The 71,436-nt window shown below is 46.3% G+C and overlaps 1 protein-coding gene across 1 annotated transcript; it reads left to right on the plus strand.

The window, feature by feature from the left end:
• The first annotated feature begins 33,723 nt into the window (after positions 1 to 33,723).
• PEG3 (paternally expressed 3) lies at positions 33,724 to 55,686 on the plus strand. Its single transcript, XM_047094334.1, has 10 exons — positions 33,724 to 33,991; positions 35,659 to 35,728; positions 38,152 to 38,228; positions 40,496 to 40,975; positions 41,580 to 41,669; positions 42,370 to 42,519; positions 42,604 to 42,713; positions 46,634 to 46,736; positions 47,801 to 47,893; positions 48,063 to 55,686. Exons 4-10 carry the CDS (start codon positions 40,582 to 40,584, stop codon positions 52,085 to 52,087), a joined length of 4,965 nt encoding a protein of 1,654 aa, XP_046950290.1. The 5' UTR covers positions 33,724 to 33,991; positions 35,659 to 35,728; positions 38,152 to 38,228; positions 40,496 to 40,581; the 3' UTR covers positions 52,088 to 55,686.
• The last annotated feature ends 15,750 nt before the right edge of the window (positions 55,687 to 71,436 follow it).

Below are 71,436 nucleotides of genomic sequence, written 5' to 3' on the forward strand. Positions count from 1 at the left end.
TTATTTTGAAGGGCGGGGGAAGGGGCAGAAAGCGAGGGAGATAGAATCCCAAGCAGGCTCCATGCTGTCACAGCCGAGCCCAGCGTGGGGCTCAAACTCACAAACTGAGATCGTGACCTGAGCTGAAACCAAGAGTTGGATGCTTAACCAACAGTCACCCAGGTGCCCCTCTCTGCCTCAGTGTTATAAGGACACTGGTCATTGGTAGGGTCCACTCGAGTGATCCATAATGATCTCACGTCAAAACTCTTAATTTTTTTTTTTTAAATTTTTTTTTTTTTTTTTTCAACGTTTATTTATTTTTGGGACAGAGAGAGACAGAGCATGAACGGGGGAGGGGCAGAGAGAGAGGGAGACACAGAATCGGAAACAGGCTCCAGGCTCTGAGCCATCAGCCCAGAGCCCGACGCGGGGCTCGAACTCACGGACCGCGAGATCGTGACCTGGCTGAAGTCGGCCGCTTAACCGACTGCGCCACCCAGGCGCCCCATGCCTCGCTCTTTTTAAATGTTTATTTATTTTGAAGGGCGGGGGAAGGGGCAGAAAGCGAGGGAGATAGAATCCCAAGCAGGCTCCATGCTGTCACAGCCGAGCCCAGCGTGGGGCTCAAACTCACAAACTGAGATCGTGACCTGAGCTGAAACCAAGAGTTGGATGCTTAACCAACAGTCACCCAGGTGCCCCTCTCTGCCTCAGTGTTATAAGGACACTGGTCATTGGTAGGGTCCACTCGAGTGATCCATAATGATCTCACGTCAAAACTCTTAATTTAATCACACCAGCAAAAACAGCCTTTTTCCAAATAAGGTAACATTCACAGGTTCTCTGGATCTGGATGAAGATATATCTTTCTGGGGGCAGGCCACCATTATACCCCCTACACCGGCCCTGACTGAGAGAGAAAAAGGCCAACTGAGGCAGATGGTGTTGGGAATACATTTCCTCCCCTCTACCTTGTGCTCCCCTCTCCAAGAAGAACTGGGTCCTTGAGAAATAAGGGGAGGAAAACTGCTAGGAGAGGAGAAAGGAGACAAGCGCTAACTGAAGCATTCTGACTCAAGGCTCCATCCTTCTCAAGGCTTCCACATTCACCATCCAAAAAGAGGGCAGAGAGTGACTAAGGTGGCTCTGCCTTATTTCCTGAAATACAGGAAGAAAAAAGAAAAAAACAGGCCCAGATGAGCCTCCAAACTCACAGCAGGCCTCTGGTCCTATCTACATTTTAGAAAGTTCACACTGGCCTAGGCTGGGAAGTGAATGGAAGAAGGAAGGAAAAATGGAAGCAGGGGAACCAGCAAAGAGGGCGGTACACTTGCTGTTGCGGGTCAAACTGTACCCTTCGTTGGCTTTCATCACACACCAAATATGCCATCACCATGATCGTGGACTTCTTAGCCACCATAACTGTGGGAAATAAATACTTGTTGTTTACAAGCCATCCAGTTTATGACACTTCCATTACAGCAGTCTGGACGTACCAAGGCCGTGTCAGTGAAAGCTTGATGGGTTGGTCCAAGCATTCTGAATCCAGGGAATTGGGCTATGCAGTGAATCCGGGATAGCTCACAAAACCTCACCACAGCCTGGACAACACATTCCTCTACACTGTGTACCTCCATTCATTTTCATTCCATGCCCTCCCAGAGACCTGGTTTGCATTTACTTTGAAGTGGTCAACAAACCCACAGTCTTCCAGTCCCTACAAAGAATTTCCTCTCGCTGCTCCCTTTTGTAACTCACTAACAACACTGGCTAACGTGCATTGAGAGCTTACGTTGTGCTAAGCACAGTACATACATTTTCTAACCTAAGCAGCAGAAGAGAGCAGTGGACTCTAACTCTCTTGCTTTATTCCCTGAGAGGCAGACAAGATGGCCATAGCCCAGGTGCACACCCTAGCAAGGAGAATGTCATTCCTCATAGCTCCCAGGGAACACTTCCAGGTAAGTCTCTGAGTGGCTCATCTAGAGTCACGTACTCATCCCTGAACCAATCACTACAGGCACAGCAATGGAGCAGAGTGACTGACCAGACCTGGGTCAGATACCCATCAGTTCCCCATACAAAGGAGGGCTGTGGCAAGAAGCAGGGAGAAAGAGTACTGGGCAGGAAAACTATAAATGTCTGCAATAATATAAATCATGTTTATAAATATTGATGAGGCCATCTATATCTCTGGCATTTCCAATTAATTGGGCCAATAAATCATTTTTATTGAAGTCAATTTAAGTTGAGAATCCTATTTGTTGTAAGAAAGAACACTGATTCATTTACATATTTTCTGTCTTTTTCTACCATAATGTAGGCTCCATAAGAATAGATACCAAGTCTATTGTGTTCACTGCTATAGCCCCTTTACCGAAAACAGTGCCTGACACCATAGGAGGTGCCCAGTAAATATTTGCTGTGTTTGTGAAGATCTGTTTAACATCTGACGTCGATCCCATCAGTCATTTCCATGCAGTACAGTGTTTTATTTAAAAAAAATTTTTTTAACATTTATTCATTTTTGAGAGAGAGAGAGAGAGAGAGAGAGAGAGAGACCATGAGCGGGGGAGGGGTAGAGAGAGAGGGAGACACAAAATCCACAGCAGACTCCAGGCTCTGAGCTGTCAGCACAAAGCCTGACGCGGGGCTCAAACTCACGGACCGCAAGATCATGACCTGAGCCGAAGCTGGACGCTTAACCAACTGAGCCACCCAGGTGCCCCTGTTTTGTTTTTAAAACTCACCTCTGTGTCCTCCAGATTCTAATCTATGCCTCACACATAATGGCCTCTCAGAATATACTGAAGAATGAGCAAATAAATACATGTTTCTCCTGCTAGACTGTAAGCAACAGGAAGGTAGAGACCACGAACGGCTTTTTGGGTTTTGTGTGTGTGTTTATGTATATTTATTTTTGAGGGAGGGATGGAGGGAGGGACAGAGAGAGAGAGAGAGCACGCGCGAGCAAGTGGGGGAGGGGCAGAGCGTGGGAGACAGAGGATCCAAAGTGGGCAGAGCCGGATGTGGCCCAAACCACCATCTATGAGATCACGACCTGAGCCAAAGTCAGACGCTTAACTGACTGAGCCACCCAGGCACCCCAACCATGAATGTGGTGACAGCAATCATATCTTCAGGATCTAGCAACAGAATGCCTGACACATAGAATGCCACCACCCCACCAATTACTACTGGTTGAATGACAGACTAAATGAATTAATAAATGGTATACACGCATGTTAACGTCACTGCTGCTTGCAGCAGCTTCTGAACTGAAAACCCACAACCGTGTGGACTCCGCAGAGGCTCACATAGCCAAAATTTTGTTCTTCTGCAGAGACCCACCCCCCCCATCCAAGGACAGATTTTTCACACATATAAGAGTCTTGCATAAATCACTGATGGAGGAGGCTTTAAGGCTTCAGGCAGTCCTCCCCATCCCCCAGCCAGGCTAGGTTGACGTCAATGGTTCTGGCTTGTTCCCCCTCAAGAGCTCTCAGCTCTTGTTAGCTATGGAGGCAGATTCTGCCTGTTACCATGGAAACTGCAGCTGGAGTGGGGAAAGGGAGGGAGGCTGAGGAGTGGGCAGGGAATGGAATTTTCCAGCTCAGGAGGCTGACTGTGTGTGGAATCAAAACACCAGATCAGCACTCAGTTCTCAGTAAATATTTTGGGGGTGACTGAATAAAAATGTGGGAACGTACAAGTGACTTTCTATCTCGGAGCTTCTTTTCTCATTGGTAAAGTAAGAAGAATTACCCCACTGCGAACGAAATTTCAATTAAAATAACATAGGGGGCGCCTGGGTGGCTCAGTTGGTTGAGCATCTGACTTTGGCTCAGGTCATGATCTCACGGTTCTCGAGTTCCAGCCCTATCAGGCCCTCTGTTGTCAGCACAGAACCTGCTTCGGATCCTCAGTCCCCCTCTCTTGCTGCACCTCCCCCACTCACTCACCCTCTCTCTCTCTCTCAAAAATAAACAAACATTTAAGATAACATAAATACAACCCTTAGCAGAGAGCCAGGCACTTTATAAATCAAAGCTTCTCAAGGATGGTCTTCAGACCTGCTCAGTAATTATTTATAAATTACAGATACCCATTTTCGTTTCCTTCTTCAGTTGTCTAAGAGGAATGCAGTCGTCTTCCCTCCCCACCTGACCACGTTGCCTTCTCACTAGGGTTCCAGATAAAAGTATAGGAAACCCAGTGTGCCCAAGTGGGACCTACCTAATCCTACAAAGATTGTCATCTACCCGAAATTCAGATTTAACTGGGTTATTCCGTTTGCATTCGCTGAATCCCGCAACCCTACCTCTCACCCCAGGCTACTCTGCGACAAACGAAAAGTTGGTTTTATCGGCCCATCTAACAGGTGGTTCGCTTACCAGCAACTGGGTCCAGACACAGCATGCCCGTTTGGGGGGACTTCATCCAGCCGTTCGGGGAGCAGTCAGGCAGCATCGGTTCTGCGCCAGGCACCGTGGACACTCGCCCTGACGGGGCTGTGATTTTAGTTAACTGCTGGAATCAGTTATCTTTTCCGCCGGAATAGAATGGATACGGTAAAAATTCTTAAACCGGAACTTACTTTGTATCGATTAGCGCAGTGCTTAGATCATGACGTAAAGGTAAGGCGACTGAAAACACACCACCTGAGGCCCCCGGGCACAACGACGGACGTCCCACTGTCCCAGCTGAGAGTCCCTCCGCCGCAGGGCTGTTCTCCCGCCACCGAGGGCTTCCCAGGTGCCCTTGCGCCGGGGTGGCAGGGCGCGCGTGCGCACTCAGTACCCATGGCCTGACCGGGAAATGCCTGTTCGCTGGGCCCCACCTGGTCCTCCTCTACGAGCCGGGGAAGCGCCTGGAGGCCGGCAACTGTAAGACCACAACAAGACGGGTACGTGGTTCTACTGCCTGTTCTCCGTAGCCACGGGCGAATGCGGGGGACTCCCACGGCCTGGCTTGGGCCTACCCCAGGACGCATGCGCAGAGAGTCAGGCCCTGGGTTGGGGGTGGCGCCTTCTAGGGCCTTCGCTCTGGGCGTCTACTTCGAGCCCGCGAGGCCGCTTGGACCCAGGGTTTCCTCTTCCAGCGGCGACTCCTGAGGCGTCCCCTGAGCAGTCCCCTGAACAGTCCCCTGAGCGGCTTCCGGAGCAGCTGCCGAAGGCCGGCCGGTCTTGCGCCCTGCCCAGGCCCGCGTGCTCTCTGCACTGGGGATTTCCCGTGAGCGTGGCAGACCCGAAGGAGAGCAAGCCTGGGTGCGGGGTCCTGGATGAGCATGAGCGGCCGCGAGGATGCTTTCGCAGAGATGGGTGTGTCCGTGCGTGAAAACCCACCCCCTGTAAGTGCGCAGCCCCGCTTGAGAGCACGTGTCCAAAGTTGTGCAGCCCTCCCCCAGATCCCGTTTTAGGCCGACTCCGACACCCCTCGCAGGACCCCCTCGCACCCCGTGCACCTCCTTCGGCAGCGGCCCTCAGCCCCTCGCAGCCGCTGCAGTCCTTGCTGTCTCTTTACGTGTCCCTCCTCCGGGCCTTCCGTGCAAACAGGGTCGTGCAACGCGTGGTCTTTGATGTAGTGCTGTTAGGGTTCTAGCGTTTACCGGGCGTGGGATCCCACCTCTTTTCAAGGAAGATCTTTTGGGTCCCGAACTGCTCTGTTGGGAGTTTAAAGGAATTGTCCAGACTTGTTCAGGCGTGGTGGGAATGCCACCGATAGGATTTTCTTCAGATTCATTACCATAGGATCATAGGAAGTGTATTAAAGATGCTGACTTTGGGGGTGCCTGGGTGGCTCAGTTGGTTAAGCCTCCGAATTCGGCTCAGGTCATGATCTCACAGTTACTGGGTTCGAGCCCCGTTGGGCTCTGTGCTGACAGCTCAGAGCCTGGAGCTTGCTTCATTCATATCCTGTGTCTCCCTCTCTCTCTCTGTCCCTCCCCTTCTCTCTCTCTCTCTCTCTCTCTCTCTCTCTCTCTTTCTCCCCCTCCCTCTTAAAAATGAATAAACATTTTTTAAAAAAATTAAAAAAAGATGCTGACTTTGTTTACTGCCTGCTTTGGCCTTGGATCCAAGTCCTCTCACCTGCAAGTTGTGAGTCTGTGCACAACCGCTCAGCCTTTCTGTGTCTCTTTGTAGATCATTGTTCCTAGGTTGGAGTTACTGCATAGAAAGTCTTGGTGCCTTGGCGCAAAGTCCAGATAAAAACGTTAGCTATTATTAACTTGTAGGGATTCTTTTTGGGGACAGAGAAGATGATAGGTCAAGAAATGGATGCTATTGCAACCCACAGACTAGGGCATAAAATTCATTGGGAAACCTGTTTTTTATGACTCAGACCATTTTGTGGCTCATAATTCTTTGCTCCCTGGGAGTTGGTAGGAAGTTTATAACCCCCCCAATATTATTTTTTTAGTTTGGGTGCTTTATATTTTTTCAGGAAATTGTACATTTCCTAATATTTGCAGATTTATTAGCTTAAAATTAAATGGTGTGGTGTTAAGAGTGTAGTCTCTAAAGGTGGAAACAAGATTAGAGGCCTGAGCTGTGACCAACTTGGGTGCCTTGAGCAATGCACTTGACCTCCTGAGGCTCTAACTTCATGCACAGAAGTGAGCAACGATAGCACTCTACCTTCCCTTGTTGTCAAGAGGATTAAATGGCCATCTTTGACTTAACACAGCACCTGGCAGCATAGAGAAAGTTCCATAACTATCAGCTGTTGTTATTTTCATTCTGTAGCATTCCTTCCAATTAAAACAGCTTGGGGATTGTAAATCTCTGTGAACTAGTTAATTAAAAGGAGCTGGGAAGCCCTCCACTGTTCTCTAGGCCCTGGAACACATTATGGAACAGAGAAATTACTTGCTCCTTGAAAGTTGGAAGGAAGTTTCTGTTCCTACTCTGGTCACCCTTCGGGGTCATGCTTTTTCTTTCCTTTGGGAGGCACTGTTTATACTCTCCCCTTCCATTTTGCTAAGTTATGTTTTTATTTAAAGTTTATTTATTTGAGAGGGGCAGAGAGAGAGAGGGAGAATCCCAAGCAGGCTCCGCACAGTCAGTGTGCAGAGCCCAACGTGGGGCTTGAACTCTCAAAACCATGAGATCGTGACCTGAGCTGAAATCAAGAGTCAGACACTCAACCGCCTGAGCCACCCACGTGCCCCTTGCTAAGAGTTTTTAAATGTAATACTAAAGAACGAGGTCAGCAAACCGTCTTTGTAAAGAGCCAAATAGTAAATATTTCACGCTTTGTGGGGTATGTGGTGTCTGTTGAAATTACTCAGCCACTATAATATGAAAGCAGCCGTAGATAGTATGTAAATATGGGTGTGGCTGTGTCCAAGAGGATGTTATTTATGGACATTGAAATTTGGATTGCGGGGCGCCTGGGTGGCGCAGTCGGTTAAGCGTCCGACTTCAGCCAGGTCACGATCTCGCGGTCCGTGAGTTCGAGCCCTGCGTCGGGCTCTGGGCTGATGGCTCAGAGCCTGGAGCCTGTTTCCGATTCTGTGTCTCCCTCTCTCTCTGCCCCTCCCCCGTTCATGCTCTGTCTCTCTCTGTTCCAAAAAAAATAAATAAACGTTGAAAAAAAAAATTAAAAAAAAAAAGAAATTTGGATTGCATGTAATTTTCATGTGTCAAGAAACACTATTCGTTAGATTTTTTTAAAAACCGTTTAACCACTTTCAAATTCAACCGTGCTGTTTGTGGACTGTACAAAAACAGACGGAGGGCCGGATTTGGCCTGCAGGCTGTAGTTTGCTGACTCCACCACAGAATTTCATGGCATAGTGACCGTGGTGTGATCTGGAGTCGGAAAGACTTGGTTCTGACACGCATTCACTGTATGTATTTGGGCAGGTTACCCTCCAAGCCTCATGTTCCTCATCTTGCAGGTAGGCGTTGTTACTGACATACCTACTTCCTTGGGCTGTTAGGTTGACATAATACATGTGGAAGGTCTTGCTCAGTGTCGGGAGTCTAGTGAATCACGTATTAGGTATCTCACGCTCTTTTCTGCGAGTTAGTTGAATACAATTAAGGGTTAGAGGGTGGCACTAGGTGACTTGGGTTTAAATTCTGGCCACTTATTATGACTTTGGGCTGGTCACTCAACCACCCTCCCTCCCTTTCCTCGTCCCTAAAATAGAGATTATAATTGTACCCACTTTAGACAGTTGTCTAAAAAATTGAATACGCTAACACTTTATAAAGTGCTTAGAAAAATTGCTGGCACACATTCTCAATTAATATTTGCTATTATTATCTCACAATAAGATATATTTGGGTTGAAAACCCCTGTGCTGTGTTGTTAAAATGTGAGATTTTGACTTCACTGAAGTGGTACAATTTTCAAAGCAGAGAAATTTATTTCCTCCTTGGAAGTGTGAAGAAAGTTGCCTGAAAATGGCAAGGGTTCAGAGAACTGTTTCAAGAAAGCAGTTCCTTGACATTTGCCAAGTTTTTATCATCTGCCTTCCTTTCAAGAATAACATTTCATCATGGCTTTCAAATTTAATAGCCTGGCGATGTAGCCCATGGTGGCTGGGAGCTCAGGCATCTCACAGATTTGGGGTTGATTCCTGACTCTTATCGCCTACTAGCATGTACCTGGGATGAGATAACTAACCTCTCAACTCTCAAGGCTTGCCTCTGAACTATAAGACTTGGATAATAATAGTATCTGCCTCATGGAGTTGTGCGGATTTAACATCATAATGCACAGAAAGGCTTGGTGCCAGGCCCTGCCCATTGTAAGGGTTGAATAAATGATAGCTATTTCTTTTAGTATTCTCCAGGGCACTCTTAAAGGAAGACCCATTTGAGAATGAAAAACATTTGCTAGGTTCTTAAATGGGCAGCCTTCCCTCCTACTCTAGGTTTGGAATGCTTAGTACTGTAGGAATTATTTGTTCTGAGGAGATTGCCTTTGTGAATCCGTTAGTCATCAGTTTATTTGTTCTCAATAAAGGGGGCCATTTCTTGGAGATCTTCACTGTATTTGAAGAGGATTGTATTGGGAAGTAGTAAGGGGTGTAGACCGAAAGACCTAGGTTTGAATTGGGCTTTCTCAGCCAATTAGATCGTGACTTAGAGGAGATGACATCTTTTGATGAGCTGCAAATTTCTCATCTATAAAATATATTAGTTCTGATTTCATTAAGATTAGTGGGAGAATTCATCCAGATACATATTTTTTCTAATAACTTTATCTAGATATAATTCACAAAACGTACAATTCACCCATTTATAGTGTACAATTCAGTGGTGTTTAATATATTCACAGAATTGTGGAACAATCACCACAAGCAATTTTAGAACATTATAAAACATATTTTTATTTTTTAGAGAGAGAAAGCAGGTGTGAGCGGAGGGGGGGGGGGCGGGGGGCAGAGAGAGGGAGACTGAGATTCCCAAGCAGGCACACACAAAGCCCAACGCAGGGCTCGAACTCGTAAACCATACGATCATGATCTGAGCCAAAATCAAGAGTCATACGCTTAACCGACTAAGCCACCCACGTGCCCCCTAGAACATTTTTCATTACCCTGAAAAGAAACCCTCACTCCACTCCTCTCTTCCCCAGCCCTAGGCAACCATTAATCTTTCTATCTCTACGGATGCGCCTGTTCTGGGCAGTTGATATGAATGGAAGCATACAATGTGCAAGCTATTATGACTGGCTCCTTTATTTAGCATAATGTTTTCAAAGTTGACCCATGTTGTGGCATGTATCAGCACTTCATTCTCTTTTACTGCCAAATAGTCTGTTGTATGGGTAGACCACATTTTATTTATCTATTCATCCGCTGAGGGACTTTTGGGTTGTTTCCACATTTTGGCTATTATAATAATGCTGCTGTGAACACTCATGTGTAAGTTTTTCTGTGGGCGTATGGCTTCATTTCATCTAGAAATGGAATTGCCGGGTCCTCTGGTAACTGTTTAACCTTTTAAGGAACTGCCAGACTGTTTTCCAAGTGGCTCCCAGATCATTTTTTAAAGTGCTTAACCTGGTGGCCGACACAGAGCAAGTACCACAACAAGACAGCTGCTCTGGTAACACATTGTCATTGTAAGAAAAATGTTCCTGAAAGCCACTCTCCCAACTTAGTTAAAGGAATTGGCAAGCCATCTGCCTTTTTTAATGCCCTGTAACAATTTGTGCAGACCAAGGGTAATTAGTCCTCGGGCATTTGTAGGACACTTCCAGTCAACCGAGATTTCACGTTATTTTCTGCTTCCCTAGAAAATGATGCATTTCTTTCAGGTTTTCCAATTTGTTAGCATAGAATCACGTAGCATAGTGGTTGAAGAGTCTGACCTCTGGAGTCATTTACAAGGCTTGCAAGTTTGAGTGAGACTCCGTGAGCCTTAGTTTCCTTGTATGTAAAGCACATGAGGACACCTGTCTCGCCTGTTTGAAGGATGAGCTACAAAAAACTCGTAACGCTTAATGCAGTCCGTAGCACAAGAAAGGTGCTCAATAAGTATTAGTTTTTAATCTCCTAGAGATCGTGTGGTTTAAAATCCCAGTGCTAGGTTATTAAAATGTATTGGGAGATCTTAACACATAGAAATTCTTTGTGAAAAGATTTTTCCTAACTTCTTTTTTCCTATCCCTTTGATAGTCGGTTTTGGTCACTTTTATTTTCCTTGAAAATGTTCCTTCTCATTAAATTTTCATATGTGTTAGTCAAATCTGATTTAATATTAATGTGTTTGCTGTAGCTTTTAATAGGTAATATATTTATGTGACTCAAAATTCAAAAAGGAGAAAGGGGTATGGAGTGAAAATTTCCTTCCCATATGCAGTCTCCAGCCACCAGTTCCCTTCCCTCCCTATTGACAGCCAGTGTCACTAGTTTTGTGAATAATCTTTCCAAAGTTATTCCATGCATACAGAAGCAAACGTAGGGGGCACCTGGGTGGCTCAGTCGGTTAAAGGTCCGACTCTTAGTTTCGGCTCAACTCATGATCTCAGGTCGTGGGATTGAGCTCCGCTCACAGTGTGGAGCCTGCTTAAGATTTCTCTTCCTCTTTCTCTGCCCCTTCCCCACTCGCACACATGCATGCGCTTGCTCACTCACTCTGTCTCTCTCAAAAAAAAAAAGCAAATATAGGTATATGTTTGTTTGCCTTTTAATTTAACCAATGAAGTGTTTAACTCCTTGGCTTTTCACTTAACAGTGTATCTTGGAGATCATTCCATGAGCTATTTCTCATTCTTTGGGAATTTTGTATTATATGTAATACATAGAATTTGTAAAATCTGTATCTCTTATCTCCAGCCTTTTTCTGCTTTATGAGTCATTTTTTTACTTTTATCTGAATGATTGCCTTTTTCTTGTTCTCTTCAGATAATATCTCGTGATGGGCCTTTGGCAAAACCAGCCAGGTAAGAATGCATTTTCCTCTCCTGGCCTATCTGCACTGTGAAAGCTGGATCACCTCTCCATATCATCTTGGTCACGTCCTGAGGTGTCAGCATGTGAGTATGTGTGGCACTTGTGCCATTTTCCAGGAGACTTGGGTGAGATTTGAGTGGTGGTCGCCCTAGGAGGAATTCCTGCTGTGTCCTGGAGATCATGATTGCCAGGGATCTCCGGTCCTTAAATGGCCTTCGGGACCCTGCAGGGTCTGACTTCTCTCTGCAGCATCTGGCTTATGCCACTTTGTATTCCCGTTCTGTGGCTCCCATATTCCTCTCTGCCTCCTAACCTTTGTACACACTTTTAATTAGGCATCGGCCGTCTTTCCTCAGCACCAGCTCTGGGTCACACTCGCAGCGTACGTGTGCGTCTTTAGCACACTTACTGCTTGTCCCTCACATTGTGTGGGTATTTGATTGTTGGGTTTCATCTGTGGATGTATGTCCCACTCAGGCAGAGACTATTTCTTTTTTTGCTGTATCGCTAGCGTCTGGACGTAGTTGAAATTCCACACCTATTTCGCAAACGGTTGAATAGATGAGCATCTGCCATTTTCCCAGGTCAGGATTAGAGCTTTCTGGCTGATAAACCAATTCACAAGAAAAGTGTGTGAATAACCCTGCGTTTTCCAAATAAGTATTTTGATTAGCATGTGATAATTGACTTCTGAATGCTTTTGCCTCTGATGAGAGAAGGTGCCCAGTGCCCTCTTGGCTGGGGACATGTGAGAACACTGGATGGCGGGTGAGCCTTCTTGGCATACAGGAACTCTCATAGTTCTGGACCATAACACTGTCTGCCAGACTTGACATGGTTTCCTCTTACAACCTCTGATTTATGACAGGGTTGTCCTTTGCCTAGCCCTCATCTTATATGTAATTTAACTGCTTGGGGGTGCTATTATTTTAATGTTTGAATTTAGGAGCAGTTTATGTGAAAGAGTTGGTTGCCTTTAATATAAATGTTTGGTTTTCTGTTGTCCCAAAATTCCTTGAGAGAGTTAAAAAATAAAAGTAAGTTTACTCTTAAGGAAAATTGGTTAGATCTGCATCACTGAGGAACTTTATACAAATTTGTATACTAAAATATTTACCTATTCAGCAGTGAATATATACATAAAAGTTGTAAACACTGAAAAACTGATTTTCTTTCTTTATTTCGCAAAGTGTTGATTTTAACCCATTTCTGCAACAACCCAGCTCTGTGCAGAGGACTTCCAGAGTTAAAGCTGCAGCAGAGACCTTTCCAGAATCCCTACTCAGCCTCTCCTTATCCTTGATCTGAGTATAAGCATTTCAAATGTAACACATCCAAAAGAGAGCTCTTGATTTTAGGCTCTTCCCCCACCAAACATGTGATTCAAAGACTCACTAAATAATACTTCCATCTACCCAGTTGCCCAAACGAGAAACACAGGAATCATTTCTGATACTTTTTTCCCTTGCCACACACACAGATTCTATCAGCAAGATGTCTCTGTTCCGTCTCCAAAATACATCCTCTGTTTGTTCATCTCTGCCTGTGTCTACTGCCACCATGTTAGTTCAGAGCACCGTCCTCCTCTGCCTGGACAGCTGACTCCTCTGTTCCCCGAATCTCCACTGCTTCACACAGCAACATGAATCATCTTACAGTGGATTAAGTCAGACCTTGTGTATAAGTCTTTAACAAATCCCCGTCACATTTGGGATTCAATTCAAGATCATCTTGGCCTACGGTCCTAAAGAGCTGGCTCTTATATACCTGGACAACCTTGTTTTGTGCCCCTCAATCCCAGTTTTGCTGTCCTCCACCCATTCTGATGTCCTCTTATCTTTTTCCTGGTGTCCTCCTCTTTTTCCTTTATGGTCTTTGTGCATTGCTTTGTACATTGTCTGTCTAAATTATTATTCCCCTTGCTTTTTCCAGGGCTTGCTCTTTCTTACCATTTGGTCTTTGCTTTTCTTTCAGAGACACCTTCCCTGACTACTCTGTAACTACCACAAACATACCCCTCGTCGTTTCCACATCCTGGTTTTTTCTTCAAAGCACTCACCACAATTTTTAAAGGTTCATTTTGTCAACAAACTTACTGTATGTATCTTCCTAGCTAGAGTGAAGCTTGAAGAAATATTTATCAAATAAATGAATTAGGGCAGGGGCCATTTCAGTGTCATTCACAGTGAACCATGAACCTGGCCTCAGCATTGGCCCTTATATGTAGTAGGCACTCAAATATGTGTTGAAAGAATGAATGAATAAGTATTTACTGAGAGACTTCCATGTATTAAGCTCTGGGATAAACCATGGGATCATAACACCCAACAGCCCAATCTATTACAGATTTATTGTAGACCAAATGTTCTCAAACTTCTTGATCTTAAGACCCATTTATACTCTTGAAAATGACTGAGGACTGCAAAAATTCTGTTTATGTGAATTGTATCTATCACTCTATCTATGTAGTTTTAGAAATTAAAATGAAAATTATAAACATATATTAGTTCATTGAAATTAACAGTAGTAAGGGGCGCTTGGGTGGCTCAGTTGGTTGAGTGTCCGACTTCGGCTCAGGTCATGATCTCATGGTTCGTGGGGTTGAGCTCTGCGTTGGGCTCTGTGCTGACAGCTCAGAGCCTGAAGCCTGCTTCGGATTCTGTGTCTCCTCTCTCTTTCCCCCTCCCTTTCTTGCACTCTGTCTCTCTCTCTCTCTCTCTCTCTCTCTCAAAAATAAATAAACATTAAAAAAATTTTTTTAATGAAAATAACAGTAGTAAATCCATTACATTTTAATGTAAGTAACATTTTTTTTTCCTGAAAATGTCTTAATTCCCAAAACAAAAGATGACTGAGGAGAGCAGCATTGTTTTATATTTTTGCAAATCTCTTCAACATCTGGCTTAAATGAAAATAACTAAATCCTCCTCTGCCTCAGTATTCTGTCAGCCTCAGGAGAATGCCACTGCACACTTGGGAAAGAAATGAGATTACTGCTGTAGATAATTTAGAAAATACTGTTTTTGAGATGGTGCTGTGAACTTTCGCATGCACACTTCAATCTCTTTTTAATATAAACTTGCAGTGATGTTTATGACATCTCTGTAGATCAAAAAACTGAACAGAAAAATGCAAGGATATGTGTGGCTCAAAGACATAAACCTTCAGGACTTTTGATCTTGAAATAGAGGAAGTTCACAATTGGACTGTTGAAGAGTAACAAGGTCCAGAAGTCCCCGATGCATCTTGAGGCCCCAGGATCCTGGTGTCAAATGGGCTGGGCTGGGATTCTCCTGACATGAAATAAGGCTGGAAGAAACTAGTGATAGTTACTCAGGGCTCCAGCTGATATTGTGAGTAGTGGCAGTAGGTAAAAAGACAGCCATGTAGAGAGGACCCAGCCTAAGTAAGCTTAAATCTTGCTCAGTGGATAATATATTCTCTTATCACATGGCACAGAAGCCCCAGTTGACAATATAAAACTTGTCTTAGGAGTAAGTTTCTCATGGGCAAGTAGAGATAACCAAAAAATAAGAAAAAAAAAAAAAAAAAGCTAGGCGTGGAAGAAAGTGAAGTTCTGAGAGAAGGGGAAAAGGGGATAAAGATATACCATAGGAGAAACACTTAGAAACCAAAATTGCAAAGCACTGCATTAAACTTAGGAAAACCTATAATAAGCAAGACAACAAAATCAACAGGTAGGACATGAATTCACTGACAAAATGCAATTCAAATCAGATAGTTTTAGTGTGACTTCAAGATTCTTGAAAGATAAGGAACAGTATTCATAAAATGTTCATCCATTTGAGAAAAGGTGGGTATAAAAAAGTACCAATTGAAAATCTTAGACATGAAAAAAATATAGCCATTGTAAAACACAACAAGGGAAACACTCTATTGGATGCAGTTAAAAAGAGGAATTACAGAAGTGCCTGGCTGACTGAGTTGGTAGAGCATACGACTCTTGATCCCGGGGTCATGAGTTCAAGTCCCACATTGGGCATAGAGTTGACTTAATAAAATGTGTGTGTTATGTGTGTATGTGTATATATGTAAATGTATATATACATATATATCTCATACATATATCATATATGGTATATATATATTTTTTTTTAAAGAAGAGGAATTACTCAGCAACTCAGAAAAGAATACAAGAAATAGAGACGATAAATGGAAGATAGATGAAGAAGGGCCAATATACTCCAGTAAGCTGAGAATAAGAGAATATAATTGGATGGAAAAAAAAAGCTATTTTGGCCAAGACATACTGGGTGTGAATTCTTCAGAAGGGAAAGAAAACCTTCATCAGGCACACAAGTCCTGAGCAGGATAAAAATGAATCCACAATACTACCTATTCTAAAAGCTCCAGTGGGACATTTCAATTGACAGCAGACCTCAGAAGTGTCTGAAGACATTAGAAAAAATAATCTTCAAGATAAGGGGAGAATATGAGGGTCACCTTAGAATTCCATACCTAGATAAACTGTCATTTAGAAATGTCTTTTAAAGCCATTTTTAGAAATACAAATAGACTACCTTATACCATAACTAAAAGACTTATTAAAGGATTTTTTTCAGTGATAAAACAGATGAATCTAGAGAGAAGGAGTGAAATTTAAGAAATCAGAATGAATAAATTATCAAAATAGGGACAAATATAATCAATTATTGAGTCTCAAATTTTCTTTTTCTTTAAAGTATAGCTAAGGGGCACCTGGATGGCTCAGTTGGTTGAATGTCTGGCCCTTGATTTCAGCTCAGATCATGATCCCAGGGGGTTGTGGGATCAAGCCCCATGTCAGGCTCTGTGCTAACAGTGCGGAGCCTGCTTGGGATTCTTTGTCTCCCTCTCTCTCTGCCCTTCTCCTGCGTGTTCTCTCTCTCCCTCTCTTTCTCTCTCTCTCTCTCTCTCTCTCTCAAAATAAAAAAATAAACCTAAAAAAAATTTTTAAAATAAAAAGTATAGCTAAAATTCTAGATAATAACTAGGAAGAGGGAATAGGAAATTCAATAAATTGCTAAGTTATTCCAGAATATCCTTTATTATTTTATGCTTTGTTAAAAATATATATATACTTGCAAAAAAAAGTATATATACACACTTGTGTATAAATTAGGACTTTAAAGATAGACAATAAAGTAACTGAAATATAACTGAGAGTTTCCACATTAGCAGAGGGGAAAAAGGAGTAAAGAAAAATTGATCTACTCAGTAGAAGGCAAGAAAGGAGAAAATAAGCAAAGGAAAAGGCACATTCAACAAGCAAATACATCAGAAATTTAAAATGGGGAAAGATTAACTCTTCTGTTAAAAGTAAACCGCCAGGTTAATTTCTTAGATGTTCACCTTAAAAGAGGAAATCATGGACTTGTTTCTACCGAAAAATATGGCCTTGAAACATAAAGCAAAAGCTAAAAGAAATATCAGGAGCAGTGGATAAAACCAAAGGCATAATAGGTGATATTATTATAACTATTTAGATCTGATACGTTAAGCAGAGAGAAAATTAGTAAGAATTCTGAAAATGTAAACACATAGTTAATAAGCCAGATCTCATGAACACAAATAAAATTGGTAGCTAACAATCACAGAATACTCATTCTTTTCTAACGCATTGAACAATTAAGAATTGATTACATCCTAAGATCGCAAAAGAAGTTTTAACAACTATGAAATAATAACCTATAGACGATATCATTTGGCTGTGATGCAGTTAAATTAGAAATCTATAATCAAAAGACTTTTGAAGAACTTGGGAACCTGAATGCATGCAGTCTTTAATGTCATGAAGAGGAAATCTAATGGAAACAGTATAACTCAGTACCGAACAACAGAAATACATGGATAGCGGTTCAAGTGATACTCGGAGAGAAAGTTATGGCCTTAAGTGTATCTGTTAAAAATCACAAAAGATTAAAAATAAATTAGGTAAATATGCAACTCAAGATGCTTGGAAGAGAAACCCAAATAAGTAGGAGGAAGGAAATAATAAAATGAACAGAAATTAATTAAATGGAAAAGAAGAATATGGTCAAAAAGCCAAAAGCCATTTAAAAAACATAAAATTGTCAAATCTTTAATAAAACTGATGAACACAAGAATAAGTGATATTGGTACTAGAAAAGGTGACATATTACAAATGCAGAAGAGATTAAAAATCAAAGAGAATGCTGTGAACAATTCTATGCTAATAAATTTAAGTGAAATCGACAGTTTTCTTGTAAAATATAAATGACCAAAATGACTCAAGACAAATATAAGTCCCAAACTTACGAGGAAATGAAGTCCAAAATATTCCATGTAAAAAGACATCAGATCTGGATTTTACAGTGAGTTATACTAAACTTTCAAAAAGCAGAGAACCCTATTTTTTATAAACAATTGTGGAGAATATAACAGCAAAATAATCCAAGTCATTTTATAAGGCCGGTATAACCTTGATACTAAAACCAGGCACGGATAGTATAATAAAGAATTTAGATGTAAAAAACAAACATGGAATATAAACCAGTAGTATACAGCAGTATGTGTATATAAATCAGACCCTCGTAATCATGGTCAAGTATGGTTTAGGAATGCAAACATGTTTCAACAACAGAAAATTTGCCTTAATTCTCTATATTAACAGATTGCATAAAATAACAAAGTTGAATCTTCCCAATAGACATAGAAAAGTCATTGTATAAAATTAATCTTATTCATGCTAAAGTTTTCAGAAAACTAGAACTTAAGGGAATTTCCTTAGCCCCCAATAAAGAGGTTCTGCAAAAAAGCTTGTGAACATTTTTACTTGTTGGTGAAAGATAAGAAGTATCCCCACCTCAGAGGTCCTAGTCAATGCATTAATGCTCATGATAGGAGTTCTGACTGTTAGAGTAAAAAATTATCATTAATAAAGATGTTAACATTACAAAAAATCCAGGAAAATCTATAGACAAACTAACAAGTATTAGAACTAATAAAACGGGTAAGCAAATTCACTGGATACAAAATCAGCATATAAAAAGGAAGAGCAGATAATTCTTCTCAAAAACTCCCAATCCAAGACAAATCATGAGAAAATATTAGATCAACTCATTGAGAGACATTCTATAAAATAACCTGACTAGTACCTCAAAACTGCTAACGTCATGAAAAACAAGGAAATACTGAGGGGCTATCATGGCCCAGAGTTGCCTAAGAAGAAATAATAATGTATCCTGGCTAGGATCCTAGAACAGAAGGAAGAGATTTATAGAAACAGGTAAAATTCAAATACAGTCTGTAATTTAATTAATAGTTCTGTACTAAGGTAATTCCTTCATTTTCACAGTGTACCAAGGTTGTGTAAGATGTTAACATCAGGAGAAACTGGGTAAGGAATATTTATCCTATCTTTGCAAATTTCCTGTATACCTGAAGTTATTTAAAAAAAAAAAAAAACAACTATACCTTTAAAAAAAAAAAAAAAACAACTATACCATGTTGTAACCCCAAATAACAGATTGGATAAGTAATAGGAAAAAAGACTTTCTAAAATCAAATTGAAATACCAATGGGATATCTTTTTTCAGTTGTTTTTCTTTTTTAGTTATCTCTTCACTCAATGCGAACTCACTACCCCGAGGGATCTGAGGGATCGCATGCTCCACTGACTGAGCCAGTCAGGTTCCCCCTTGATAGCATATTTCATCAAACTTGACAAGCTAATTCTAAAAGTCATTTGGAGATGGAGGGCTAAGAATAGCCAAAGACACTTTTGAAAGCAAAGTAGGGCAGATGCCCTTTCAGATATCAAGATACCAAAAGCTGTAATAATTACTACGATGTGTTAACACACAGAGATAGACAAATGGGCCAGTGGGACAGAGTAGTGGGACGGGCCTACTCATGTGCAGAAACATACATCAGGAGAGAAATTAGATCCTTACCACAAAACATACAGAAAAGTTAACATTAAAAAACAACAACAACCAAGGCTATTAGAGTATCTTTCTGACTTCTGTGTGGGTAGGGATTTCTTAAGGAATAAAAAGCAGAAATATGGAGGAAAAGACTGTTAAATTTTACAGCACCAGTATTTAACACTTCCATAACAAAGGATATTGATGGCTTTTCTTTTGACTTGTTTATGGTACATGTTTTAGACTTATATTTAAGTGCGACGGGTAGGGGACAGGGGGTAATTCAAGCTGGTCCATGACATCTTATGCACCTTCAAAGATCACCCTGGTGCTGTGTAGAGAATCTTGGGAGGGAAGGGTTTGGAGCGGAAGCAGGTGATCCAGTGAGTAGGCTAATAACCAGGGGAAGTCACGGTGATTAGGACTGTCACGAAGAGGGAAAACACTGGACAAATTTGGGATGTCTTGGATGTAGGGTCAGCAGGACTTGCTGATGATTTAGATGGTGACAGTAAGGAAAAGAAGAATCAAGAGCAGTTGTGAGATTTTTGGCTATAGCAACGGGTACTGCTCATAGAAATATATAGAATTATAGAATGAGGAAAAGGGAAATTAAGTATTTATTTAAAATGCTTTCAGTTCCTGTTGAATATGCAGGTGGAGCAGTCAGATACAGGAGCTTCTGTGGAAAGTTCTGTGGCAGAGGATTTAAATTTGGGAGCTGTCGGCGTCTAGGTGGTATTTAAACCATGCCTAGGGAGCGCATGTTGATGGAGAAGTCTGGTGACCGAGTTGTGAGCGTTTAGAGGTTGAACAGAGCAAAAGTCAGCCAAGAGGATGGAGAAGAGGCCACTGAAAACCAGGGTGGTGTCGTGTCGTGTCGTGTCACGGAAAAATAGGATAGCCTGCGTTTTTGTTTGTTATTGTTTCTTTTAATGAGGATGTTGACTGTTACTGAAGGATCAAGCGAGATTAAGGTCAAGTTTCCTAGCTGCATAGGGAATTGCTCAGCAGTTTCATCGGGTGGCATGGTAGGGGGAGAGGATATGCAGTGAGGCCGGTGAGTTAGTGACAGACCACTCTATCAAGAGCGGTTTGGAGGGAGAAGGGGAGGGAGCACTGAGGAAAGGGGCAGTCACTGCGGGAGTCCCGAGGGCATGTGGTATCTGAAGGGGGTGAGTGATCCAGGATCCAGAGAGACACTTGTACTGCAGGCAGAGGCCTCTGAGGAGAGAGAACGGGGTCGTAGAATGTGTTAAAGTCATCACCTCCTGCACCATGTGCAGACATTAGCATCAGCCGGGGAGCTCCAAAACCACCGCGTCTGCGGGGCCCTGGGCAGCTCCAGGGTTGAACAGCTCCCCGCTGATCCTGAGGTGTAGCCAGATGGGAAAACCTCTGACCCAAGGGTCGCAGCGCTCACTTGCAGTCATGCCTCTCGAATTTCCCGAGAGGCTGCTGGGCAATAGGTTTCGGAGGTGCACAGCACGCACAGTGTTTTCATTCAGATTTTAAGTTCACTGCGGCGCTGCTGGCTGAGAGGAGACCGCGGAAGACTTGGGGAGCTTAAAACACCCCCCACCCCAAGCCGGTAGCTTCCTAAGGTAGCAAGCAACCACTGATTTCTATTTGTTCTTACTACGTATGAACAGAACACTTAATTTTCGGCACCACGTTCTGTGCGCTAGTAAGTAACCTGCTTATTGTAATTAACCATCTAATGAATTTGTTCCTTGAAAATTAAAATCCTACATTTTTTATTGGCCACGGTAAAGTTTCAGTGTACGGATCGACCAGAATACAGCTTAATTCTTCTGCAGGGTACACTTTTCGAATAAAAAATGATGCTCCATGAACATGCTTGCATATAATCTTTCGTTCGCTGCTTATCTCTGCTTTCACGGAACAGTTGGATCAATGGTATGTTAATGAACTTTGTATAATTCATTGCTTTTACTGCTAGAAAAGAAATTCGTATTCATAACAAACAGTATGGGTTGGAGCAGGGGAAAAATTCCTCCCTTCATCCTCCTCCCCTCACCCGCAATTCCTTTTCCTTCAAGGTAACCAGCTTGCGATTTCCTGTATTCTTTTGCGCAAGTTTTACCTGCAAATGTGTGCATCCTTAACAAACAAATGAAAACACTTACCAGCTCATTCCTACAAACGTGAGCAACTTGTGCCTAGTCCCGGACAGCCGCCCCTCGCTGCTGTCCCGGGCTACGGTTCCCCGGTGTCCTCTGTGGTCCGCCGTGTGCCCACCGGCACTGGGGGGGGGGGGGGGTCCGCGGGGTCTGGGCCGGGCCACGTGCGCGGCACTGCGAGGGGTCTGTGCAGGGCCACGTGTGGGGCGGCTCGCGGAAGTCCTCGGGGCACTGCGGGGTCCGTGCCCCGGGCGTGGTGGGGGGCTGCGTGCGGGCGCTGGTGGGATCTGTATGAGGGCGCCGCAGGGTCTGTGCGGGGTGCTACCGGACAGATTGCGGGGTCTGCGTGGGGCGGCTGTGGGGATCCGTGTCGAGAGCTGTGCGGGTGCTAACAGGGTGGCTGCGGGGATCTGTGCGGGTGCTGACGGGGTGGCTGTGGGATCTGTGTGGGATGCTGCGGGGATCCGCGTTGGGATCTGTGCGGGTTCCGTGCGGGCCGCGGCGGGGTCTGTGTGGGGATCCGTGTCGGGATCTGTGCGGGCTGCGGCGGGGTCCGCCTGGCCCGGCGTGCAGTCCGCGCGTGACTCTCCACAGCGGGTCCGCCAGCGCCAGTGCGCTCCCGTGAGGTGCCAGCCTCCTCCCTCGCTGCCCGGGTTTCTGGCGCGGTTCGGCCTGTACCGCCCGGGGCCCGAGAGAGCCTGGCTTACGGAGGGACTAGCCCCGCGTCTCTCGCGTGTCCCGGACGCAAAAGTGTCGTCTCCCACTTTCTCGTTCTTCACACTTCAACGTACATGGTTTTGCCCGCAGGATTTCCACTTTTGGGACAAATGTATTTTTTTTTTCTTCATTGGTTTTTTTTTTTTTTTTTTTTTTTTTTTAAATTTTTTTTTTTTTTTTAACGTTTATTTATTTTTGGGACAGAGAGAGACAGAGCATGAACGGGGGAGGGGCAGAGAGAGAGGGAGACACAGAATCGGAAACAGGCTCCAGGCTCTGAGCCATCAGCCCAGAGCCTGACGCGGGGCTCGAACTCACGGACCGCAAGATCGTGACCTGGCTGAAGTCGGACGCTTAACCGACTGCGCCACCCAGGCGCCCCTTTTCTTCATTGGTTTTGTGTTTGGGAGCTGTTGGTCAGCCCTTCTGCGTGTCACCCCCGTTTCTTTGTGGGGGTCTCACACACCCCCACACCCCCTTATCGAGACCCCTGTCAGGGGCCCCTGGTGTTGGCTGGGTTGACGTCAACCTCCTGCCTTCGCGCCAAGCCATCGCCACGGCAACCGCAGCCTGATTGGCAGCGCTCAGAGGCGTGGCGAGGGGGCCCGGGGTGGGCAGCTCGGCCTCTCATTGGCCTGCGCTGCAGCCCCGCCTCTGCGGAGAGCCTGACAAGGAGTCGCGCGCAGAGGCTCGGTGCAGACGCTGGGAGCCGCGGGGAGGACGAGGTCGGAGCTGAGGAGCGGACATGTCCACCCTGGGCTGGTGGCGCCGCCGGGCGCCAGGGGCCCTGTGGGCGTGCTAGACTGTGCACACGGGCTGCTCCTGGGCCGAGCCGTGGGGCCCGAGGCAGTGTGGTGAGGGGAGGTGAGTCCGACCGGACCCCCGCGCTACACGTCTGTGTCAGGACGGTGTCCGGATGCCGCGTGAGGCAGCACGGCCGTCACACGCTGCACTCTGGGACCCTGGTCAGATGGGGAAGGGGGAAGGCAGCCGGCGGACACCGCCTGGTGGGGTTCTCAACGGGTCCGGTGCTCGGGTTGCCGCGCTTGCCGCGGACGCCATCTTGCGTGTCTGGCCGGGGTTTCAGGGACCGGCTGCCCCTTTGAGGTGGCCGCGGAGCCGGGGGGGCTGCCGCGCCATCTTGCCTAGTGGAGGTGGGGGACGGGGACGGGATGACCGCGGACTTCTGTCAGGCGAGCCCGCCAGGGTGGGTGCTGGGGAAGTGGTGGGCTGGCCGGGTCTGGGGGCTACAGATCACTACGTCTGTCCCACGGCGTCCCTGACAGCCAGGTCCCTCAGGCTGTCTCAGCATCCTTGCCAGACATTGGGGGCGGGGCTTGTTTTGCCGCAGTGGCGGCGGGAGGAGCTACAAGTCGTGAGGGGCGGGGCCGAGGGCTTCACGCCTGTGGGTATTTTCTCAGGGCTGTGAGTGATTGGGGAGCCCCGCCCACCTGGCGCCATATTTGGTGTGGGCGGTGAAGTTTGCTGCAAAGGCGCTATCCTGATTGGTTGGCCGCGGATTGGGGCGGGGCCAAGGGCGGTTGAGACTGCGGCTAGCCTGGGCTGTGACGATATCATTGAATCCCGCCTACCTTGGCGCCATCTTTGATGGGGGTGGCTAAGGTCTGCCGGGCAGGCTGGTGCGATGGTGGCTGGCTGGCCACAGCGGGGCGGGGCCAAGGGCTGGCGGGGGGGGGGGGGGGACCGTGGTGACCCCGTGTTCTATGCTCTGAAGGCTTCAGGGTCCTGACTACCTCGCACTTTCTTTGCCAGTCGAAGGTTTGGCTGCAGAGGTTTGCCGTGACGGTGCCACCTCAACTGGCTTGAGGGCTAAGCTCTGACTTCTGAGAATGGGCCATGGCTAGTGACCCGGAGACCGTTTTGTTGGCTGGGTCCATGTGGTTTGGAGAAGCCAAGCGTTGTGCTAAGTTTGCCGCGGCTGCCGCGGTCGCGGCCGCCATGAAACTGTTAGTACTGAGGTACAGAGCTACAGGCTGTGGACTCACCGGCTGTTACTCCTTGGTGATATCTGGGCGCGGCAGAGGCCTTCCCTTGTGGTTGTCACCCTGCGGTGTGTCTGGCCCCATCTTTTGGCTAGGGGAAATGCTGGGGACGGGAGCAGCCTAGCTGTGTTGCGCAGACCCTGTCAGCGGGGCTGGGGGTGGGACCACGGGCAGTTTGGGGGACTGACCCTGCTGCGGGCCCCGCCCACACTGGCACTATTCATGTTGGCCGACAGGTGGCTGCCGAGACTCTCTGCGCAGGCGCCATCTTGAAGGACAGCGGAGCTGCAGGGGCGGGTCCAAGGGGAGAGGAGGCGCTGCAGAGCTCGGCCCACTGTAGTACTGTTTGTTGGCCGACAGGTGGCAGCCGAGACTTATGTGCAGGCGCCATGTTGAAGGACAGCCGAGCTGCAGGGGGCGGATCCAAGGGGGGGAGGAGCTGCAGAGCTCCCCGTGACTTACTGCGCAGGCGCTATCTTGAGTGACAGTGGGGCTAGCTGTAGGGGGTGGGACCAAGGGGCGGGGCTGCAGAGTTGGGCCCACTCTGACGCTGTTGGCCGACAGGTGGCAGCTGAGGCTTACTGCGCAGGCGCCATCTTGAGTGCACGTGGGTTTGGCTGCAGGGGCTGAGCCCGAGGGGAGGGGCTGCGGAGTTCTGCCTACTGTGTCGACAGGTGGCAGCCGAGACTTACTGCGCAGCCACCGTTTGAGTGACAGGCGTCCTGCAGGGGGCGGGGTGAGGGAGGGGCTGCAGAGCCCCACCCACTCGAGTGATCTTAAGACCTGTAGGTGACAGCTAAAGCTTATTTATTGTGCAAGTATCACTATCAGTGATGGTGGTATTGCTGGGAGCAGGCTTGAGAGAGGCTTTCATGTTTTGAATAACAGGAGACTGCAGGCCCCTACCCATTGGGTGGGTAGGCCTGGGTTGTGTTGGCGTGGGGTGGCCCCTCGAGGCTTATTGCACAGGCGCCATCTTGAATGATGGCAGAACTGCAGGGGGTGGGCCTGAGGGAGGGGCTGTCTTGTCCTGAACGATAAATAGACCCTGCAGACCCCTGCCCATCCCAGCAGTATGTTTGTTGTCCAGTAGGTGGCTGCCGAGGCTTACTGCACAGGCGCCATCTTGAATGACAGCGGAGCAGCAGGGGGCGGGCCCAGAGGTGGCTGCCGAAGCTTACTGCGCAGGCGCCATCTTGAATGACGGTTTGGCTGCAGGGGGCGGGCCCAGAGTGGGCAGCTGGGGCTTGCTGCGCAGGCGCAATCTGAGTGATGGCCGAGCTGCAGGGGACGGGTGTAAGGAGAGGCTGTTGGGTCCAGATTCACCGGGCTGCAAACACCTGCCCATCCTTGTGCCATGTTGGCCAGTAGGCGGTTGCTAAAGCGCCATCAAGAAGGACCGTGGAGTTGTAGGCGGTGGTTTGAGGGTGGGACTGCCATGTCCTGAGTGACTGAGGGGTCCTGGGGAGCCCTATCCACCTTCGCATGGCTAAGAACAGGAGTCAGGTTTGCTGTGTAGGCTCCAGTTTGGCCAGCCCAGAGCGTTTGCCGCAGTGGCCACTCAACAGGATGGCAGGCGAGATATTTCCTCGAAGGACACCAAAGCCAAGTCTCAGGAATGTGGGGACAGGGTTCATCTGTGCAGCCCTGAGGGTCCGTTTGAATGACTGGGGTTCAGATGTCGGCATTTTAATAGATTTGGGGAAGGTGAGGTCTCCAGAAGACTGACCCGTGCTGTGGGAAGAGGACGCGTGCTGTGGACATAAGTTTTGGGGTGTGGAGGCTCTGAGGTCAATATGGAGTTTACGCAAAGAAAAATGTCTAAGAGCCTGGAACTGGACAATTCAGGGCTGCAGACAGGAGAGGGGCGTGGCACGGGAGACAATCCAGGGGAGGTACTCTAGGCATGTCAGGGCGTGGTTTGGGGGGGGGGGCCCGCCCTGGTTCTTGGGTGGGGCTACCTGCTGGTGGCGGGGCTGGGGGGGGTGCACATGTGCAGAGTCACTTGTGGCACTGCTGCTGCGTCCTCTGGAGGACTACCGCGATTCCAGCACTAAAGTAGCTCTCACCATGTTTGCCTATGTGTATCCCAGACTCCAGCTGGGGCACTTCTAGTCCTAGCTCCACCAAAGCATCTTGTAAGCCCCCCATTTGGGAGCATGTTGAAAACCTCTACAATGGTGGGTAAGGTTAAGGAATGAAGTAACTACCTAATGGCAATAATACTAAGGTCCTAATAGAAGATAATCTTTTCATAGTACTTAAATTTACAGTGCAGTTAAACTTCTTTCCCTGCATCACTAGCTATTAGATGGCAAAACTGGAGTTTTAACTCACTTTTCTATGGGGTACCTGTATCTCTAGTCCATGTGGTCTCCATGGAAAATGTCAGTAGATGTTCTGTTTTTCAGTGACATTAGGTTCATCTGTACCAGTCTGCCATGGGCTCTGACATTGAGTTCTCTGAGCATCTGCTTTTCTATAAAGTGATACTTAGAAGATTACAGTGTTGTGGTGAAGAGTAACAGAGACAAGAAAAGCAAGTTGTTAAGTATTGTATGGGGTGTGTAAAATACATAAATATGTAAATAAATAATAGTACCACTTCAGCTATTGTTTTCCTGAGTTTTGCCTACACGTGTCCTTTGCTTTTAGAGGAACTGCCAGCATCACATAGTTAATAAGTGGGAAGTTGGGTTTTTGAATTGATTTCTAAATCCAAAGCCCTGTGTCTTTACTGTTTTGCTTTGCTTGTTAGAAGACATTCTAAGAAGTTCAGAGTATGACTTGCACAGCCATTGGCATAACCCCACAGGGAAGAGACTGTAATTACAGTCCATAGTACAACTCTTGCCTCAGGGAGCAATGCCCAGGGCCCTTCCATCCTGGGAGGGAAGACTCTTTCTCCTGGTCTCACTTGACCTCTGCCACTGGAGGAGATAAAGGTGCAGTCCTTTCCAGTCTGAGGAATCTGGTATTTGCAAAGTAAATTTGGTATCTCATGTTTTCTTTTCCTTCCCCAGCTTTGCCTTCTCGAGCTCCTACCCTTCTCAGAGACACCTGGCCAGAGGAAGAGGAACTAGGTCCAAACACTAGGTGGCCGGGTCCAGGTCCAGGTGAGCTGAATTCCCTTCTCACACTGCCACACTCATCCTTAGAATGAACACATTATTCTTCATCCTGACACTTTTCTACTGCATACGTGTTCTATACAGCCATGCAAGTACCCGTTTGTGCTCTCTGAAAACTCACAGACTCTTCCGGTGAATTGCGTGTTTGCCAGAAATTCTCCTTGGCCTCATGCTATGCTTTTCAGTTTCCTTCATTTCCCGCCACCCCCCCCTGCCCCCCAACGCTCAGTTGCACTTTCAGGCCTACTTTTTCTCTCTTGTTGGGTGATTAGAGAAGCATGAGAGGTCCATCGGTTCTTCTAGCAAACATGGCCTAGAGTGGGAAAAGAAGTGTATTCCTGGAGCTCATAGTCTGTTGGGTAATGAAAGACGTTGAAAAAATAATTGTACAATTGATGTTTTTGAGAGAGAACATTCACTGTGGACAGTTAACCTGAAAGAGGCCACATAGGGCCTTTCTGGAAGGCCAGGGAAGCTCAGGCTGAGCACTGAAGAAGTAAGAATGGTAGTGTGTTGTGGCAAGAGTAGTCTGAAGCAGAGGGCACAGGGGCATTTCTGAGGGCTCCAGAGAGAAGAGCCAAAAGTCTAGGATGCCTGGAGCAAAGGAAAGAATTGAGTGGCGTTTGATCAAGGTGGGGAAGAGGTCAGTTGGTGCTGTGTTGTGAAAGGCCTTCCAGTGAGTGGTAAGTATATGGGCTCAATATGAAACACAGTGGGAAACCATTGAGGTGTTTTAGCTGTAAAAGTAACGTGAGAATCAGATTTGTGTTTTAAAAATACAGTCTGTTGTAGGGTTCTGAAGAGGAGGGTGGAAACAGTGGCTGCAGCAATAACTATTTCAGGTCTGGGTGAGAGATGATAGCTTGGATTAGGGTCAGAGCAAGGGGAGAAGTGAAGTAGTTGGATATTAGAGAGCTACTAAGAGACTCAGTCGGCCCCGTACTCTTCTTTCACACCTTGCTGACTGCTTCAGGTCAGGTGCAGTGAATCACATCGTGTGGGGAAGTGAGCAAAATAGCAAAAGTTGTTCATTCCGTCAGCAAACATGGAAACTGCCCACTCTGGGACAGAACCATGCCAGACTTTGTATCTCTGGAAGTGGGTGACATAATCACTGGCCTCAACGTCTGCTGAGTGAGAACTGTAGTTAAATGACGAGTAAGACAACATGCTTACCAAAATAGGTGGCTGTGCTGACGGTGTGTTACCATCTGAAGGAAGGCTCATGTGCCATTCACGTTGGTCCCTGGGAATGATTGGTTTATGCCTGGCCTCAGTGAGTGCCTCAAGTATCCAGTGTCTGGTCCTAAAGCCTGTGGACACTCAGAAACCTTATTTCATCTAAGGACTCATCCTGTGTTAGTAGATCCACATTAATGAAGCTGGGGAAACCTATGTAAACCCTACTGACATATTAGCTTATGTTGAAAACCGGTGTGACTAAAGTACAATGTTCCTGTTTTCTCCATTCTGGCTTGTTAGCTTATAGTGGGAGATAACTATAGCAGGGACCCAAATACTCAAAAGTGTGTATGATCAACAGATTCTCTCCCTGTAGACAGACCTACATGGGAAATGAAACCATAATGAAAAGATTGCTTGGTGAGTATGGAATCAAAATGAGAGAAGGTGAAGGTTCACTAGCACTGGCCTTTAGGTAGCCTAGCGCCAGCATCTGGTTGCAGTGAAGCTCTTGCTAGGGTAACTAGGACACCAGAGGTCTCCTATCTCCAGTCCTCTTTGTTCCCAATTTCCACTCAAATTAGGTCTGACCAGAGTAGCCCTTTCCTGTACATCGTTTGTGGCCTATCTTTTCATGTTTTTTTTCTCACTTGGGAGAAAAAAAATGATCAGCTAATAATTGACGTGAAAATATGGCCAGGTTAGTCATACTGGCTCAGAAGACATTCTCTTTAAAGTAGCTTTATTCGTCTTGAACTATTTGGGGTCTGATCATTAAACTAAAATTCTTAGATACTATTTCCTCTCTTCTGAAATTTCTGGGGAAAGCCCACAAGAATGGACACCAACAAGGAAATTTTGCTGCAGTGTGGTAAGTGCTAAGCCTTTGTGATAGAGGTAAGCCCAGGGTGATGTGGAGATGATCTGAGAAGAGCCATCTAAAAGACCAGAGGGTGGAGGTTGCGGCCAGGATGGTAGGGAGAGTGGTCATTTACTCTTTGCTGACATTGCCATATGAAACTGGCCCCCCAGCAGCCCCTGTTGTCCGTATGCTTCTGTTTGTGATTATTCGAACAAGACCAGACACCTAAGCCTACAGCAGTGGTTCTCAAAGTATAACTACTGGGGTGCTTATTGGAATGCCTCTTTATCCTAGAGAACCACAGGCCTCCTAGATCGTCACATCTAGAAAGGCAGGTATGTATTTCACAAGTACCTCAGATGGCTTTTGGCACCCCAAGTTTGAGAACCACCACCCTAGAAGGACTTGAGCTGCGGTGTGTACTTGCAGACTCGGAGAACTTGGGTTGCTGAGGCTGTCAGCACTGGGCGTGTCACCGGGAGGTGAGGTAGGACTGGGGCTGGGGCAGCGCTTACCACGTGCATGCTGAAGTAGAGAATGTCGGTCTGCAGAGAGAGGCAGGAGAATGGAGCAAACGAGAAGAGAGAGGAGACCGCACACCATGCTGTCCCCAAGAAACGAAGAAAGTAACTTCCTCGCTTCCTGACTTTAAAGTTCTCAATTCCAGCCCCCTCGGATGAGGTAGGTAGAATGAGTGAGGGGGCTGAATCTAGGTGCACCATGATGAGGGGCCAAAGTAAGTAAGTAGAAATGGGGTTGAAGAAGCTCTCATGGAGCTTCTTTCTCAACTGATGGGATGTGGGGAGTCTGAGGTGAAACAGTGGGGTCACAGGATTTCGTTAGCTCTTCTCATGTGTCCCACTCAATGTTTTCAAGCCTCTGATCTGTGTTCTTTAATTGATTTCTTCCCAGTTCAGTTGTTTGAGGCCAAAGACACCTCCCCACCCCCCACCTTGTAGCAGAGGTGTCTGATGAATTCCATCCTTGTTTCAGTTACATTAAATGTGAGGCCCATACTTTTGTTTTCTATTCATTTTTTATGAAATAGAGAAGTAAAGTGCTATAAAACATTCAAAGAATGGCGCAAATACTGTGGTAGAAACCACAGTGGCAACACTGTTGTACAGGTGGCACCACTGTCCTGTAGTTTTAAGTGGTCAAGCTCACAAGTGAAATTTATTCTGCATGAAATGTTTATGATGCATATAACATTTCATGGTTAGATGTCTAGTGTATGCAAGAACCAATATTTGGAGGTTAAAGAACGCTAGAAATCCATAAGGCCCTCTGCCCAGGGTAGAGAGAGACTGCTTTCTGTCATTCATCTCCTCTCTTTCCTTCCTCTTGGAATTGATGGTCTTGGCCTCTAGGACCAGGGCTTGGTCCCTTTGTGTCTCCACCTTTGCCTTTGTCTGCCAAATGTGGTCAGACCTTTTAAGATCCTGCCCTTGGCTGCTACTCAACCCACACTGGGATCTGTACTCCAGAGAGCAGAAGGAAATGCGGAAATTTGAGTAGGGGTATGCGAGGGTCCACCTCCAAGTCAGGAAATGAAGGTGATGGGTTTGCCATGTGGCCAGAATTCAGTTTGAACTATGAGGCCAGAGGGGAGGGCGTGGGTGTGGAGCACCATCAAGTGATACAGGCAGCAAGTGGAGAGTGCCATGGGAGCAGTGGGAGGCGGCCAGAGGGGAAGATGAAGTGTCCTCGTAAGCAGGGGCCACATCCCGGGGACCACCACAGCAGAGGGCATGCTGCTTAGCAGTAGTAGGCAGAAAGGAAAAGGAAAGACCAACAGCAATTGAATTTATTTTGAATTTTATATTCAAAAATTTGTTTCCAATTATAAACTTAGAATAACATTTGAAATTAAAATGCAAAAAGAAGTAGTATCTTTTATTATTTATTTTTTTATTTTCCCCCTTTTATGAATAATCTACACAAGTTTATATGGAAATTTTCTTCTGGCTTAGTTTATATGTATTTCCGTATGTTTAAATATCCTTGTTTGCTCTTGTGTGTTTGTTTTTTTAGCACAATGAGATCATACCCAGTTCATTAACATTTCAAACTCAAGCTATAAGAGTGAAGTTCCTGGGATGTGAGACAGTAGTTGGTGGGCGGGGAGAAGGTGTCATATGCCACCTGGAGAGCTCAGATAATGTGTACACTATGTTTTTAGTCTCCATTTTTGTGGGTGTGTTTCTTTGTGTATGCACACATACTACTTAGTAGCTATTTAGCACTATCTACAAGAATTTCCATATAAATACACTTCCATCTATAGGTTTGCTTTCTAAAAACTGCCTTATTCCATTGTGTGGATATTTCCATCATTTTCTATGTGCATATAAACAGGTATACATGTAAATGCCACGTATGCTGTACAATTTTATGCCCCATTATTTTCATTTAATGCTTTAAAAGTTTTTTTACATTAGTGGTTTCACTGAGTTTAAATAAACCAGTGTACCTGTAGAATGGAATATTATGTGGCCTTCAGAATGATGTAGATCTATATGTACTAGTATAGAAAGGTAACCATCATAAATTACTAGGTTTTAAAATACATACACAAGGGACGCCTGGCTGGCAGGGTCGGTAGAGCACACGAGTCTTGATTTTGGGGTTGTGAGTTCCAGCCCCACATTGGGCATAAAGTCTACTGGAAAAAATAGAAGTTAAAAGCACACACATGCAGAACACCTAATGTGATCTTATTTGGGTAAAAATTTGATGCTACTCTATATATGGATGTCAAAAGGTTTAGTATAGCAACAGATTTGATCAGTGGATGTGGCTTGTGGTTTCTACATTAAATATTTTGTAATGTTTGAATGTTGTATTATCTTTTATGTTTGCAATCAGAAAATAATGTTAAAAAACTTCTTGAAAACATGACTTAATGGCTACATAGCATTCTATTAAAGATATTTATGTTTTCATTCCTTCCTGTTTGATGAAAATTTTGGAGGAATGCTGTTTTTTGAGGGCACTGATTTATTTTAATGAGAGCAAAGTAGATTATTGGCCTTTGTGGCCTTAGGCTTCCAGTGATGCGTTGTTGACATACAGAATTGCTTGGCAGGAGGCCAGACCCCAGCACTGGTTTGTGGTGCTTTCCTAATGCCAGAGGCTGTCCCAACCTTCTTGGAAATGCATGCTTGAATAACTGGTCAGAAATTAAAGTGTTGGCCATCCCCTCTCATCACTTTTGTTAAAATTATTCTTTACCACTTAGTCCTCAGAGAGTTCATAGTTTGTATTTAAACAGTTAATGCTCTTTTTGATTTAAAGACCTTTCTTTATTGTAAACTAAGTCCCATGTGTGTGTACACTTTCATGCAAGTCAGGATTTGGGCTGTGTTAGCTCGGTTAAGTGTATTTGTCTTGACACTTGCGTCATTGTGTTGGAAAGAATACTGTACGTTTCCATATGTTTGGGTCATTTTACAGACAACACATTGCCCCCATCACATACATACCTTATTCAGGATTGTCCTGATAGTTTTGTACCTTTATTCTTTAGAGGAACTGGATTCTCATTTTATCAAAGCTTCCCATCCTTTCATTGGATTTTAATGTATGTTCAAGGAAGGATTGACAACAATTTCCACATTCCCATCCAAAAACATATGTCTTCATGTATTTAGGATTTGTGTTATGCCCTAGACATTTAAAAAATTTTTGTTTGGAGTTGCAGATAGTTTGAATTTATTTATGAGAATTTATTTATTTTGCTATTAATGGGATTCTTTTCTTGTATTTAGTGACAAGGTTTTTTAGCTCAAAATAATGCTTTTTCCACATTATGCTTTTCGTTTCTTCTTCTTCAGTTGTGTTAGCCAGGTTTTTCCAGAATAGTGTTGCCTGGTGGTTGTGGTGGAGGTCCTCCCTTCCTGGCCCCCACTTTTAGTTGGAATACCTTTAGTGTTTAATATGCTTGCTTGCTTTTATTTGAGATAAATCTCTATTGTTCATAGGTGGCCTCCTAGTTGTACTCTTTGCTAAGAACTCTATAAGGAGAGGCTGTTGAAGTTTGCACATGCTTTTTAACACGAAACAATGCCCACAAGATCCCTTTCCCCTTATAATCCATCGTATAGAACAGTCCCCTGGAATTGGGATATCTTCCTTTGTGTTACTGGAATGGGCTAGACTTTTCTAGATTGGATTTATTAAACATTTTTGCATCTAAGTGCAAAAAACTGTTTATTGAACACCTGTGTGCCAGTCCTGTGAGATAAAAATACAGTGGTGGAAAAAGGCAGCAGAGGCTTTGCCCTCAGAGACTTTGGGTTTAAGTGCAGGCACTCTCAGTTCTACTAGGTTCACGCATCTTCAGGCACATCTCTGATCATATGGGTAAATTGTTATTGTTGGCCTTTCTGGTCTGTCCTTGGACAGGCTACCCCCTCAGCCCCAACATTTCATGCGATCGTTTCAGACAAACCTTTACTCGGCTCCTTTGTGATGCTTTCGTCTCAGCTACCTCCAAACCTGTATCTTCTGTTTTCTTCAACGGTAGGCGTGGCTGTTGCCATGGAGGCAGAAGCTGGACTGGGGAAGTGGGGGCGAAGTGGGTAGAGCAGTTATGCTTTTGATTGGCCAGAGGCGCTGTCACAGGACGAGTTCACCTGAGATCTGGGTCTTCCTGAGGGTAAGGTGAGTATGGGACCCTGGCAAGTACTAGCACAGCACATCTGGCCCCACTCTGAGTTGCCCTTTGGTCTGTAAACAGAGTGAGTAAGGGGTAAAGGTTGGGTCACTTGGCCAGGATGGCACCTAACCTCATCTCACAAGACTCACCTGCTGTCAGGTACCGCTGTAGGAGTATGTCGATCAGTGTCTCCTTTTCCGGAGTTTGACTCTTGAGACAGGATCTGTGCCCCGTGTTAGGACCATAGTTATACAAGAACACGTTAGCAACATAACACTTTTCTGACATGTGCCTAACACTTTTCTGACATGTGCTTGTCCCTTCCCATGGCTCCATGTGTAAAATGGCGTCACCTGCCATCATTTACTGCAGCAGCTCTTTAGTGCTGCATGTGTTACCTTTTATAAACTGGAAATTAGGTGTATATCTAAGGACTTTATTGTAGTGGGCACCTGACTTTTTAGCTTTTTTTTTTCTTTTTTTAAATTTTTTTTAACGTTTATTTATTTTTGAGACAGAGAGAGACAGAGCATGAATGGGGGAGGGGCAGAGAGAGAGGGAGACACAGAATCGGAAGCAGGCTCCAGGCTCTGAGCTGTCAGCCCAGAGCCCGACGCGGGGCTCGAACTCACGGACCGCGAGATCGTGACCTGAGCTGAAGTCAGACGCTTAACCGACTGAGCCACCCAGGCGCCCCATAACTTTTTTTTTCTTACTAATATTTTACCTACTTGACTGTCCTTAAGTGGAGACTTGCTGGTTCAAAAGGAATGGGCATTTTTAATGTTTTTAAAACATAGGCTGAAATGGCATCCAGAATTATGGTTCATGCCTGCACCAGCCAGCTTCTTACCAACATCAGTTTTTCTTTTTGATTATTTTTGAAATATCTGCCCATTTGATAGGCCAAAAAGGTGTTGACTGTAATATTTCACATTTCTTTGATTCCGATGTGACTGTTGGAACTTATCACTAATTTTATGAACTGTATTTTTTATTTTCATGGGTAGACATTTCTCTTATTGGTTTCTAAGAGCTTCTCACATTTGAGATATTAACTGTTGTCTATGTTGCAAAATATTTCCCCCCTCTTCTTCTGGTTTGTTTTTATTTTGGTTGCATCTTATAGCACAGAAAATTTGTACCCATTTTTATTTTCCCATCTGCTGAGTAGTGAGTGAGTGGTCTTTTGGTGGGCTCTGGCATTGGAATTATGCTTGGGCCTTCTCCTCCCTGTCCCTGTTCTTTGCTGTTGCACACAGTGCCTCTCTGAACACACTTGAGATCTGTACCTCTGTGCACATGGGCAGACAGGTCTATCAGTTAGATTTCAGAATCCCTAGGATAGGGGATGACCTTACAATTATGTATTAATAATTGCTGGAGATCTGGGGAGTATATTCAACTTATAGCTGCAATTTCCTTATGTGATTCTTGGTTTCAGAAGTTCCAGACTTGATTCTTTGGGGGTTTCTAAATTGCCTGCCATCTGGTTTAGAATATGACCTTGGACTCCAGCAGGGTGGGATAGGCAGGGAAGGGAGGAGACCCCCTCAGTGTTAAGGTGTCAGGGTTGCGTGAACCCACTCGGTGGGCAGCACAGTCTCTAAGGCCTCTACTAGTGCTTTTGTTTATTGTTTTGTTTTAACTTTGAATTTATTTTTTTGACTAGGTAATACATGCTCATGGTAAAAAATAAATAAATAAAAACAAAAAACAAAAGGAGACTATACAGTGAAAAAGTAAGTTTCCCTTCTTTCCCTGGCCCCCAGTTCCCTTCCCCAGGGGTGATCACTATTAATCACTATTACTAGTCTCATATATATTCTTACAGAAATTGTCTAAGTAAATACGTCTGTTTTTATAGTTTCTTAGAATGCTGTACACATTTTCGTGTCCCATTTTGCACTTAACTACGTTAGAGGTCATCTTATATCCATTTATTTACAATTGGCTCATTATTTTAAAAGGTTTCATAATCATTATATGAATACGTACTATATTTTGTGCATTGTCAGCACTATTCAGTGACTATATTCTTGGACATATGTGATTATGTATTTCTGGAATAAATTCATGGAAATAGAATTTATAGGACAGGGTGTGTACATTTAAAATTTCAAGAAGTTATCCAAATTGCCCTCCATAAAATCTCCATTGCCATAAGCATTATGTGAGTACGCCCATTTCTTTTTCATACAGATACTTACATTGTCCATTTTTACAATTACTCTGTTCTCAAAGTCCTTTTTTACTCTCAGATCTGAAATGAACTTCCTCTGCAGTTGTGGGAAGGAGTTGTTAGGGCCTGATTCTTTTTTTTAAGTTTTTCCTGTTAAATTAAAAAAAAACATATATATATATATATATATATATATATATATATATATATGTATAATGTTCTTGCTGACCACAGGCTGTTCTGTTGCCCTTGTTAGAAAATCTTGAGCACATTTAAAGAACATCAAATTTGTTTACTCTAGTCCTGAATTTCTTGAGAAAAGAAATGAGTGAATTTTTGGTGTAGAAGTTGGCGTGTACCTTGTGATCGAATTCTTAAGGGTGTTCAAACGGTCGTATTATTAATGAGTAAGATGTCCTCCATCTCTTTTCTGTGCTCTGCAAGGGTTTTTATAACATGGTGAACTCATTGCTCATGGAACTTTTATGGAAGTTGCTCCTTAAATTATTTCATCTTTTTAAATTTCTTCCCTAGATTTTCCTCTGCTTTCTGAGTCAGGTTTGCCTGCCTGTATTTTCTTAGAAAAATTATTGATTCTCTGTCAAACCTTTTCATCCTACAGTTACTGTATGTAGTTTTCACCTGCTGGTGGTTTATGCTTCAAATATATGTGTACTGGGAGGAAAAATTACCATAGTAAACAAGTACATATATGAAGTCAAAGTTGTCCTTAATAGCTCTCAATTTTATCGTCTAGTTAGAAGAGCCCTTTCCTGCTCCATAATTCTAAAAAGTAATCTTTTATTTATTTTATTTTGATTTTAGTTTTAGCATTTTTATGTATGGTATGACCTTCTCCCCCCAAGTGAAAGATTGGCTAGTTTTCCTACCACTGTTTACTGAGGTAACGTGTGCCTTCCTTACTAGTTTGTAAATGCCACGTTTCATGCCACTGCCGGATACTTGACTACGTGTGGTCAACTTAGACCACAATTCCTAAGAGAATCCACTTTCTTATCATAAGTTACAAGTGGGTCTTTTTGTTGTTTTATTTCTTAGGTTTTGATGGTGTAAACAACCATCATTGTTATTTTTATGTAGTCTTTCTCCTTCAGGCATATTATAAAAGAACTTTCTTACCATGAGATTACGTGAAAATATTTCTTAAATTTTTTGTATGGATTGTTGGTCTTTTGATATGTGAATTTTCAAAATATTGACCAAATGGAACTCTTCCAGGTCAACTTTGGAACCATCGCCAAGTTCCCCAACATTAATATTCTTTGAAGTTCCATTAAATTATATAGATTAACTTGGGGGAGGTTTTAGAGCTTTAATATGCCAGATCCATACATCTCCCGTGATTATCCTATGTCTCTCCATTTACTGCCTTTTATTATTATAATTTGTAATCTTATCCATGTGGATGGTATTGTCTTTCATTAAATCTTTTCTGTCTTTATAATGGCAGTTCTCTTCCCACTATTTAAAATTTTTAATTGCTGATACATATTTAGGGAGCCTGTTGTAAGTGATTTTCTTATTAAATTATTGTCAGGTTTGCTTCCATTGATTCACAAAATCTGAGTGAATGCTCTTACATAAAAGAGAATGATAGTTTTAGATCTTTCTTTATGCCTCACATTTTTCTTGCCTCGTAATTGGCTGGAACTCTGAAGAATAGTGTTCAACAGTGATAGTGCCAGAGATTTTTGTCTGCTTTTATAACTGAATTTGATCTGTGGTTTGTTAATGCTAGTTTTGTACTGGCTTTTTAAATTATTCTGATTTCATAAAGACTTTCTATTTCTCTTTGTTGGTTTATGACCTGGGAATTGGCCTTTTCTTGAAGGCGATATATAAGTCCTCACCTCTAATGCTATCTGAATTCACAGCCATTTGGAGAATTGATTCTCTAACACTCTTTTTACATTTCTTCCATGTTTATTTGTCCATATATTTTTGTCTTTAAAATGTCTGCAGGTCCCTGGCATTTTGACTCTGTTCCCGTGGAGAGCTGCTTGTTCTGAAGTTCTGGAAAGGATCCTCTTCCCAAACAGGTGATTTACATACCTGAAGGTATCCTGTCACCTCTGAGAAGTTGCACTGGCGTCTTCTAGGGGACTGGAGTTTCCTCTGGGATATGAATGCCAAAGAGCAATCTTGGGCTTCCTGCCCTTTCATCTTTGCCATTCAGGCCTGCTGGGTTTGAGAGCTCTGCCTTGTCAGGGGCAGTCTCTCTGTCCCTCTTAGCCAAGCATCACTCTAGTCCTCAGAGACTGGATACTTGTCCTTTTCCTTCCCTGGCTTTGGAAGTCTTCTGCCTGGCAGGGTGCCATCTCATGCCCTCTCCTCTGTTGTCACCCGTCCTCAAGGAGGGCAGGGCAGACAGGGAGGCAGTGCTTGATTGCTGAGGGTCTTCCTGATGGACGTGTGTATGTGTGTGTGTGTGCGCGCGCGCGAGTGCGTGTGTGTGCTGATGCTTCAGAGGACAGCGGTGGGAGAGAGCATGGGTGGGGGTGGTGTTTGTGCGTGAGCAGAACCGAAGCCCATCACTGCAGGGGGGAAAAGGGCATGGCAGAGTTTGCTACATTTATTCCCCAATGATAAATGAAACACCTTGTTTTCTCTTTAAACATTAAAGAAAGAACTTTAATTTTAAACTTACTGGTTTTCCATTTAAAACAAAAGCATAGAATTTTTGCTGCATATTGTTTTGTTCTTCCTTGGAAGTAAAGCCAGAAGTACAAAACTGTCAGGTGAATTAATTCACTCACCCAAACCTAAATTTCTTTCCCATATTGCCTACCTTCTTGTACCATTTGTGGCTGTCCACAGAGGGAGATGGTTTAGGTAACGGGAAATGTATAGCCTTAATTGGTTATGTTAGAAAAAAGATGAAAATCAGCTTTTAAACTCAGTCTAAGAGGTTTTTCTAAAAAGAAGGGGCAGACAATAAAAAGACAACTAGGGAAATAAATGCAGCAATACAGAGGATTATCAAAGCTGTTTCTTTCCTAGAGGGGTTGGTAGAAAAGTGGGCAGGTGAGGGTGGGTGACACACCAGAATGTTCTTTGGAAGCAAGGGCATAGAGGTTAATCCAGGATGTTCTCTCTCCCCAGAAACGTAGCTGTGCTTCTTCAGCCATGTAATAATGCGTGCCTACATCTAAAACTTATTTAATTTATTTATTTATTTGTTTGTTTACTTATTTATTTATTTATTCATTTATTTTTAAAGTTTATTTATTTTTGAGAAAGAGACAGCATGAGCAGGGGAGGGGCAGAGAGAGAGAGGGAGAGAGAGAGAAAAAATTCCAAGTAGGCTCCACGCTGTCAGCACAGAGCACCATGCGGGGCTCAAACTCACGAAACTGTGAGATCATGACCTGAGCCGACACTAAGAGCTGGATGCTTAACCAACTGAGCCATCCAGATGCCCCTAAAACCAGTTTTTAAATGGGTTTATGTCTGTTAATTTCAATCTGTTCTACCATTGTTGGTACCTGACTTTGTGCCAGGCAGACACTAGAGGATACAGGTCTGGAAAAGTGAGTCTCTAATCCCTCGAGTAGAGTTTATAGTTTAGGCTGCAGAGAGGGGCAAGTTAACTGCAGCATTTAAAAATACATGTGAGGAGTGCTTGCAACACCTGAGAGATGGATAGTGCAGCTCAGGAGACCTATCGGAGGAGGTGGTGTTAGCAGAGCCCGAGGCTGGGGTTCAGGACAGGCACTCGTCAGAAGGGTGTGCGGTGCTGAGGGAAGGGGTCCTGAGCAGACCTGCAGACTCTGCCACTCTGGCCAGTAGAACTTTCCACAGTGATACAGATGTTCAGAAATCACCAGAAATGGTAGGTTTGGCCCTCATTCCCTGTATCCCCTTTTCCATTTTTGCTGAGAACAAAAATCAACCTCCACTTTTAGTAATGCCTGGCACCTTGAGCATTGTGGGCATTGGGTTGGTAGGCCTTTTAGGTATATTAGCTTATTTAATCTCACAGTTGTAAAAAGGGTTGAGGGCTGTTGTTCCCTGGTGTAGATAAGGGGACAGACTCCAGGACGTTGAGTAGTTGTCCACAGTCATGACACCCGTTAGTAGCAGAGGTGACTCTCAAACAGATTTGATGGTGCCCAGAGGTCATGCTTGTTACCCCTGTGGGAGGCTATGTTCGTGTGCTGTGCATGCATCTGTGTATTGCGAGTGTGCACATCTCTGCCCCCGTGGTTTGTTCACAAAGTGTTGTTGATGCCCATGTAGGGCAGCCCCACACTACTGCCTGATCCTCAACTTCTGGGACATGTGTGTATCTCCTTACGATCTACAGGTCCCTGAGTACTGACTGTCACAGCCTGCCGCGTCTTTCCTGTTGACTCATGTTTGGTTCCTCCAGTGAAAATCTCACTTAGAAAAATGCTGCCTCCAAAGTACTTGTCTGCCACCAAACCCAAGAAGTCTTGGGCCCCAGATGTACATGAGCTAGACAGTGACTTGACTAAGGAGCCGGATGCCACCATAAGAGAAGGTGCAACTGACCCTGAATTCTTTCATCAGAGGTTTCGGAATTTCCTCTACGTGGAATTTGTTGGGCCTCGGAAGACACTGTTCAAACTCCGAAACCTCTGCCTCGATTGGCTGCAGCCAGAGACTCGCACCAAGGAGGAGATTATCGAGCTCTTGGTCCTTGAGCAGTACCTGACCATCCTTCCAGAAAAGATCAAGCCTTGGGTGCGGGCAAAAAAGCCCGAGAACTGTGAGAAGCTAGTTACTCTGCTGGAAAATTACAAGGAGATGTATGAACCAGGAGGTGAGGCACGGTGGAGGCTGTTGGGGAGCCATGATCTCCCTGGGGTTCACAGCCGCAGCACCATTGGTAGTCGAGGCCAGGTCACTCTCTTCGTGGGGTGCCAGCCTGTCATAGGATGTGCAGTGACACACCCCTAGCCCCTCTCTACTACCCACAGGATGCCGGTTGCACCCCTCCCCAGCTGTGACAGCCGGACGTGATGTTACCACCTGTCCCCAGGGAGTAGAGCGCCCCAGTTAAGAACCGCCACCTTAAGGTGGTGTGGGTAGGAAAGGCACACCTCAGTGAGGGCCTCTGTGAGGAACTGACAAGCCTCTGTGCACCTCACAACCCTGGCCTGGGCTCCTTTTCATGACACGAAGGGTGTGTTACCCCAGAGAGCTGTGTGTGGCTGCTGTGTGGAGAGGAGGTGAGGGCGGTCGCAGCCACGTAGCCTGCCCAGGCGTGGTAGGAAGCTGAGGAATGTGGGGATCAGATCCCTCCAGCTTCCCGGGGAGGCAGGGGGTTGCACGGTTGGGGCAAGGGCAGACTCCACTCGGGGGAGTTATTTTGAGAACACAGGCGAGAGGTGATAGAGCATTAAGTCAGTGTCTGGTCCTCTCAGATGACAACAACAGTGACCTCCGCAGCGAAGACAGCATGAGCCGGAAGGGAGCAGAGTCCCCACCGCCACGTTCTGCGTCATCATTCTGCAGTGAGTAACTGTGTCAGGTTACGCCATTGGGGCAGACTTGGGCCCAGCTTCCCCGGCTACCAGCTCCGCCCAGTGCCCAGAAGTGTATGGTGGGCCTGGCACCATCAGTGGAGACAACGGTGCAGATCTGAGGGGAAGGACAGTTGATGATGGAATGAGACATTTTTATATCCAAGCAGACACCAGTGTCTGGTGTGAAATATAATTTTTTTTTTAAATAATGAGAAAGTATTTGAAGCTGTTTGAAATTGGCCCAGGAGGGGCAGAGTTCATCACTACTTTGCCTCTAAAACCTGTTTTAAGGTCATTCAAGAACTTTTAAAAAGGAAGCTTGCTTTTGGGAGGGCACGTGTTTTGTCTCTTTGGAGCAGGGTCATGTGCACATTGAGACTGGCGGGCGGGTCCGAAGTCATGGTCCAGAGTGTGGGGCTGATGGTGTGGCAGCCAGCAAACAACAGAGGTGTCTGCAGGGGACCGGCCTCTAAACCACGCTGTGGCGCTTGCTTTGCCGTCCGTGGCACTTGGGCAAAGCCTCCAGAAGTGGTGTTCTGGGTCCAGGGTAATCAAAAGAGCCCAGGTCATGCATGGGAGTCTGGAGACCTCAGTGTGGGATCCATCTCCTCAAGGGAGGAGGGGGATTAGGGCCCCCATCCTGCGTGGCCCAGAACCGTGTTAACTCCTTCATGTCTGGCTTTCTCAGGTGACCGGGATCGGGACTGGGACCAGGAGTGGGACCGGGAGCGAGACCGGGACTGGGATCTGGACTGGGACCGGGACCGGGAGCGGAGAGGCAGGAGCAGAGACCTGGGGTCTCGGGACCGCTGGCCATACCCCAGGAACCCCAGAGGCAGTATGTCCCATGCTCGGACTTCCCTGGTGGGCGTGCAGGGCCACACCACACCCTGTCCCTCTGTGACGCCTCGTCTCTTCCCAGGACTTCCTCAACGGGACCTTTCCCTTCCTCTGATGGAGAAAACAACTTTTGCGACAGAAAGAGAACGCAAACGTAGGGATTCTGTGATGGATTATGAGTCAAGATCCCAGGTATGCTTAGGTCTCCTCTCTTTCTGGAAAGGCCATCTTCATTTCATGGCAGAGAGGCCTTTCTTTCCCAGGAGGGTATGCTCATCCACCCTTAGGATCCCACCTGGGTGCGCAGAGGGGCACTTCTGCCCTGCATGGAGCCCAGGCCTGTCCGCAGAGGTGGCAAGTGGCTGGGGTGACTCCTGCCTACTTTCTGATTGACCCACATTGTCAGAGGAGCACTTCGCCATCCCACAACTGTGACATGTGGTACGTCGGTCATGTCAGTGGTTCCCTATGGAGCCAGGGAAGCAGAACCGTTGCAGGGGTCTTTCTGGCCCACTGCAGGGAACCAGGGAGGCTGTACGTCCACACAGCACACAGGCAAGAGAGAGCGAAGGCTCTGGAGCCAGCGAGGGCTGGGTGTGAGGCCCAGCTCTGCCACCTGCTAGGTGTGCAGCCTTGGACCGTTTGCTTGACTAAGCTGAGCCTCAGTTTCCTCATTTGAAGAATGGATGCAGTGACTGGGTCAGCGGGCTGCTGTGAGGAGTGAGTGTGACTCATGTGTATCCAAGAAAGGCTTAATGTGATGCCCGGCATGCGGTCGGCACCGCCTGCGTGTCGGCGGTTCTGGCAGTAGGTTTAGGAGGCGGTATGCTGGGGAGATCAGTGGAGGCGAAGAGGCCTTGGGATCTGGGCTGACCTGTATGGAGTAGGGTCACTCGTGACCCAGCATTCTGAAGGGGAGCCGCAGCGTGGAAAGGGCTTTGAGAGGAAGGGGAGCCGAGTGCGAGGAGCCTGCATCTCCTTCTAGCACTAAGGACCTCGCCCAGGTCAGGGAGTGCCATGGTGTCTGAGGTCGTCTGGGTCCCCACATGCCCTGGAAGCTTCAAGCCTTAACGACAGAGTGGAATTCAGCAGTCCCACAAATAAGCCTTCGTGGGATACCATGTGATGCTCGTTCCGCAGAGCTCTGGGAAGGAAAAATTGAGCGCTGGGAAGCAGTTGTCCCAGTGGTTTGGATTTGGATTTGAAAGGAAGCATCTTGAAGGCAGTAACCCTTGACTTCTGAAGGCCAGGTGAAGGTAGGGTCAGGAGGTCTCCGGCAAAGGCCCGGGGACAGGAACCAGACAGAAAGGCCAGGCAGGCCGGAACCCCGAGGGCAAAATTGCTGAGTCAGCCACAAGGTGGGGTTGGGCCTGGCCGCAAGGGTCTCGTGTCCTGCAGCCGAGCAGAGAGCTCAGGTCAGTCCCCAGTGCACTCCTGCAGTGGCACTCAGAAGTTGGCATCAGCCGATGGAAGGCTTCGGATCCCACCCTGAAATCTCTGTCACCGGTCCCCTGTCTGGGAGATAAGCAAGGAATGCAGGTGTGTATGAGAGGGAGGAATCGGCAGTGTCCAGATGTTGGAAGCAGAGCACCCCAAAGCAGCAGTTACAGGGGAAGGGATGCGGAGGAAGGGGGGTAGGGTCGGAGGTGACTGTCCCTCCAGCCCAGATGTCCTTGTCCCTTGTGCCAGGGAAACTAAGTCTGTGACACACTTAGTTTGCTACTAATTTTGTTATCTTCTTTGAAGAAACCAAATTGGCCAAAATTTTAGGAATCTAGACAAAAATACTAAACAGACTCACTCTTAAGCTTGATTTTTGAAAACAAAAAGGCTCTGTGATGCGCTCTTACCTCCGAGAATGTGGTGCGGTGTGCATGCACGGCTTGCAAGCCCTGCTCCGTTCCCACTTGTCTGTAGAGGGATGAGCGATGCGAGCCGTTATTTAGGGGGTGTTGAAACAGTCGTGAAATAAAGATGAGAGGAGGTTGCTAATTGGCTTTTGTCTCACTTTGCTCTTTAAATGCCTTTCCTCGACCCCGGTGAGGGTTGGCTCCTGGTCAGTGTAGGCCGAGAGTCTAGCCGCGGTGGGTCACTCCTAACCCGGCGTGCCGGGCTGGCGGCAGGCAGACGAATGGTATTGTGAGGCACCCAGAGCAGGAAGTCCTCATCCTCTTTTAGCGCCGCATGTAACTCTCTGAGCTGCCTCCTCTCCAGGTGTCACCCATTAGAGTGGAACTCGGTGGGCGCTCCTGCAAGTTGAGGTGCCGTTTTGGCTGCAGATACTAAGTGACGAGCCACTATAGGGACGCCCACTTATGGAGATTAACTTTACCTTAAATAAAGCATTGTTTTTCTTTCATAGAACAGCGTAGTTCAAAATTCAGTGTGCTCTTATTTTACTCAGGCAGACAGAAAGAAGAGTGTGAAAAATAACCCTTCCCTTTTGCCTTTGCCCATGGGGTCTCTCAGCACTGGGGACGGTGACCTTTCTGACTCCCTGAGCCTCCCAAGTTCTTGACCTCCTCTGCTCTCTCTACTAACGCCCCAGGTCAGGAGCCCTGGTTTCCTTCCTCTCACTACGGATGTCCTGTGTCCCTGCTGGCATAGCAGAATACGCCAGTGCTGGGACTCAGGACATACTGTCGCAAACCTGAGCCTAGTGGAGCTTTGGCTCTTGAGCTTGCCACCGGACAGGGGCTGGGCAACCAGCAAAAATGATGCCAGTTTGCTCTACAGGGTGCCTGTCCCGAGTTTTAGAGCCTCCTGAGCTTCTGTAGCTTGTGCGTCGTTCTAGGCCTTCTCAGCCCAGACCCAGAAAGAATTCTAGTTTTGAAACTCTGCTCAGTTTTGGTTGTGGCTTTTGCTTTTCATCGCTAGATGTTGGGAGTTGCATCAATGACGCCTTCCTCTAAATCCCAGTGTATGTTCTGGTTTATCTTGTCGTGCGTGCCCTCTTGTTTCCGCATTTCACATGGCTGTGTCCGTGCCACTTCCCAGCAAGGAGCTGTAATAAATTCAATATCAAAATGTCTTTACGTAGTAGTTTAGTAATTTACTTTTTTTTTTTTTTTTTTATGTAATTCTTCTTGATGTTTGAACAACACGTCCCATTGCAGAAAACCCTCACCCGTAATATCGCAAGGCGGGTTGATGCTGACTCTCCCATTTTACAGATGAAGAACCTGAGGCTTAGAAAGATTTCTGTTCCCAAGGTTGCATGGCTCAGAAATGGTACAGTCCTCCTTTGGTCCTTGAGTTTTCTCTGGTTCCAAAACCTGTGGGCTTCCCACGGTGCTATGTCCATCCTTACATCTATCTCCAGGCCTCAGTGCCATCCGTGGTCCCTGGGACAACACTTCCCTGAGACTGCTGATGTCCTAGGGCATCAGTAAGAAAAGGTACTGTGAGGTCCTGCATAGGAGACTTCCGAGTAATTCAGGGACTTGTAAAATGACTTTTAGAGACGTGTTCAGCAGGTGGGAAAGTCAGCTATAAAATGAAGGCATTCAGTGCTTCAGGTTCCATCGGGGTTATTTGGGACATCTCCACACCTGGAACAGCACAGCATGTACCCATGTTGTGCAGTGAAGGTGAACACAGGACACAGTGGGACCGCGGAGGGAGGCTTAAGTCCCACCTCCTGACCAGACGTCTGCTGAAACACGTTTTCCATCCCTGCACATGCCATGCGTAGTCCATGTTTGGCCTGTTGAAGCTCTCACACCACTGCCCCCTTTCTCTGTGTCAGAGTCTTCCCACTTAAGGCCCCACTGAAGTTCCTCTACCAAACCCATTTAGCACTGATTATCTGTACCCCACTTTATTGTTTATTGTTCTCTAATTGTTTCATGAGTCTTTTCTCTCCAACCAAATTATAAGCTGCATGAGGGCAAGGAATGTGTGTCATACGTCTTTTGGATCTTCCTCACAGTCTAGCACCAAGGTAGGTACGCAGTAGGTCCGTAGTAAAACTCGCCCTGGATCACTCAGAACCCCAGACACTGTGCGCACTTTCTACATATCTGTGTGTGTAGCGCCCGTATTGCCAGCATTCTTCTCTCTTGGGCACCCGTGGAAGGACTCCATCGAGAGGTCTGTGTTTGGTATTTTAGGATGCCGTGTCATACCAGGACGTTGTGAACCTGACCGAGGACAGGAAGCCTCAGAACCCGATTCAGGACAACATGGAAAACTACAGGAAGCTGCTCTCTCTGGGTAAGCAGACAGACCCAGTTACTGGAGCTTTTTGTCACCTGACTCTTAAAGCTGTAGGACATTAGACTCCATGTTAATATGTTTGGATTTTAAGGGTGATAAGAAGCCTTTGGAATATTTTAAGCAGAGAAATAAATGATGAGATGTGTTTTTGAGAAATCATTCTGGCTTTGGGTATATTGAGTGTATTGTACAAGGTCGTGGAGAATGGGGAGATGGCTCTTGCCACAAGAGTTGGTACTTTTTCTAGAGAGGTGGCAGTGAGGATTTTTAAATACCTACTTAGAATGGGATCCTGAGTTCCAGTTTGGACTTCCCTTGAAGTTGGCTAGCATAGTGGGCAGTTGGCTGGCACTGAGGGGAGAGAGCTTTGCAAGGCAATGGAGCCTCAAGGAGCTCTGGTGTTAGGGGAACAGCTGAGGAAAAGAGCCAAGAAAGAGGAAGAGAATCATGGAAGCCAGTGAAAAAGAGGGTGTCAGGATTTAAGTGCTCATTATAGGAAGGTGAAGACTGAAAAAGGTGCACTGAATTTCAGGACATGTACTGGTCTCTGTGCAGATTTCTAGGTGGAATCAGGAGAATTAGTTAAAATTCAGGTAATAAGTCATACAGAGAAAGACAGATACCATATGTTTTGACTCTTACGTGGATCCTGAGAAACTTAATAGAAGACCATGGTGGAGGGGAAGGAAGAAAAAAGTTAGAGAGGGAGGGAGCCAAACCATAAAAGACTCTTAAAAACTGAGAATAAACTGAGGGTTGATGGGGGGTGGGAGGGAGGGGAAAATGGGTGATGGGCATTGAGGAGGGCACCTGTTGGGATGAGCACTGGGTATTGTATGGAAACCAATTTGACAACAAACTTCATATTAAAAAATAAAATTCAGGCTAGAATGGGCTGAGGAGTGGACAGTAAGGACATGGGACTGCACATAGAAGACACTCCAGGAGTTGGGCCTGGGCCACCTCCTGTTTAGTGGTTCCTAGGAAGGTAGGCACCATCTTACGGTGATGAGTCTTGTGCCCAGCTTGAGCATAAGCTGTCATATCATTCTTGTGAACAGGGGTTCAGCTTGCGGAAGACGACGGCCACTCCCACATGACACAGGGCCATTCATCGAGGTCAAAGAGAAGTGCCTACCCAAGCACCAGTCGAGGTAAGCACGAGGCAGGTTGTACCTAGTGGCCATTTGAGTTAATGGGATGGGAGCCGTACATACGTATTGGTAGACCTGTTACATTTTATATTCACACCATCATCACAGAAGTCTCCATGTTAACAGGTACAGGAATTAGGGAGTATTTACACTTGGGGTTTCTTTTCAGGTCTAAAATCTATGCCTGAAACCAAAAAGTCAACCCATCGGCGGGGAATTTGTGAAGATGAATCTTCCCACGGGGTGATCATGGAAAAATTCATCAAGGACGTTTCGCGCAACTCTAAATCAGGACGGGCAAGGGAATCTAATGATCGGTCCCAGAGGTTCCCCAGAAGGCCAGACAATGATTGGAAGGAAGTTTCGTTCAACAAGAGGGAGTCGGTGATTCAGGAGAGGGGCTATGAAGGGAATGGCTTTGGGGGAGGCTTTAATTTTAACTCGAGTCTTGTTTCCAAAAAGAGAGTTCTTGAAAGAAAAAGGCGCTATCAGTTTGACACAGATGGGAAGGGTTCAGCTCACGAGCAGAAGGGCTATGCAAGGAAGAGACCTTTTGAATGTAGTGAAATGAGAAAAGCCATGAGCATGAGCAGCCTTAGCGCCCCCTCCTTCACTGAGTCGCAGCCACTTGATTTTGGGGCAATGCCCTACGTGTGTGATGAATGTGGGAGGTCTTTCAGTGTGATTTCCGAATTTGTCGAACATCAGATCATGCATACTAGAGAGAATCTCTATGAGTATGGTGAATCGTTTATTCATAGTGTGGCTGTCAGTGAGGTTCAGAAAAGTCAGGCTGGAGGGAAACGCTTTGAATGTAAGGAGTGTGGGGAAACCTTTAATAAGAGTGCCGCGCTTGCCGAACATCGGAAAATTCATGCTAGAGAGCATCTTGCAGAATGTAATGATGAGGAGTATGAGGAGCCATTCATGCCTAGCCCAACCTTCAGTGAGCTCCAGAAAATATATGGGAAAGATAAATTCTATGAATGTAAGGTGTGTAAGGAAACCTTCCTTCATAGCTCTGCCCTAATTGACCACCAGAAAATCCATGGTAGAGATGACAAAGATAATGAGCGTGGGGAAGGCTTTAAACCCAGCCCACCCCCCAATGATCTTCCGAAAACGTATGGTAAAGAGAAAATGTATGAATGTAAGGTGTGTGGGGAGACCTTCCATCACAGCTCATCCCTGAAAGAACATCAGAAGATCCATACTAGAGGAAACCTCTTTGAAAGTAAGGGTAAAGTGTGTGAGGAAACATTTATTCCTGGTCAGTCCCTTAAAAGGCGTCAGAAGACGTACCCAAAAGAGAAGCTGTATGACTTTACAGATGGTGGGGATGCCTTTAGGCAAAGCTCAGACCTCAGTGAGCATCAGATAATTCATTCTCGAAAGAACCTCTTTGAAGGCAGGGGGTACGAGAAGTCTGTCATTCATAGCGTGCCCTTCACTGAATCCCAGAAGAGTCATACTATAACAAGACCACCTGAAGATGATGAGGACCAGAAGGCGTTCACCGTCAGCTCTAACCCTGATGACAACCAGAATGTTCCTCCTCAAGAAAACGTCTATGAGAGGAAACCATATGAGAGGTCTGTTATTCATAGCTTAGCCTTTGCTAAGGCTGAGAAGAGTCACAGTGCAGTGGGGCCCAGCAAACCAAAAGTGATTGCAGAGTCTACCATTCAAAGCTCAGGTGTTACCGAACACCAGAAAGCCCATGCTGGAGAGAATACCTCTGAAGGAAAGAAATACGAGAGGTCTGTTATCCATAGTGTAGCTGCTTTCAAACCTCCCAAAAGTTGCAATGGAAATGAAGTCGTTGAATGTGAAGAGAAGGGAGAATCCTCCACTTCTGTTTCAGACCGTCATGATAAGCAACAGAAAACTCCTGCCAGAGAGAACCCTAATGAAGGGGGTAAGAATGACAACTACAAGGACTCTGTCATACAAAGCGTATCCCATATGGAATCTCAGAAAAGTCCAACTAGTCAGGGATCCAGTGAACTTAAGAAGGATGGTGAATCATCTACTCCCACCTCAAATGTCCGTGAACATCAGAAGGCTCGTTCGAAGAAGAAAAACATTGAGCGTAGGAACTATGAGACCTCTGTAATTCACTCCCTACGTTTTGGTGACCATCAAACATTTCGCCCTAGAGAGAAATTCTATGAATGTCCAGAGTGTGGAGAATCTTTTGTTCGTAGCTACGACCTCACTGAGCATCTGAAGATTCACGATAGAAAGAAGCCCTCTGGAAGTAAAAACTACGAACGTTCTGTAATTCGCAGCTTAGTCTCTACTGATCCTCAGACGAGTTACGCTGAGCAGCAACCACAGACAAGTTATGCTGGACACTCATCACAGATGAGGTACTCTGACCAAGCAGCGCAAACGAGTTATGCCAAACACCCAGTGCAGACGAGTTACTCTGGAATGCACATGAGTTACGCTGTACAGCCAGGGCACGTGAGTTACACACAGCAAGCAGCACAAACGAGCTACATGGTGCAACCGACACAAATCAGTTATGACGAGGAGCAAGCGCAGACAAGTTACGCTGAACAGCAAGTACGCAACAGATGCAGGGAGTGTGGGGAATGCTTTGCCACCATCGGAGACCTTGGTGCACATCAGAAAATCTATGCCCGAGAAGAATTCCATGGTCGGAAGCTCTTTGGAGACACTGTTATTCAGGGCATAGGCCTTGAAGGGCCTCGGCCGGAAGAGCCTCGGCAGAATGAGCCAGACGAGCAGGATGAGCAGGACGAGCCTGAAGATGCAATCTATGGCTGTAAGGACTGTGGGCTAGGCTTCGCAGATCGCGCAGACCTTAAGGATCATCAGAAAGTTCACGGCAGAGAGTATCTCATCGATAGTCGTGAGTACACCCATTCTGTAATCCACACCCATTCTGTCAGCGAGTATCAGAAAGATTACATTGGAGAGCAGCTCTATGAATGCCCGGCATGTGGGGAATCCTTCGTTCATAGCTCATTCCTTTTTGAGCATCAGAAAATCCACGAGCAAGATCAATTTTATGGCCAAAGAAGGTATGATGAGCCTTTTGTGCAGCCCCTGGTCATCAACCCACGGAGGCCTCGTGCCCCACAGAAGAATCCCACTGCAGGAACATCCCTTCAGTGCCACGTGTGCGGACAAGACTTCATTCATGGCTCTGTCCTCGGTGAGCATATGAGAATTCACACCAGAGAGGATTTACCGGAACAGGGCCAGAGAAGTGAAGATGCAGTGAGTCCAGGCTTAGCCCTTACTGAGTTTCAGAGAAGTCAGACCGAAGAGAAACACTATGAATGTAAAACATGTGGAGAAACCTTCCTCAGTCAGTCAGACCTTAGGGAGCACATGAGAATTCATGAGAAAGACGAGCCCTATGATTATGGGGCCTCTTTTGTTCATACTTCATTTCTTACTGAGCCCCCCAAAAGAGATTCACCATTCTATGAATGCAAGGACTGTGGGAAGTCCTTTATTCATAACACCGTTCTCACCAAGCATCAGAAGCTTCATCTTGAAGAAGAGGAAGAGGAAGGAGCCCAGGAGGTGGAAGCCAATGTCCTTGTTCCACGAGAAGTGCTGCGGATCCAGGGGTCAAACGTGGAGGCCGCCGAGCCCGAGGTGGAGGCCGCCGAGCCCGAGGTGGAGGCCGCCGAGCCCGAGGTGGAGGCCGCCGAGCCCAATGGAGAGGCCGAGGGACCAGACGGGGAGGCTGCAGAGCCAGACGGGGAAGCCGAACAGCCCAACGGAGAGGCCGAACAGCCCAACGGAGATGCTGATGAACCAGACGGGGCAGGGATCGAAGACCCAGAGGAAAGAGCTGAAGAGCCAGAGGGAGATGCTGATGAGCCAGACGGGGCAGGGATCGAAGACCCAGAAGAAGAAGGCGAAGATCAAGAGATTCAGGTTGAGGAGCCATACTACGACTGCAGGGAATGCGGAGAAACCTTTGCTTCCAACTCTGCCTATGGCGAGCACCTGAAAACCCATGCCAGGGTGATAATATTTGAGCCTGGAAATGTCTATGGGGAAAGCTCCCGCTACACTGAACATGCCAGCACCAGCACCAGCGACAACGACAGGGCCGATGACAAGTATTTCAAGTGTGATGTCTGTGGGCAGCTTTTCAGTGATCGCCTGTCCCTCGCTAGACACCAGAATACTCATACCGGCTGAGAACATAAGTATAAAGGTTAGGAAACCTTCACTTAGAACTTGACCCTTACTAAACCAGAGACTTCAGACCAATCCATAACAATGTCAGAAGAAACTTACCTTGGCACGTACACACCTGACTTTTAACATCAGACAACTCAGACTAAAAAGAAACCAAAGGTGGAAACTGCTTTGGTCTCAGCTCTCCCCCATCTAGCTCTCCCCCATCCTGCGGTCTCCCATGCAGCACCAGTGTGTGCATATGGGAAAGCTCTAGCACATACCTTGCATCTGAGTGACCTTATTGAGGGAAAACCCCAGGGGTTTTTGAGACTACAGAAATCGCCCCAGTCAACTGTAAATGACATTTCTGCAACCTATATATAATGCTCCCTGCAGTGTATATAAAATAGCATATCGTAGCAAAACAGTAATCACATATCTTTGGATTTGATATGATATACAGTTACAGTTTACTGTGCAGAAGTACCTTACCTGGTACTCAGATTTTTTTTTTTTTTTTTGGAGGAGGAAGAGAGCAACAAATTAGAATATATTTCTAAGCATCTTAGATTCTGAGAAAGACTTCTTGTGCATTATTTGGACCCCATTGGTATCGTTTCGAGTAATTGTGTGTCATTCCTTACTCTTAAGTATTCCTGTACAAGTGTAAGCATGAAAGGTAAAATGTCTTTTATTCTTTGCTGTTTGAAAAGAGAAGTGTTTTGAACTTCCTTTTCAGCCATTTCGTCGACACCAACACTTTGGAACCTAATGCTGTGTAAGCCTTTACAATATGTGGATTGGCCTTTTGTGACCCAAAGTGGTTGGTTGCCACATTGTACCTTGCAGTGGTTCTCATGCTAAAATATTACAAGTTTTGTTTTTTTTTTTTAACCAACCTGATGTGTGTTTGATAATGAATTTACAAAAACTGAAGCTTTTCCCTATAAATCCTACGTTTTTGCCTTTAAAGAGTGGGTTGCAACCATCACTAGATCACAGTAGTGCCTACTGACGGTTGAGAACCAGAGGGAGAGACTTTTGTGTTGTAAATAAGGATGCAGGCTAACAACTTCCATCACTTCCTTTGTGCGCTTCCTGCCTTAAGTGACAAGTAGCATCGTGGCTTCAGTAGTGTGAACTGCCACAAGTCAGTCTGCACCCTGGGTGCCCAGGAGCTAGTATCCTTAGAGCTTTCTATCACTTACCTGATTTCTTGTCTTCACCTGTCTGACCCTCCTCCCCCATGTCTAACTTAAATTTTAAAAATTAAAAAAAAAAACAAAAAAAAAAAACAAAAAACAACAAAAAAAAGCTTTCTTTACAGTCAACTTAAGCTTAACATGGACTCAGGTTCCCCAGCAGCCTTAATTTGTTTCCTTACCATCTGTTCCTCCCTCTTGCAGCCCTTCTAAGTATTTCCGAGCTATCTATCCACTAGTGTCACATTTGTCGGATCACCTCAGTTTTCCATTTAATCACAAATTGACCTCATAGCTTGAGGTTTCCTGTGTCCTGTTCTGTGGACCACCTGTACTCCTTTTGCTTCCCCTCCCCTTGCATAATGACTATTAAATTTTTTGGCTTTGAGTTGGCTGGAAAAAAAATTAAAAAAAAAAAAACCTTAGAAGTGGATCTGTAGATTAAGTGAGCAAAAGACAACAGCAGATAATTTGAGCAAGCAAAATTAACCTATGTGCTGGGGGAACGTGTCTAAATCTTCCTCTCCTAGATCCGCGTGGTTAGGGCTTGGGGAATGTGTGTCAGAGCTGCAGGGAATGCCAAAGTTGGGGAAGGCTGTAGGGTTGAGAGCACGAAGCAGAAATGAGGAAGCCAAAGAAGGAAGTCCTAATACATCGCCAGATCTAGGAGGGTGGGGAAGCAGACAGAAGGAAAAATGGGAAGCAGGGCTGGGAAGCCCAGGTTGGTGGGAATGAATTGAGCAGGATGTCCTGGGCAGTGAAGAAGGGGCCTTTTTGGGATAGGTGAGGGCCAGCTGCATAGAAGGACCTGAGGTTGGAATGGACAGCCAAGAAAACAGGAGAATCGAGGCCCCGCAGCACAGGAGGGGGACCCTTTAGATGGGAACCACCATTATGTTATCAGGGTGAACTTGGGTGGATCGCTGTTGGCAGTATTAATTGGTAGAACCTTTTCAGAAAACAACTTGCCAAATGACAGGGTGTCCATTCCAATCTCATGTTAGTGAAAAATTAGGAATGACATAAATGCCAAAACAATAGGACGATTGCGTGAAGGTGTTCATGGACTGTATGCAGCTGCTTAAAACTGATAATCAAGAGTTATGTAGCAACGTGGAAATATATTTACGGAATATTAAGTGGAAAAAGCAGGACACAGAATTATATTTATACTACAGTTATAACTGATTAAAAATGTATGCTTATAGTCAAAAGCTGTTGTGTTGTTGTTGTCGTAGGCTAATAGTTGAGCATTATTTTCTTAAATTCTTTGAATGTTCTTTATAGTAGTGTTACTAAAAAGTTTATAATCACGTTTCCATTGTGAACATAATTTGAACACATCATCAGACACTTGGAAAATACAGAAAAGTGGAGGAAAAAAAATCCATATTCCAACCTTCCAAAGACAGATACACACTCTTCAACATCTTGTTTATTCTTGTTTCTGTGCACAGGTTTATGATTATAACTGTGTCAAAACGTGTATTCAGAATAGCTGTTATGTTACCTTTGTGGAATTATGGTTAAACACTTTCATCTTAATGTTTTCAAATGTTCCTTATGATAGTGTTCTTATAACAAAGTTTATTATGTTTGTTTCCATTACAAGCATAATACATACCCAGAGGAAAATTTGGAAAATATAGTAAATTAGAAAAGAGGAAAAAGTCACCCATATTCCCAACACCCAACAACTACTGTTAACATCTTGATCTATTTCCTCCATCTTGTTTTAGTGCACAAGCTTGTGATTATAACAGTGTTAAATATGTATGCATAAAGTCTAAAATGAAAAAATACTGAAAATAATTAAAATAGTGTTGTCATTGTGGGATTATGGTTAAATATTTTGTCTCAAATTCCTTGAATGACCTTTGGTGTTTTGGTATTAAATCTTGTGTATGTATTTCTCCATTACAAATATAATACATACTCATAGCAAACTTTGGAAAATTCAGTAAAACTAGAAGAAAAGTAATTCACCCATATTCCCAACACCCAGCAACAGTTGCTGTTAACATCTCGGTCTGTGCACCAGTCTATGATAATTAGGGTGTTAATGATAGGTATACATAGAGTCAAAGATGGGAAGAAATATGGAAAACAATTAAATAGTTGTGTGGTCGTCGTGGGATTATGGTGAAATATTTTGTCTTGGTTTCCTCGAATGGTCTCTATCATAGTGTTTTGGTAATCCACCTTTATTACATATATACCATTATAAACACTGTATGTGTTCATTATAGAAACTTTGAAGTTACAGAAACGTAGAAGAGAAACTCACCCATATTTTCACCATCCAAAGACTGTGGTTAACATCTTGATATATTTTCTTCATCTTGTTTCTGTGCACAGGTTTTTGGTTTGTTAATATGGTTGTGGTTGTTCTATCTATCTGTAATAGTGTCAACAATAAAAATAAAGTTAAAAATAAGATATTGGTCAGTCTCCTCTTTTGTCCATTTTACAAGTTTGGGGTTGGTAAATATAGTCTTTTGTTATGACCAGAAGTCCAAAAGCTCAGTGCCTCCTTAGGCCCTTAAGTTTGGCTTACAAATCTTACTCCATTTTTAAGTATTGCATATCTCAACAATTCCTTTTAAGAGTACATGATTATGCATTAAAATTTTTTTTCTATGTTTTTATTTTATTTTTGAGAGCGAGAGAGAGAGAGCAGGGGAGGGGCCAGAGAGAGATGGAGACAGAATCTCAAGCAGGCTCCAGGCTCAGTTGTCAACGCAGAGCCTGATGTGGGGCTTGAACTCACAGACCACAAGATCATGACCTGAGCTGAAGTCGGACGCCCAACTGACTGAGCCACCCAGGCATCCCTTTGAGTCCACATTTTTAACTGCACTTATATATATTCCAGTAGCGTTTTTTTTAACTTGATAACCACAACTATATTTCAGTTACTTGAGTTAGTATTTTTAATTTTTAATCTCAAATAGGAGATTCTCTCAAACAAAAAAACCCCACAAACAAGAGTGAGCCCTTAACATAAAAAGGTTAATATCATGGTTTAGAATCTCTTTAAAGTGTCTATTTCCAACTCTTCCTTGAGGTTAAAAGTTTTCAGGGGAGTCACTTCCCTTATTTTAACCTGACTTTACCACCCAAAACATCTCACGCATTTGGTAGGGTGTCATTCCCCGGTGAACTGGGAGTTTTTTGTTTTTTTGTTTTTGGTTTTTTTAATATAATTTATTGTCAGATTGGTTTCTGTACAACACCCAGTGCTCATCCCAACAAGTGCCCTCCTCCCTGCTCATCACCTACTTTCCCCTCTCCCCCAACTCCCATCAGCCCTCAGTTCTCAGTCCTTAGAAGTCTCTTATGGTTTGCCTCTCTTCTTCTCTGTAACTTTTTTTTTCCCCTTTCCCTCCCCCATGGTCTTCTGTTAAGTTTCTCAAGATCCACATATGAGTGAAAACATATGGTATCGGTCTTTCTCTGCCTGACTTATTTCACTTAGCATAATACCCTCCGGTTCCATCCACGTTGCTGCAAATGGCCAGATTTCATTTTTTCTCATTGTCAGGTAGTAGTCCATTATATATACAAACCACATCTTTATCCATTCATCAGTTGGTGGACATTTAGGCTCTTTCCATAGTTTGGCTGTTGTTGAAAGTGCTGCTGTAAACATTGGGGTACAAGTTCCCCTGTGCATCAGCACTCCTGTATCCCTTGGGTAAATTCCTAGCAGTGCTATTGCTGGGTCATAGAGTAGATCTATTTTTAACTTTTTGAGGAACCTTGTAATTCCACCATGACCAGAGATTTTTGGCCAGGTTGCTGAGTATATCACTGCTGGCTACAATGGTGGTGTGCATTATGCCCAATTTGGAATTGCTGTCCCTGACTCCATGACACAAAAATGGTTAAATACTTGACTCCTTCTAATCTGCAGGTCACATCATTGAATTCTACTGTTAGATATAAAAATACAGTTTTCATTTAATTCTAACTGTAGAATTTGACAGTGGCAGAATCCCTGGTGATTTCATATTATTAGAAACTTTTATTTATATTAAAATGAAATCCCACTGAACTATGGTTATCTCTTGTGACGTCTAACCCCTTGGTCACAGCATTGATGGCCTTTCTATGTGAGGGGTCAGTGTAGTTCAGGGTGAGAGGGTCAGTTCTCTCTCTTTTTTTTTTTTTATATATATATGAAATTTATTGTCAAATTGGTTTCCATACAACACCCAGTGCTCATCCCAAAAGGTGCCCTCCTCAATACCCATCACCCACCCTCCCCTCCCTCCCACCCCCCATCAACCCTCAGTTTGTTCTCAGTCTTTAAGAGTCTCTTATGCTTTGGCTCTCTCCCTCTCTAACCTCTTTTTTTTTTTTTTCCTTCCCCTCCCCCATGGGTTCCTGTTAAGTTTCTCAGGATCCACATAAGAGTGAAACCATATGGTATCTGTCTTTCTCTGTATGGCTTATTTCACTTAGCATCACGCTCTCCAGTTCCATCCACGTTGCTACAAAAGGCCATATTTCATTCTTTCTCATTGCCACGTAGTATTCCATTGTGTATATAAACCACAATTTCTTTATCCATTCATCAGTTGATGGACATTTAGGCTCTTTCCATAATTTGGCTATTGTTGAGAGTGCTGCTATAAACATTGGGGTACAAGTGCCCCTATGCATCAGTACTCCTGTATCCCTTGGATAAATTCCTAGCAGTGCTATTGCTGGGTCATAGGGTAGGTCTATTTTTAATTTTCTGAGGAACCTCCACACTGCTTTCCAGAGCGGCTGCACCAATTTGCATTCCCACCAACAGTGCAAGAGGGTTCCCGTTTCTCCACATCCTCGCCAGCATCCATAGTCTCCTGATTTGTTCATTTTGGCCACTCTGACTGGCGTGAGGTGATATCTGAGTGTGGTTTTGATTTGTATTTCCCTGATAAGGAGCGACGCTGAACATCTTTTCATGTGCCTGTTGGCCATCTGGATGTCTTCTTTAGAGAAGTGTCTTTTCATGTTTTCTGCCCATTTCTTCACTGGGTTATTTGTTTTTCGGGTGTGGAGTTTGGTGAGCTCTTTATAGATTTTGGATACTAGCCCTTTGTCTGATATGTCATTTGCAAATATCTTTTCCCATTCTGTTGGTTGCCTTTTAGTTTTGTTGGTTGTTTCCTTTGCTGTGCAGAAGCTTTTTATCTTCATAAGGTCCCAGTAATTCACTTTTGCTTTTAATTCCCTTGCCTTTGGGGATGTGTCGAGTAAGAGATTGCTACGGCTGAGGTCAGAAAGGTCTTTTCCTGCTTTCTCCTCTAAGGTTTTGATGGTTTCCTGTCTCACATTCAGGTCCTTTACCCATTTTGAGTTTATTTTTGTGAATGGTGTGAGAAAGTGGTCTAGTTTCAACCTTCTGCATGTTGCTGTCCAGTTCTCCCAGCACCATTTGTTAAAGAGACTGTCTTTTTTCCATTGGATGTTCTTTCCTGCTTTGTCAAAGATGAGTTGGCCATACGTTTGTGGGTCTAGTTCTGGGGTTTCTATTCTATTCCATTGGTCTATGTGTCTGTTTTTGTGCCAGGGTCAGTTCTCTTTAAGATTGATTTCCTGAGGAGTATATTACAAAAGGAAGTAGAGGAAGGTAATTAAGTGAAGGTCATTTGGGCTTGCCTGACCAGCACTTACACTGTTTAGGAATTCCTCCACTGCATGTCAGGTGTAGAAGTAACCACACCCAGCCGCCATGTTTATTCCATGAAATCTGACTCTCCCCACCCCCCACCCACACACACACACCTGGTCTCAGCTGATGGGTGCTCTTGGGCTCCCAGTGTGCAGTCAGACTCAGACTAAGGGCTACCTGAATGGTCATAGGTTGGGGCTGGGTGTGCTGATGGACAAACAGGCGTGGAATACGGCCATATAGCTGGAGGGAAACTTGGCTCATGGTGCCTCACCCACCCCAGTACCTTGTGGATCCTGGCTGAACTGTCTACTTTTGAGTTCCCTAAGAATCCCTGTATCTTTCACCTTCTTTAAAAAACAAAAAATCCCTTCCCTTTTCTGGAGACTACTCTGTCTTATGTGAATGCCATAGTGTCCTCCCCTTTCCCCAACCAAAGGCTGACCCTGGTGTCTGTTGGGCTCCCAGAGCAGGATAATGCAGAAGTCATCCAATGGTAGCGCTGATTGTTATTAGTTCCTGTACAGAGATAGCTGTTCTGGTAACTGTCCTTCTTGAGGAGTCATTGATTGTCTGGGCTACCCCGTATCCTTCCAATCTATTCCTTATTTGCTTTACTTGGCCAGCATTAGTTATTTGCAACCCAAAAGAGCCCTAACTGAAATAGAAGTGGATACCAGAGCATGGATTGGAGATAATAAACCTGAGGGAAATGTAGGATACTTTGAATTTGATGTTAGGCCTTGGGATGGGAAACTCGAGGATCAAGGCATATGGCAGTAAAATACCTAATTACTGCCTGTGGTTGGCCTTCTGGAGTCATCTCCTTCCTGGGGTGAAGGGCTTGATAGTTGTCATAGACAAATTCAGAAACCATGAAAAATGTCAAGGGACACCTGGGTGGCTCAGTCGGTTAAGCACCCGACTCTTGATTTTGGCTCAGGTTATGATCTCATGGTTCGTGAGTTCGAGCCCCACCTTGAGCTCTGTGCTGACAGTGTGGACCCTGCTTGGGATTCTCTCTCTCTCTGTCCCTCTCCCGCTCACATTCTCTCTCTGTCTCTCAAAACAAAAAAAAATTTTTTTAATGTCAAGAACAGAAGTATAGGAGGGTTTCTACAAACACCTTGATCCTGCAGGCCACTGACTTATTCAGCTACATTGATAGCCTTCCTGTATTTGTAACATGGAAAGTTAGGGTGGCCCTAGGGAAACAGGATCCTGGCAATCGGAAGGACGATGTGTGGGAGACTTGGAAAGATTGAGACAGCTGAAGCTCCAACCACTTGGAAACACTCCTCATTTCACCACTTCCCTCCCACACAAGAGAGAGTCGAGGGGGCGCCTGTGGGAGGGGCAGCAGTTGAGATGCTCTGTGATCTCCATGGTGATGGGAGGAACCCAAGTGTTGATAAAGGAAGGAGCCACTTCTCATAGGAGGCCTGGCTGCTGTAATGAGATCCCAGGGGGAGTTCCAACACAGGAACTTGGGTGTGATGCCCCAAAAGTGATTTATATAAGAAAATAAGCCAAAGTACGGGCTCATAAGAAGAAGAGGTGGACTAGGGCCACCGTACTGGAGTCACAACCTCCTTGAGTCAATTTATAGACACTTAAGGGAGAGTCCCAGGACCTTTGAGGAAGGACTCTGCTATGTATGACACTTATGCCTTACCCCTAGCCTCCTGTAAAGGGACCTGCAGCCATTTACACAGACAATCCATTTGTTGACAAAGAAATAAATCTTCCAAGGACTGGTGGACATTGTACCTGAACAAACTAATTCTTGGGGATCAGAACATTGCCACATGAAGAGCAATTGAGATATAACAAGTTGGGGCACCTGAGTGGCTTGGTTGAGCGTCAGACTCTTGATTTGGGGTCAGGTCATGATCCTGGGGTCACGGGATGGAGCCCTGCATCAGGCTCTGCGCTACATGAGACCTGCTTGAGATTCTCTCTCACCCCCTCTGCCCCCCTCCTCCCCCACGCTCTCTCTTAAGAAAAAAAAAAAGACATAACTATAACACGCTGTCTGTGGGCAAACAGGTTACTGAGAACTGGGCTCTGCACTTCTTAGATGCACCTTCCAGATCCTTCCTTTGATTTAAGTCACTCCCCGCCCTGGGAAGGCATGAGTGAGAGAGAAGCCGGGACCGGTTCTGTATCTACCCCACACCAGCCAGACATCTGGAGGCAGGAGGATCACGTGGAGCCCCTTTCATCATGGAGAGGGCAATGTTTTAGCCTCAGTGGAAGAGAAACTCGTTCCGGATTTCGATTTTTTCTTTCGCTGCCTACCGGCCTCTTCTCAGTGTCGGTGGGCTTGCTGCCCCACTTCTGTACCATATATAGCAGTTATGAATCCCAATAATGCTGCATAACAACCAACCGTGAAACCTCAATAAATCACACAATAAGTGTCTGTAGGATCGGTTTGGGATGGGCTAGGAGGCTCTGCCATCTCACCTTGGCCTGCTGTCTTCCCTGGCTGTCAGCTGGTGCATGCTAGTTGTAGCGGGGGGTGTGAGGCTCTTAGTACGTGCCTCATCCTCCCGAGACTCGTGGGACACCTCCTGATGGTGACAGAAGAATTCAAAATAATCATCTTTAAGAAGCTCAGTGAGTTAGAGACACTTGGCTGGCTCAGTCAGAGGAGCATGTGACTCTTGACCTCAGGGCCGTGAGTTCAAGCCCCACGCTACGGGGGGAGAGTTACATTAAAAATAAATAACTTTGGGGGCGCCTGGGTGGCGCAGTCGGTTAGGCGTCCGACTTCAGCCAGGTCACGATCTCGCGGTCCGTGAGTTCGAGCCCCGTGTTGGGCTCTGTGCTGATGGCTCAGAGCCTGGAGCTGCTTCGGATTCTGTGTCTCCCTCTCTCTCTGCTCCTCCCCTGCTTGTACTCTGTCTCTCTCTCTCTCTCTCTCTCTGTCTCTCTGTCTCTGTCTCTCTCAAAAATAAACATCAAAAAAATTGTTTAATAAATAAATAAATAACTTTTAAAAAGGCCCAGTGAGAACAGAACACAGATAAACAGGTCAATGAGATCAGGAAGACAATACATGAACAAGCAGAACATCAGCAGACATAAAAACAAACAAAACACCCAAACACTGGATCTGAAGAATACAATAACTACTGAGAAATTTGTGAGTGGAGTTCAAAAGCAGGCTTAAGCAAACAGAAGAAAAAAAATCAATGAACTTGACACAAAGTCCTTCAAAATGATCTAGTCAAAACAAAAAGAATAAGAAAGAGTGAATGAAGGAAGGCTAAAAAACTTATGGGACTACATAAAGTGAACAAATATGCCCATTACGGGGGAGTCCTAGGAAGGGGAGGGGAGAAGAGGGGAGGGGGAAGGTAAGGGAGGGGGAAAAGAAGCAGAAAGCCACTTTAATGAAGTAACGCCTGAAATTCCCCCAATTCTGGGAAAGCACATAACCATCCAGATTCATGAAGCCCGTAGAATTCCAAATAGGTGGAATTTTAAAAGACACTGAGACAAAAAAATTATCAAGTTGTCCAAAGCTAAAGAAAAAGAGAATTTTGAAAGGAGCAAAACTTGTCTCAGAGTAGATAGCCCTGATAAGACTGTCAGCAGATTTCTCTACAGAAACCTTGAAGGCCAGAAAAGAATGCGGTGACAGATTCAAAGTGCTGAAAGGGAAAAACTGCCCGTCAAGGATACTATCCATGCCAAAGCTGTCCTTTAGAAACGAAGGGAAATAAAGGCTTTCCCAGAGTAAAGATGAGGGAGTTCATTACCATTAGATCTGCCTTACAAGAAATGCCCAAAGAGGGGCACCTGGGTGGCTCAGTCAGTTAAGCATCTGACTTTGGCTCAGCTCACGGTCTCACAGTTTGTGGGTTCGAGCCCCGCGTTGGGCTCTGTGCTGACAGCTCAGAGCCTGGAGCCTGCTTCAGATTCTGTGCCTCCCTCTCTCTCTTTGTCCCCTCCCCCACTCGTGCTCTGTCTTCTTCTCAAAAATAAACATTAAAAATTAAAAAAAAAAATTAAAAAAACAAGAAATTTCAAAGAGAGTTCTTCAGGCTGAAATGAAAAAAAAAAAAAAAAAAAAAAACCACTAATCAGCAGCCTGAAAACCTATGAATATAAAATTCACTAGTACAGATAAGTATATAGTTAAACACAAAATACTCAAATACTGTTATGGTTGTGCATAAATCACTTTCAATTCTTGTATAAAAATTAAAAGACAAAATCATTAAAAATAATTATAATGACAATAACTTATGACTACACCATATAAAAAGATGTAAATGGTATCATCGATCACAAAATGCCTAGGGGAGGGAGTGAAAGCAGAGTTTTTCTGTGCAATCAAAATTAAGTTGTTATCAGCTTAAAATAGATGGTTAAAAATATAAGATGCTTTCTAAGTCTTATGATAAACATAAAATTTAAAGAAAATAGCAGATACACAAAATAGAAAGAAACATACCACTACATGAAATTATCAAATGACAAAGGAAAACAGCAAAAGACAAAGAAAAGAACAAAGGAACTATTTTTTAAAAGTCTGGAAACAGTTAACAAAAGGGCAATAATACATTCTAACCTATCAATAAGTGCTTTATGTATAAATGGATTAAATCCCCAATCAAAAGATATAGAATATCTGAATGGGTAAAAAAAACAAAAACAAAAGCAAAACAAACTAAAAAAACCAAAAAACAAAAACATGATCCACATATATGCTGCCTACAAGAGACATACTTTATTTTTTTTTTAATTTTTTTTTTCAACGTTTTTTATTTATTTTTGGGACAGAGAGAGACAGAGCACGAACGGGGGAGGGGCAGAGAGAGAGGGAGACACAGAATCGGAAACAGGCTCCAGGCTCCGAGCCATCAGCCCAGAGCCTGACGCGGGGCTCAAACTCACGGACCGCGAGATCGTGACCTGGCTGAAGTCGGACGCTTAACCGACTGCGTCACCCAGGCGCCCCAAGAGACATACTTTAGGTTTAAGGACACACATAGGCTGAAATTGAAGGGTTAGAAAAAGATACTTCATGTAAATGGAACGTTGGCCAAAAGAGAATAGCAGTGGCTATTTCTATATCAGACAAAGTAGACCTCAGGCCAAAAAGTGTTACAAGAGGGGCACCTGGGTGGCTCAGTCTACATGACCAACTCTTGGTTTCAGCTCAGGTCATGATCTCATGGTTCTTGAGTTCAAGCCCCGCATCGGGCTCTGCACTGACAGCATGGAGCCTACTTGGTTGGGATTCTTTCTCTCCCTCCCTCTCTGCCTCACCCCCACTCATTCTCTCTCTCTCTCTCTCTCTCTCAAAATAAATAAACAAACAAGCAAACAAACTGTTGAAAGAGACCAAAATAGTCATTATACAATGGTAATGGGATTAATTCACCAAGCAAATATAATAATTATATATGTACCTAACATCAGAGTCTCTAAATACACAGAACAAGTATTAACAGAAATGAAAGAAGAAAGAGACAGCAATATACAATAAAAGTAGGGTGCTTTAGTTCCTCATTTTCAACGTTTATTTATTTTTGGGACAGAGAGAGACAGAGCATGAACGGGGGAGGGGCAGAGAGAGAGGGAGACACAGAATCGGAAACAGGCTCCAGGCTCTGAGCCATCAGCCCAGAGCCCGACGCGGGGCTCGAACTCACGGACCGCGAGATCGTGACCTGGCTGAAGTCGGACGCTTAACCGACTGCGCCACCCAGGCGCCCCTAGTTCCTCATTTTCAACAGTGGATAGATCCGACAGAAAATAAAGAAACAGCAGATTGGATCAACGCTATCCAAATGGACCTACAGACATGCAGAACACTTCATCCAGTGGTAGTAGAATATACCTTTTTCTCGAGTGCACACAAAACATCTTCTCAGATACTTCATATGTTAGACCACAAAAGAAGGCTTAACTAATTTAGGAAGATGGGAGCCACCATGTCTTTTCCAAACACAAAACAATAGAAAAGATGAATGAAACAAAGAGCTGTTTTTTATTTTATTTTTTTTTTAAATTTTTTTTTCAACGTTTATTTATTTTGGGACAGAGAGAGACAGAGCATGAATGGGGGAGGGGCAGAGAGAGAGGGAGACACAGAATCGGAAACAGGCTCCAGGCTCTGAGCCATCAGCCCAGAGCCTGACGTGGGGCTCGAACTCACGGACGGCGAGATCGTGACCTGGCTGAAGTCGGACGCTTAACCGGCTGCGCCACCCAGGCGCCCCTAAAGAGCTGGTTTTTAAAAAATATAAACAAAATTGGCAAAACTTTAGCTAGACTAAGGGGAAAAAAAGAAAAGTCTCAAGTAGATAAAACTGTAAATGAAAGAGGACACATTATAACTGACCACAGAATTACAAAACAAAATTATGACCCCACTGTGAACAATTACACACTACTAAGTTGGACAGCCTAGACGAAAGTGATACGTTTTCAGAAGTGCACAACCTACCAAGACCGTATCATGAAGAAATAGAAAATATGAACAGGCCAATAATGAATAAGTAGATTAAATCAGTAATCAAAAACCTCCCAACAAAGAAAAGTCCAGAACCAGATAGCTTCACTGGTGATTCTACTAAACATTTAAAGAACAATTAACACTGGGGTGCCTGGGTGGCCAGTCAGTTAAGCGTCCGATCATGATCTCACAGAGCTCGCATGATCAGCTCAGATCGTGATCTCACAGTTTGTGGGTTCGATCCCCACATCAGGCTCTGTGCTGACAGCTCAGAGCCTGAAGCCTGCTCTAGATTCTGTGTCTCCCTTTCTCTCTACCCCTCCTCCACTCACGCTTTGCCTCCCTCCCTCTCCCTCTCTCTCTCTCTCAAAAATAAATTTAAAAACGTTTAAAAAATTTTTTCAAGTATCTCAGTGGACAGACTTAGGGAATGACCTTGAGCTAATCTAAATCCCTCACTGGTACCCACACTCCTGCAACAAGGTAGATCCCAGATTTATCTTAAGGTCACAACATGAAAGCCCATGGGAGAGACTTAATTCAGAAAACTTCTCCCCTACAAAGACTAAAAGCAGGGGCTGAGTCAGACCCTGGGGGGAAAATCAGTCCCTGGCTGGTGAGGCTCAAGAGGGACCGCCCTCCCTCTCCTCAAGGCTAGGGTGCTAATCTGGGGCCACCCAGTGGCAGCAGAATCAGGATCCGGATCAGTCTGGGGTGGGGACGAGGATCTCCTGGCTGGACCTCTGCGTGAAGGGCAGCGGAGGCGCCCAGCCGGCAGAGCACAGAAGCGCCTCGGGGTCCTGGGGCTCAAGTGTGCTGTCTGGGAGCCCCTGAGATGGGTGTGGGAGGTGCGGAGCCGGGCAGAGCACCAGAGAGTCATCCCGACCACCGCTGGCACTTTCCAGGCCATTTCCTAGCTGACAGCCACTCTGAATTGTGTGGCTGCCTCCTGCCACCTGCAGGAGAGAAAACTGGAGGGGACACAGAACAGGGGACCTCACAGAGGAGATGGCTGGGGGACACCCTCCATGCTAGTGACACGTGGGTTGGGGGAGAGCAAGGACACATCTGGTGGGGTTCAACACACTGGGAAGTCAGTTAGGAGTCAGGGGGCAAGTTATGGACTCGGCCGGCAGGGCATAGGAAAAGGGTTTTAGGGGAGAGTCCTGAGGGATGTTTGCGGGAATGGGGGTAGGGGTGGGGGTGCGGGCTGAAGTCGGGTGAAGTGGGGGTGGGTGGGGGTTGTTGACTGGTGCCGCTGTGGAGGGCGCTTGTGAAGTTCCAGGAGGAGAAGGGCACCTGCAAACCGGCCCTGGAGCCTCCAGTGAGTGTGCATGCCGAGCCCTGCCGCGAGTGGGGCCTGGGAGAGAGCCCAGTGTGTGCAGCCGCGGGGGGGAGAGGGGGTGCGGGGTAAGAGTCAGTGTGGGCCCTGGTGTCGGTGAGACCAGCGTGCATTCACGCTGCGGAGCCCAGGCCAAGACCTAGGGGTCGCCTCCACGTTCGGGCAGCCCTGCTCTGAACACATGGGAACTGGTCAGCGCCTCCAGCTCCCGTTCATTTCTGTGGCCACCCGCAGGAGAAAAGTCTGGAAGGGACAGAGAAGGATGGGCCAGCGGGCAAGAGGGGACCACCCAGGCTCCCTCCAGGACAGGCCTGCAGACCTGGGCGGGGGTGGGGAGGGCTTCCAGAGGCAGGATGGTAGGGCCTTGTTCTAAGGCAGTCTGATGGAGGAGACAGAGGTAATTCGGGAGGCCTCCAGGATGTTGAACAGGTCAATTGGGCATCAGGGGAGACAGTGGCCAACTTGACGGGCAGAGACAGAGAAGAATGAATTTGGACGCACCCCAAAGTCAGTCTGGAGCCAGGACCAGGCGGGGGAGGGGGCCGTGGAGTGTCCGGGAGACCCTCAAGAGACCTTTGACAGAGAGGGCTGACTTGTGAGGAGGACTCAGTCTGAAAATTCACGGAGGAGAAGGGCGCTTGCGCACTGGCTCCAGCGCCTCCAGCGAGTCTGTGTGCGCATGCCCGGCTGGGGTGGGGGCTGGGCGCGTGTGGGGTGTGTGCATCCAGGAGGGGACACCTCGGGGGGGGGGGGGTAGGTCCACCCGCAAGGCTCAGCCTGGGTCCTGGGTGTCAGCCAGAGGCGTCTGCGTGTCTGGAGGGTGACTTGGGGTTTGCAAGCTGTGCGTCTACAGATGCGTGTGTCCCCCGGCATGTGCGCATGCGTGTCCGTGTTCCCGCAGAGACCTGCAGGCCTGGGTGTGTGCGTGTCTCGGAGTTTCCCTTGCAGCGTGTGTCTGCGGACGTGTGTGACGTTATGTCCAGGCGTCCTCGGGGTTCGTTTGAAAATGCGTGTGTGTGTGTGTGTGTGTGTGTGTGTGTGTGTAAAAGTTTGTGTGTCTGTGCTTCAGTGTGCTTTCTTTGGACTTTGTGTCTGCCTGTTTCCGAGTGAGGGTCTGCAAGTCAGTGTTAGGTTGCTAATCGGAGTGCGAAGCCCGCAGGTTGTCTGTGAGGCTCCAGGAATGTGTGTGTTTGCATTGTGTAGGGACCTGACACCGCCCCCCCCCCCCCCCGTGTTGTGAGCATGAGGATGCGTCTGTAGATTTTGTGTGTCTGTGGGATCCACGTGAGTCTCAATGATTCCACGTAAGACTGTGAACGCCAAGGGGGTGATTGTGGGTTTTCATCGTGTATGCATTGTGTGCAATCTCCGCGTGGTGTGGGGGGAGCCCAGTGCGTCCCTGGGGGTCCCGGTGTGTCCGATCTGATGCTCCTGCAGGGCCCCTCCTGTTCCCCTTCCATTTGGGTGCACGAAGAAGACCCCGAGACTGGGCCAGTGCTTCAGGGCCAGAGAGGAGGAGGTGGGAGAGGCCTCCTGCCCCTCAAGCTGTAAACACAATAAAATTGTGGCCAGCACCACAGCGGCCTGTGTCCTGCTCAGGCACTGTTGCATGGCTTGTCTTGGGAGCGCAGATGGGGCAGTGGGGGCGGGGAGTGTCCCTGAGCCCTGGGAGAGCACGTTCTTTCCCACACTCTTTGTCCTGCACGGGTCTCTGGGCCAGTCCTGAGGGGCCCTGAGCAGGCAAGTGGAGAGGAGCTGAGCAGGGCCGCCCCGCCCCTGCCCAGCGGGAAAGCAGCCTCCAAGTCTGACAGGGCCAGAGGGACAGTCCCAGGCTGGTGAGGCTCAGAAGGGACCGCCCTTGCTCAGCTCAAGTCTGGGGTGCTAATGGGAGCCTGCCCTGTGGCGGTGGGATCAGGTTCCAGATCTGGATGGGGACGAGGATCTCCTGGCTGGGCCTCTGCGTGAAGGGCAGCGGAGGCGCCCAGCCGGCAGAGCACAGAAGCGCCTCGGGGTCCTGGGGCTCAAGTGTGCTGTCTGGGAGCCCCTGAGATGGGTGTGGGAGGTGCGGAGCCGGGCAGAGCACCAGAGAGTCATCCCGACCACCGCTGGCACTTTCCAGGCCATTTCCTAGCTGACAGCCACTCTGAATTGTGTGGCTGCCTCCTGCCACCTGCAGGAGAGAAAACTGGAGGGGACACAGAACAGGGGACCTCACAGAGGAGATGGCTGGGGGACACCCTCCATACTAGTGAGATGGGGGCAGGGAGGGGGAGGCACAGAGCATCCGTGGGGTTCAACACACTGGAGAGGTCAGTTAGGAGTCAGTGGGGAAGGTTATGTACTTGATGGCCGGTGGGGACGGTGGGGGGGGGGCATAGGAGAAGGATATTAGGGGAGAGCCCTGAGGGGTATTTGTGGGGGTGGGGGTGTAGTAGAGGGGTGAGGATGCAGGTGGGAGTGGGGGTGCGGGCCAAAGTGGGGGTGGTGGGGTTGCTGAATGGAGCTGCTGGGAAGGCTTTGGAGGGCATCTGTGGAGGACGCTTGTGAAGATCAAGGAGGAGAGGGGCACCTGCAAACCAGCCTTGGAGCCTCAAGTGAGTGTGCGTGCCGAGCCCCGTGGGGGCTGGGAGAGAGCCCAGTGTGCACATCCAGGAGGGGTCCCCAGGGTGGAGGGCTGTGGATGGGAGCCATCATGGGCCCTGGTGTCAGTGAGAGGGCATCTGTGTTTCCTGGAGGGTGACTTGGGAGTATCAGGCCGGTGTCCACTCTGGCGTGTGTCTCCGTGTGTGTGTGTGTGCCAGAATGCCGCTGAATGTGTGCACGTGTTACTGCACACGTGTATGTGTGTGTGTGTGTGTGTGTGTGTGTGTGTGTGCGCGTCTCCACCAGAGGGTCTCTGTTTGCAGGTGGGCCGCCCAGGCTGAGGGAGAGTGTCAGAGTTGTTGGCAGTAGGCCCGGCAAGGAAGAGGGTGTGTCCAGTATGTTAGGGGATCATCCAGCACCTGGGGGGGTCATCTTGCCTCCCACGATCCTGCCTGCGTCCGGCCCCATAGCCCAGCCCGCCCCCCCATCCCCCGCCCCCCCCCCCCCGACCACGGCGCCAGGCACTGTGCCCCTGCTGCTCCAAAAGCATGAGGTTCCGCGCCAGCCCATCTCTCCTGTCAACTCAGATTGCCTTTCCCTGGAAGGCCTGGCCCAGACTCCTGGGCTGGGTTGCTGGGGGAGGTTGCTTTTGTGTTTGGGGGTATGTGTGGTAGGTGTGGGGGTACAGGGGAGGAAGAAGACTTCCCTCCAGGACAGGCCTGTGGACCTGGGCAGGGGTGGGGAGGGCTTTAAGGGGCAGGACGATCAGGTCTTGCTCCAAGGCAGTCTGATGGAGGAGACAGAGGTAATTCGGGAGGCCTACAGGACTCTTGGACAGGTCTACTGGGGATCAGGGGAGACAGTGGTCGACTTGGAGGGCTGGGGCACAGAATTAATCTGAAGGCGCCTTGAAGTCAGTCTAGAGCCAGGGCCAGGGAGGAGGAGGGGGACGTGGAGCAGCGAGGAGACCTTCAGGAGGCCTTTGTGTGAGAGGGGGTCACTTGTGAGTATGACGCTTCTGAAAACTCACAGATGAGAAGGGCGCTTGCGCACTGGCTCCAGCGCCTCCAGCGAGTCTGTGTGCGCATGCCCGGCTAGGGTGGGGGCTGGGCGCGTGTGGGGTGTGTGCATCCAGGAGGGGACACCTGGGGGGGTAGGTCCACCCGCAAGGCTCAGCCTGGGTCCTGGGTGTCAGCCAGAGGCGTCTGCGTGTCTGGAGGGTGACTTGGGGTTTGCAAGCTGTGCGTCTGCAGACGCCATGTGTCCCCAGGCATGTGCGCATGCGTGTCCGTGTTCCCGGAGAGACCTGCAGGCCAGGGTGTGTGCGTGTCTGAGTTTCCCTGCAGTGTGTGTCTGCGGACGTGTGTGTGACGTTATGTGCAGGCGTCCTCGGGGTTCGTTTGAAAATGCGCGCGCGCGCGCGCGTGTGTGTGTAAAGGTTTGTGTGTCTGTGCTTCAGTGTGCTTTCTTTGGACTTTGTGTCTGCCTGTTTCCGTGTGAGGGTCTGCAAGTCAGTCTTAGGTTGCTAATCGGAGTGCGAAGCCCGCAGGTTGTCTGTGAGGCTCCAGGAATGTGTGTGTTTGCATTGTGTAGGGACCTGACACCGCCCCCCCCCCCCCCGTGTTGTGAGCATGAGGATGCGTCTGTAGATTTTGTGTGTCTGTGGGATCCACGTGAGTCTCAATGATTCCACGTAAGACTGTGAACGCCAAGGGGGTGATTGTGGGTTTTCATCGTGTATGCATTGTGTGCAATCTCCGCGTGGTGTGGGGGGAGCCCAGTGCGTCCCTGGGGGTCCCGGTGTGTCCGATCTGATGCTCCTGCAGGGCCCCTCCTGTTCCCCTTCCATTTGGGTGCACGAAGAAGACCCCGAGACTGGGCCAGTGCTTCAGGGCCAGAGAGGAGGAGGTGGGAGAGGCCTCCTGCCCCTCAAGCTGTAAACACAATAAAATTGTGGCCAGCACCACAGCGGCCTGTGTCCTGCTCAGGCACTGTTGCATGGCTTGTCTTGGGAGCGCAGATGGGGCAGTGGGGGCGGGGAGTGTCCCTGAGCCCTGGGAGAGCACGTTCTTTCCCACACTCTTTGTCCTGCACGGG

Source organism: Lynx rufus, unplaced genomic scaffold (assembly GCF_022079265.1).
Source record: "Lynx rufus isolate CCGP_SWC_20201006 ecotype Redwood Valley unplaced genomic scaffold, mLynRuf1.p SCAF_39, whole genome shotgun sequence".
Lineage (NCBI taxonomy): Eukaryota > Metazoa > Chordata > Mammalia > Carnivora > Felidae > Lynx > Lynx rufus.

What these genes read in the sequence shown, in the direction of transcription:
- PEG3 (XM_047094334.1), top strand. Translation starts at nt 40,582, where the DNA reads ATGCTGCCTCCAAAGTACTTGTCTGCCACCAAACCCAAGAAGTCTTGG. An exon ending in TTCTGCGTCATCATTCTGCA is followed by an intron (nt 41,670 to 42,369) that starts GTGAGTAACTGT and finishes TGGCTTTCTCAG; the next exon opens with GTGACCGGGATCGGGACTGG. An exon ending in CCCCAGGAACCCCAGAGGCA is followed by an intron (nt 42,520 to 42,603) that starts GTATGTCCCATG and finishes GTCTCTTCCCAG; the next exon opens with GACTTCCTCAACGGGACCTT.